We start from the raw sequence: 72,089 nt of genomic DNA on the forward strand, positions 1-72,089 counted from the left end.
GCCTCCCAGAAAAATAATGCTTTAAAAGCAAAATCCAAATTCTGTTTAAAAAAAGAAACTCTTGGGATGCCTGGGTGGCTCAGTGGTTGAGCATCTGCCTTTGGCTCGGGTCATGATCCCAGGGTCCCAGGATCGTGTCCTGCATTGGGCTCCCTGCAGGAGGCCTTCTTCTCCCTCTGCCTGTGTCTCTGCCTCTGTTTGTATCTCTCATGAGTAAATAAAAAAAAATCTAAAAAAAAAAAAACTTAATAAATAAGATTTATTAAGATCTTTATCTTAATAAATCTAAGTTCCTCAGCTTTATCTTAAGCTTTTCACTTAGTAGAGCTCATATCAGCATCTATTTCATTCTTTTAACAAAATACTATTGTTTTGAAGAAGTTCTAGTGCCTCAATCGTCCGTGTTTTGCCAGCAGTTTGTAGGTGGGTATTCAAAGCAATTATGACTGTGATTACTATCCTGAGCAGTCTGCTAAGTCTCCAATGCTGAAACATCTCTCAGGGAGATTTCTGTAGCTTTTGGGAGCTACAGAACTCTTCATGTAACTTGATATTCAAAAGACTTTTTTCTAAAACAGTGGAACCCTATTTTGAAGGTAAACCTCAGAGCTGGGTCATAGTTTGGGTGGAGGAGCCCAAGAAGTTGACAATAAGCAAGTCGGACAACTAGTCTCCAACTCCTTTTCAATCATGTTGGCTCCCCTGGTGATTTAGCCTCTCCTGTCCTGAGCTCTGTCATCTGGTAATCAGCAAATCAAATGTTTTTTGGAACTCTTGAATCTCTTCCTTGCAAGCCAAGCAGTCACAGTTTGAAAGCCACTACAGCAAAATTCTAGCCAGAACTTTGCAATTAGAAGACTGAGCAGAATTTCCAAACTGTTTACTTTCCTTCTAAAAGGTACAAATTACTTTTAATCTAAAGGAATAATTGAACCCATGAAGCTTGGAAGATTATCTTAGAGTTAGTTAGTTCAGGGTTGTAATATCCATGACCGTTTCTGAGACAGAAAACTTGTAACTGGATTGCCATTCTGCCCTAGTCTTTAGGTAAACTTAATTTGACCTATAGGGGTCAATCCTTAACCTTTTGAGTTGCCAAATTAGTTGCAAAGTGGAGGTAGGGGAGTAGATGGGGTTAATTTTTTTCAAGCATCGTGACCTGTAAGATCCAAATGAAAGTCTAACAAACTTGTCTCTTTCATGCCCTGGTCCCCCGCCCCCCGCCCATCTTCCTTCCCCCATATCTATAATTCCAGTCCTGATATAAATAGAGCAGTTACCTAACCTCTTAGGGTTCAATTTTCTATTCTGTAAAATAAGCAGATGTTGCCTAAAATGATGTTACCTTTAGTTCCTAGCAGTTGATAATTACATGGGGTCTGGTCCCCCACGGCCATGCCAGCAGTGCCCTAGGCAACTCCAAAAGCCTCTATCCTCTTAGATGCCCATGCACCTGACTCTGGAGTTGTGCAACACAGTGGCCCCATGTGGGGTGGTTTGAAAGGTGCGACCAAGTTTCACCTCAGCCTTAAAAAATCCGTTCTTTCCAGATACTTTGAAATGTTGCCACTGGAGACCCAAGTTTAAATATTATTCTCTCCAGTATGATTCTTGGACAGATAACACATTAAATCATTAACAAGTTATGTGAATTGTTTTTGTTTCCTCCATGACAGGAAGACCCTGAAGAAGTATGAGAACTCTGGGTAGATGGTGTAGGGGAGGAAAAACTTCCTTTTACCTTTTATGTTCTGTGGTCTGAGAATTAACCTGACATAAAACAGATTAACGGGATAAACATACACTTTTTAATTAGTATTTTGTGTACACATAAGAGTCTTTAAAAGGAAAATGAAGACCCAAAGGAGCCATTAGGCCTTGAAGCTTAATACCTTTTTTTTTTTTTAATTTTATTTATTTATTTGAGAGAGAGAGAGTGTGTGAGCTGGAGGGAGAGGGAGAGAGACTCTGAAGCAGACTCCACATGGGGCTCAATCTCATGACCTTGAGATCATGACCTGAGCCAAAACCAACAGCCATGTAACTGACTGAGCCACCTAGGTGCCCCTTACATTTGTTTTTAAACCAAGAATGATACACTGTGTGGGTGTGACAAGACAAAGGGGCTTGCACTCAGGGCAGTAGATTATGGGACAGAGACTAAGAAATACATGAGGGAAGTAAATGGAAGATGGGGCTTGTTTCAGTAGGTCTGTTTGGACAGGGCTGTGTTGGCATTGACTCCCAGTCTTCAGTGATAATAATGTTCTTTTCCTGGCACAGGAAGGGCACCTTTCTCATGGGCAGTATCCTTACCTGCTTTTAGGTAGAAAGGGAGAGGCCAGAAAGTGCTTCCCATATCTGCTATTTCTCAAGTGCCTTCAGCTCATAAGATCAAGACATCAAAGTGGCATATTTTCCAGAGGCAGGTTCTGGACCCCTTCACCGAGAGATGGTGATGACAAGGAAGGGGTGCTTAGATGAAGGTAAAGGAGCTGGCAATAACTAAATTCAAATCTTGGCTCCATTGAGAAGTTGAGAAGTTGTGTGACCATGAGCAATTAATTAATTAATCAAAATATTGTGAGCCTCAGTTTCCAAATATGCAAGATTGTAGTATCTCTCCTTAGAGAACCACTGTGAAGATTCAACAGTGTCTCATGTAAAGTCCCTGGTGTACAGTAGGTGCTCACTAAATATGACTATTACCTATTACTTCATAATTTTACCCAAAGCTAGATCTGGTATTAGACATTTCAATCATCCAGTGGAAAACAAATAGAAGTCTTGGTATTCAAGGGAAAAACAGACACACCTTCCCACTTGAGGAATGATTTTTTGTTTCATAATCTTCTGTGCCTGTGGCACAGCTGGAGAGGGATGCCAAGAAGTACTTGTACTCTGACTTTCCTCACACATCCTCCAATACCTCTGAGTTGTTTGGCACATGTGAAAATGGGATGGTGTTCTCTAAACAGTAAAATCATTATGTTAAAAGCTCATCTTATTTTCTTCCATTTAAATATCAATGATAATGCTGGAGATATTCTTTGTTTTTGTTAGGCAGCAGGTTTTCTCTCGTTTTTAGCTGTCTTCCGTTAAAGAAGTATTTTTTGATTGCTTACCCCATTTATTTTGTGGAAATAAGAATCTATTGTTCTATCAGGAAAAAGAAAAAACCCACCTCACTGCAATAACCATTTAGAATGAGAAGAAGGGAAAGTATTTTGGAAAAAAATAATTCCTTTCCCATATTTCTCTTAAGTTGTATATCTTGGAACTAGTTTTCCATTATAAGGACCTTCTCTTTTGTTTATGAAAAAAAATTAAAAACTCTAATAAGACAAAACCCATAGGATTTATCCATTTTCCTAACTAATTTTCAGGCACAATGCAAAGCTGCCGTTAAGAATCTCTGTTCTTTGTCCAGTCCGATTTAAAAATATTTCTTTAGAGATTACAAAAGATTTCAAAAACATGTTAAAGGACTCTTCTTAAAAAGTTGACTCCCCTTGGGAACTTGGAAATCAGATTTTCAAACCGTTCTTCTTAGCTGCCTCTGAAATTTAATCTTGAATAGCATTATATTGTCTTCCTAGCAATGGTTCGCTCGATCTAGCTTTCAGGCAGCGTGAGCATGGAGATGGGAGCTGGCCACACAACGTACCCCTTTGGAGGATTTATTCCCATTTTTAAGAATCTCAGTTTACCATGTAGATTGTAGAGGTGGATTCTTTTTTATGGAGACTAGTTCCTTTTCTCTATCTAGAAATATTTGTACTGAGGCATATTTGTTCACAATTTTTCTTAGTCTGTCTTAGGGGTGTTAGTGTTTTCCCTTAGCAAATAGATGATAAATTCTGTGAAGCTGGGGGACCCTGTATAATACTGGAGTTCTCTACAGTGCTTAGCCTAGTTCTTTGCAGCTGCACCCATAAATACTGTTCTTATCCATTTATTGGTTGATTATCTGTTTGTCAATCTCTAATCCAGTAGAAAATTAGAAAGAGGCTCGAAGTTCTCTCCTCGTGTGCAATTCAGCTAACAGGAAAGAATTTCCAAAGCAAAATACCCAATTATTTCTCTGCCCTCATGGTGCACCCCTTCCCTCCTGATTAGGTATGAGCTATAAAAGGCAAACCAAGGCGGTAGAGCTCACTTCATCTTTATGCTCTGAATGCTGGAAAGATGGAGCAAGTTCTCAGAACCTTTGGTATTAGATCTGCCGATTGTAGGCAGACAAACACAGCTGTTGGATGATTTGGAGAGACGCTTTCTTCTCTTAGAAGGGATAATCAAGAATTGGCTGCATTTCTATTTCACTGTTTTGTTGAACTCCTTCTTTAAGGAGCGATGCGGATCACACAGATTTATCAATGTATTAGTTTGGGAGAGGGCATTATTGTTCATCTGATCCAAGTCTGCCATTTGATTCAAGAGAGGCCCAGAGAGTGCAAGTGGTTAATAAGGCCAAACAGCAGTCAGGGGCATGATCAGTATGAGATTCATTTTTTTTTAAAGATTTTATTTATTCATGAGAGGTACAGAGAGAGAGGCAGAGACATAGGCAGAGGGAGAAGGAGGCTCCCTGCGGGGAGCTGAATGCGGGACTCAATCCCAAGGACTCCAGAATCACGCTCTGAGCTGAAGGCAGATGCTCAACCAGTAAAGCCACCCAGGCATCCCAGGATGAGATTCTTCATCTAGTTCCCCTTCCACTTTGTTTCACTGCTTCTCTTTGATAAATAAAGGGATTGACCCAGATTCAGAGACGAACTTAATCTTTTCCTTTTCTGATTTACCTTGCATTTACTAATGAAACGCAGATATCACGATAATGAAAATGTTTGCAATTTCCACCTGTAACTCTTAGGGAATTTACTGTTGAAAATTAGATCAGAATGCGAGGCACTGTAAGCCACCTGGCAGAAACTTGACACAAAAGGTCTATAGGAGTATTTTTGAGGTTTAAATTTCTTAAAAAAGGACAGTCATGGAAAAAGGCCAAAGAGTAAATATCTACCATTGTTTTTCCAGTCACATCATGCTGATAAATTTAAATTGGTATGACAATGAATACATGATTTTTAGAAGATATATAAAAAGTAGCTTGGATGGAACCAAATAACACAGACTTGTTATTGTTCCCATCACCACAGTTTGAAAGGTGTGGCAGGAGAAAGTGAACAGAGAATCTTAGATGAAACACAATATTGATATTTGGCAGGCTCAGATGAATTTCCACCCAAAGATATGAAATCCCTTTACCCACACTAATTATGCCTCCTTGCCAGGACCAACCTGTGGTACAGCCAGGAAGTCGACAGAGGTGGACTTTGGCTTCTTCTCTTGCAGTACCCCCTTTTCTTTTTGGTGTTGCTCCCACAGTTCCTGAAAGGTGGCTCCTCAAAGGTTTAATGACCACCTGCAATAGTGCACTTGTCCTTGATCGTTAAGAAAACAGATATCTGGCTTCAGCTGATCTACTGAATCAGAATGCCTGTAAGTGGAGTCCAGGAATCTGCATTTTTACCACAGGCCTCCAGTACCAGCCCCATGATCTTCTGCACACTGGGCTTTGAAACCTACTGAGCTAATAACCTCTCCCGACTGCCAGAGGTTTATGTTCTTTTATTGACAAACCTGCTCTTCTGAACTGTAAGTGACAGATATGATTTAATGTGAGTGTTCACCAATGATCTTGGAAATGCGTTTCTTTGTTTTAGGACAGAGAAAGAACAACCTCTTTGTGGAATACTGGGCATTTGGAGTTGAGCAAGGCAAGTGATTTTTAAAGTCTTTAAAATCTTAATTTATTTTTAATATTTGATTTTATCTTGCACAGAGATTTTTTATTTTTAAGGAGGCTAGGGCAGTTGAACAGGCTTGGTGTTAGAAATCAGAGGATGTTGGGTTTGAATCCTGACTCCATTCCTTATTAACTAGGTGATCTAACCAATTTCCTTAATTGTTCTTAGCTTCACTTTTCTCATTTATAGAATGGAGACAATTATAACAATTATATATATATATATATATACATATACATATATATACTATTCTAATCAGATGGCTGTGTTTAGAAGCTTGCCTATGATACATTAGCTGCCCCAAACATATTCAATGCATACAAACCATTGAGGGCCTTATATTAATTGGTCATGGTGGGAGGTAAAGTGATGAATAAAGACATAGCTTCCATCTAGCAAAGACCCTAAGTGAAATCAATGAGAAAGTCCTAGAAATTGTTTCCATAGGATGTAAGTGTTAAAAAAACATTCATGCATCTGACAAGTTTTAATTGAATGTTTACTACATGTAGATACTCGTCCAAGTTAGGCATAGGTAACATAGGTAGGCATAGATATGACAAATAAACTTCCTCGTGGAGCCTACATGTGTGGGGTGGAGGACAGAATAAAAATGAGTGCACAAATAATTAAATGGATGACATCCAAGTGTTATGAAAGGAGAAAAGCAGGGTTATGCTGGAGAGGTAGTTTAGTTTTGTAGGGCTGCTGTGACAAATTACCATGGACTAGAAGGCTTAAAAACAACACAGATTTATTCCTTCACAGTTCTATAGGCCAGAAATCTCAATCAGGGTGTTGGCAGGGTTGATTCATTCTGGAGGTGCTAAGGGAAATTTGGTTCATGCTTCTTTTCTAGCTTCTGATGGTCGCTGGCAATCCTTAGTATTCCATGGCTTGTAGGAACATTGCTACCACTCTGCCTCTGTTTCTCAAAACCTTTTCTCTTTGCGTTTTCTCTTCTATAAGTACACCTGCCATTGAATTTCAGGACCATCCTAAATCTAGGGTGATCTCATCTCAGGATCCTTAACTTAATTACATTTGCAAGGCACTTTTTTTTTTCTCCTAAATAAGGTCAACTTCATAGACTTGAACATAATTTTGAGGATGTCATGACTCAACCCACCACAAGAAGGATTGTCGCTGAATGAGAGGTAGGCAGGCTACTTTAGAATGATTGGAGAAGGCCTTTTAAGGAGGAGACACTGAGCCCAGATTTGGATCATGAGAAAGAACAAGCCATTTGAAGAGTTCATGTGTGAAGGTCCTGTGCTAGAAATGAACATGGTAGGCTCAAGTAAAGGAAGGAAGGCCAGTATGGATGGAGCAGTCAGGGTAAAGAGAACACAGGTAAATATATGGGATGAGATCATATAGGGTCTTATTGTCAATAATTTTGTGCTTGTTTTTATTATTATTGCACTAGAAAGGCTTTATTAGAGAGGTACAGTAGGCAGATATGCAATTCTGGTGCTCAGGGGAAAGATCTAGATCAGATACACGTTTGCTAGCCATCCAGATATAGATGGTATTTTATGCAATGGGACAGGATGTGGTCACCTAAGGAAAGAATAGCAAAAAAAAAAAAAAAAAAAGGACAGAGTTTTGGGTCATCTCAGTATTTAGAGTCCAGGAAGAAGATTGAGCAAAAGAGAATAGGAAAGAGTGGGTTGTAGATGAGAGGTAAACCAGAGTCATGTTGTATTGTGGAAGCTAACAGAAGACAAGGTTTGAGGGAGGATTTGGTCAACTATGTTGAATACTGGAGAAAGGTTAAATAAAATGACTACACCACCAACTTGGCAAAATACACATCAGTAACGTCTTGAAAAAAGTGACTATAGTGGAGTGATGGAGTTGAAAGTCCAATTGAAGTGAATTAAAGAGAAAATGGGACATGGGGAAATGAAGGCAGTAAGTTTAGGCAAAATCTCTGTTAAAATTTTTGTTTTGAATATGTAGACAAATAATTTACTATTCAAACCAGGACAATTTTGAGGGTTAAGCATGAGGAGGGACACATGTTAAGAATAAATAAAACTACATAATTAAAAAAATCAGGTTTTCAGAACATAATTTATATTCTACATAATTTATCCTTTCAGGTATACAGTTTGATGAATAAATGTCGTTACTTTTAAAAAGAATATTTGTTAGCAAATTGGTTTTAATAAACCTAGTGGATTTGTAACAGTTTCTTCAAAAGCCATTTTCAAAAAGAAAATTCTCTCTAAAAATAAATGTATTCACTATGTGTAATAAGGAAAAAATGTATCCTCACTATATTGATTTTCTGAACAATAAAAACAACATAAGCACAATAATTATTCTTGTCATATTGTTCACAAATTTGTAGTCCTTCATTATAGTTTTCTCCATTTTTTTTCTAAAGAATGTACTTTTTCCAATGTGGTCTTATTATCAGGAATTTTTTCATAAAACTGTCTGCAATCTTTTAGTGTTGATTTTATGATTTAAAATCTGAAATTGTGACACCTTATTTATTCTTTGTAAAACACAATATTTAAAATGAAGAATATCTTAACTAGCGCTGGGATATGTGGTAAGCACAGAGCAAATCCTGTTAATTGAGGACATCCTCAATTTTCATTTTTTCTTTTTGGCAAGAGATAATAGACTGTTTAAATATTTGAGCTCATTTTTTGGTACACTTACTGTTTTTTTTCCTTCATTCAAATTATCTTCTCAAATATTTTTGTAAGACAAAGCTCTCTAATACACTCATCTCCATTTATAATTCTTTTGATTATTATACAAATTTTGATGCTATAAAATAATACTCTTTCTCAACTTCCTTTTTATTTCTGTATAAAATATGATTTTTTTCACTAACAAAAGCTCTATCAAAATATGTTCCCCATGAGTGAAGAAGAGATTCTAAAATATGGTTTTGGAGACACCTGGATAGTTCAGTTGGTTAAGTGTCTGATTCTTGATCTCAGCTCAGGTCATGTCATGAGTTCAAGCCCTATGTTGGAGCTATTCTCCAGCATGGAGCATACTTAAAAAAAATTAATAAAATACCATACATGCATGCATACGATTATGGAATCTCACAATCAAATCTTGGATAAAGAGTGAGCTCTTATCACTTAATATATTTAGTTCCTTTTTGCTTTTGTAAGGATCAATTCAATGCCTTCATATCTGTAAGCTTTATGTCCAATCATTGCAATTTGTGAGAGTTCAAAATTAGAAAATTTTTTTTAATTTATTTATTTATGATAGTCACACACACAGAGAGAGAGAGAGAGAGAGAGAGAGGCAGAGACACAGGCAGAGGGAGAAGCAGGCTCCATGCACCGGGAGCCGATGTGGGATTCGATCCCGGGTCTCCAGGATCGCGCCCTGAGCCAAAGGCAGGCGCCAAACCGCTGCGCCACCCAGGGATCCCTGAAAAATTTTTTAATGCTCCATCTATCAGTTGCTTTGATTACAGACTTAGAGCTGATTCTAAACAAAATGCAACCAAAATTTAGAGAACTTGTTTACAGAAAGCACATTACCATTGCAGGATTCTTTGGTTGATTTACAAAGTAATAGTTCAAAAAGAGACTTTTTTTTTTAAAGATTCACTTATTTATTTTGGAGAGAGAGAGAGAACATGCACACATGGCAGAAGGGACTGAGGGATAGGGAGAGAGAATCTCAATCAGACTACCTGTTGAGCACCCGATGCTGAGCTCCATATCATCACCTTGAGATAATGACCTGAGTCGAAACCAAGAGTTGGGTGCTCAACTGACTGAGCCCCTGAGATGTCCCTCAAAAAGACACTTCTAAACTCTGATGTCAGGCATTAATGTAAGAAAGAATTCACTGTTACACTGAAATAATTTTTATATTCAATATTTAATAGTCCAGTTGCTTTGTGTAAAAATAAAAAGATATTTCTATTATGGTCAGTATGGTATCACAAGCTTTTGCATGCAGTTGTGAACTATGGGCACACCAGAATTAATCCCTAGAACCTATCTGCTCCAAAGTTCCTTTGTTTAGTAGCAACACTATGTTGAATCATGACACTGTGTTCTACCACAATTGTTTTCATATTAGTACCACATACACAAAAATTTTACCTTCTGTGTTGAACTTTGGTGGATTCGTAATAGTGTGCACTATGAAGTGACATATTTCAGTATTTCCAGAATGAACCACTAAAAACTTTATTATATTCCATGAAATAAATTAAATAACCAATTATTGGAATTAACTTAATTGCTTTTTATTTGGAATATTGAATACTACTGACAAAAAACAGGCATTAATGTTTGCAAAAATCTTTTGTTAATGAAATCAGCACATTATCAGTCATCACTTCACTTTTTGTACATGTAAAAGAAAATCTAGAATAAAAATGGAGAAAATTAATTTACAAGAACGGTCATTTGATCTAAATGAAAAGTCATGCCTCATAGAATGAAATGTACATATGTTTGTAGCTGCACATGTGAAATGACCATCTTTGGGTGTGGTCCTTTTAAATTCACTATTAAATTTTCAATAGATGTTGATGTGCTTTCAACATACAGGAGTCTTCTGGTTTTGGCCCTTATGGTGGATACTAATGTCAACAAACATTTTGTGCAATTAAAATTCTGTGTTAATGTCAACAAACACATGTCACCAACTGTTTTCTGAGAAATTTTGAACTTAATTTTGAATGTGCATTTTTATTTTTGAGTTCACTGCTACCAGGTTATTGAAAAATAAAAGTGCTTTATCAAACAAACAATAAATAATTTAAAAATGATTTATATGCTTTAAGGTAGGACAATTCAGGGTACATTCTTTTATATATTTCTTGTTATCTAACTCAGGATTTTTCACCGACACCATTTGGGGACCTGGCAACCTTGTGCTACTTGTAGTCCATGGCATGGGGAATAGATCCACTGGCTGGTGCATCAGACCTGGCAAGGCTGGTCTCCTGGGCCCAGAAGGAATTAATTATCCCCATCTGCTCCTGTCAGCCAGTAAATGCCATGTTACCCCTGCAGCAAAGTGGTAGTTAGACTGTATCACAAAAAGGTCAGGCCAAAAGGGAAGGGTTACCACTGCTGCCTTTCAGACTTAACCAAGTGTTAAAGTACAATTGTTGTCTGTGCCTGTGGCTTAAATACAGGAGCTGCAACAGAGGCAGATACTTGAAGTACAAAGCAAGAACTCTATCACACCCCTTCCAACTTATTTTGAAGCAAAGATCAGTAATATTGCCTCGTTTTAAAAAATGAAAAAAATCTGGAACAAATGGTAACCAGACGATACACCAGGACAGCAGGTGTAAAAACGGTATGTCCTGGCGAAACAGGTACTAATGGTCACCTTAGTTATAAGGAGCAGAGAAATGGGGCTATAGACAGAGGGATATATAAGGTCAAAGGGATGTGTTTGTCACTTGTTTTTAAGATAGAAGAAACTAAGAAATGCCCTGAATGTTATAGGGTATGGGTTAAAAGGCTTATAATGTAAACTGGAACCTTCAAAAAGAACTTTTCTGGAAGAGACCATCCTTGAGCTAGTTTTGACTAGATTAGTGTTGAGGAGAAGGTTTGGGGATGGCTCATCACGATGGAGGGACCAGCATAATAAAGACAGGTTAAATAAAGTGAAACTCTAAGAATAGAAGCAAATTTCTTAGGAGAATATATATAAAGGAGTAGAGAAATGAATCAAAGAAAGAATCCTAAGAAATGAAGAGATAGGATGAGAAAAAATCAGCTAGACAGAGAAAGGTCAAAGTCAGAAGAGCACAAGGTCATTAAAGCCAAAGGCAGAATTTTGAATGTGAGTGAATGTCCCACAGAATCAAGTACAAAAGAAGACCAGTTAGATTTGATCATTGAGAGGTCACCTGGCAACTTTCAGAGAGGCAGGGTGGAGGCGGCAGCAGCAGTGATGGGGTCATTGCCGCCTGGCGATGTCGTTACCTGCAGTGGACAGAACACTGAGACAGAAGAGCAAAACACAAGGAGAAAAGGAGGCTTCCATCAGAAAGGGGCACGTGATCCCAGATGGTGTCATTGGTGTGTGTTTATGTTTCGGGAAGGGATTAAGTAGAATTGGTCGGGTTCGAGGAAAAGGAAAGATGTTAATAGAGGAAGGCCCCATAGGAACCCCGTCTGGTTCTTATCAACCAGAAAGGATGACAGGAGCAGATGAAGAGGGGCTGTTTTTGAACTGATGACCAAAAAATTACAATGTGTACTTAGAAGTTTATTTCACTAAGACCATGGGAGCTGCTGAATGCCCCTGATCACTAGACCTTTTGGTAGAAAAACAGTTTTCCCTCCCAACATTAGCATATTATTGCCTAGCAATTCACAGTTTATTTTATTTATTTATTTTTTAAAGATATTATTTATTTATTCAAGAAAGACACACAGAGAGAGACAGAGACATAGGCAGAGGGAGAAGTAGACTACCTGCGGGGAGCCGGACGCAGAACTCATCCCAGGACCCCGGGATTAGGACCTGAGCCAAAGGCAGACCCTCAACCACTGAGCCACCCAGGTGTCCTGCAATTCACAGTCTAGCCGTGGGTTTTTAACAATGCAGTATAGTAAATTCAAGTTATGCTTAACATTTATAACTTTCACCAGTACTTGTAGACAAAAGCACATCTGGGGACATAGTGTTTAATGCTATCTATAATTGAATACTGACTGGTCCACTGCTAGTTGTGTGACCTTGAGGAAACAAATTAATTTCTCTGTGCCTCAGTTTTCTTACATACAAAATGGGAATAAAAATAATGCCTCATGAGGTGGCTTTGAGAATAAAATGAGTTAACAGATGGCAGCTCTTAGACTAGGGAGGGTGTAGAGTTAGTTAGGACTCAATTAGATAGTATTACTCCAAGGTCTCCACAGCAATGGTGGTGGTGGTGGTGGGGGGGTCTTGGCCACATCCCTCACAGATACTCTTTTTTTTTTTTTTAAAGATTTTATTTATTTATTCATGAGAGACACAGAGAGGCAGAGACAGGCAGAGGGAGAAGCAGACTCCCTGTGGGGAGCCTGATTGGGGACTTGATCCCCAGACCTCAGGATCACTAGCTGACCCAAGGGCAGATGCTCAACCACTGAGCCACCCAGGTGCCCTCCTCGCAGATACTCTTTATGCTTTATAGTTTCTGAATATCTTGGGCTCATTATAGAAACTTGCAAGGCTTTAAGCATTCAAAACCAATCCAAATGTCACTATACTTTGAAAGCTCTATTAGCCATGCAAATGTGAAGCTGCCAGTACTGTAAATAATTACAATAAAGAAAGTAATTACACCCACTAACTGGTACTTTGCAGGCCATTCAGGTTTCCAGAAGTTGACTTTGATGAGTTAGTAAAGCAAAAGGAAAGAAAGACAGAATAATCTGTTTCTGAGTATATAGAATTTTGCTAATCTTGTTTATCTGAAGTCCAAGTCAATACTCCTACAGTTTAAATAGCAGTAAGAATGACTACCATTTATTGATACTTCCCAAGTGTCGGGATCCCTGCTAATCTTTTCATAAACATTATCTCATCTGACCTTTAATGAAACCCAAAATGATAGATATTATTATTTCTGATAGACAAATGAGGAAATTGAAAATTGTAAGCTTTAAATAACATGTCTAAATTCACATGTCTAGGAAGTAGGTAGAGGTTCTATCTGAAGCCACTTAGGAGTCCTAATTTTTACGCCAGGCTTCTAAACCACCGCATTGAGCAGCTCCCATGGTCTTGGTATTCATTCTGCATTTGGACAGCTTCTGTAGTTGGTTTGCAGACGGGCCACACTTGGAGTCCTATTTTATCCAATACAAATCTTAAAAATGGGCGTAAGTGTGTATCTATATATGGAATATAAACATACGGTACCCAAAAATCCTTTACTTTTGTGAATGCAAAGGACATTAATTTCTCTTCCTCGTTCTCATTTCCCTCCTCCTCTTTATGCCTCCTCTTCCAATTCCTCCTCCTCCTTCTCCACAAAAGACTAGAGAAGCATGAAGACTGACTATCACCCTGGTTGCAGAGATTGACCTGACCACATGGAAAGGAATAACTTCTGAACCCAGAGATGCTCTCAGTTCCCCTGTTGTCCTCCTGCTTTGCTTAGCATTCGTATTTACAATGCATCTTTCTTCTGAAGATCTAAAGGCTCTGAAACTCATGTTATTGTCATAGGGCTGTGACTCAAATATATACAAATTTAAATTTAAAAAGAGAATGATTAATTTAGAGGAAGCCTTGCTTACTTGGTGCTGACTTGCTTCTTTTTCCTGTGTTGAGCATGAATTTTCTGAATCAGCAAGTGTATCCCTCTGCAGTGGAATGGTGACCTAGCATCTCTCTTTGTTGAATCAGAGGGTGCTGTATATTCGCATTTCCTTTGGGTTGACTGTCTACATGAAGCTCTGTCATACGTACTTTTAATTCATGCAACGCATCAGGTAACCAGCAGCAGCAAAGGTTAACTCCTAGGGATGCCAGCAGGACTTCTTATTCAGAGGAAATGGTTTGTGATAAAGAATCATCTGCAGCTAAAGGCTTTTATTCCCCTTCCAAGCTTGTTTTCACGTTTAAATATTGCTTATATGGAAAAAAGCCAGTGATATTTTGAGTGTGTGTGCATTATTTTTTAAGTCGAGGTGATTCTAATATGATCAGCAGAAATCATGAATGACTAATTTGGGCTCTGCTTGTTACAAAAACATCTGTGTGATTTCTTTTTCTGATAAGTACATTTGATTGAGGGTATTCCAGAAAATTCTGCTTTTCACATTTTAATACTCTTGGGAAATATTTATTTATGCTTATTGTGTGCACAGCTCTGTACTAGACACTGGGGAGGGAGGTTATTGGAAGGAGAGAGGAATGAGACATCCAGATAACCGCAACAGACTCAGCCCTCAGAAGGGCTTATTATCTGGAGGAGGAGGCATCGCATATACACACCGGACAGCCGGGAAAATGATTGGCCTCTTTTGTTGACTCTATGTGATGTGAGATCTCCAGTTTCCAAACCGGGACCTTGGAAATTGGAGTTACTGCTGGAATTACTGCTGCTAATACATCTGGTTCTAGCAATGGCCTTTCAGATCTTTGGATTTCAAATATTCATGCAAACATCACACTTCATTAATCAGCCCATGCTGGATTAATAATATCCAAGTTAACTGGAAGTAGTAGAAAATATGAAGAAGAGGGGGAAACATTCTCCAAACAATTTAAATCTCTTTTATTTTCTAGCTTTAGTGCTAACTTAATGTGCTTTCTCTTCTGAGCAACACTTTCCTAACTTTTGTCTTTCCTGTTTGTCCCTACCCCAATCATAAAACTACTGAGTAGCTCTTTAAAAATAACCATTACCCAGGGGAAGAAAAAAAAAATGAAAGGATGGTGTTAAAGTCTTTTCACTGTGAAGGAGAAGGGAAGAACTTTCTAGGGGAATGCTAAATACATTTTCATAGAATCTTAGGCTCAGGAAGCCTCTCAGAGATTGAGTTGAATATTCCTCCAGCAGAAAGTTCCGGTTTTCCGGAACTTTTCTCTGACTTGCTCAAATAGTTCCAAAGGCTTCACGTGCTTCAGATGACTTCGAGATGACTCCTTTGTGTGTCCCACTCACAAGGATTAGTCAGAGTTTTCTCCGTTGCAGGTGACAGAAAGCTGATTCAGTGTAGCTGATGCAAAAATAGGAATCTTTTGCTCTAGGTAAGTGGGTAGACATAGCTGAACCCAGGAATTTGTGGGCTGTCATTAATGATCTTGTCTCCTTTCTCTGTGTGGGTTCAATATCAGGCATCCTCTTCTCATGTTGTGGCAATGATAGCTACTAGCAGCGATCAACTTATATTATCCTTTTACCTAGGGATTATAGTGAAAAGCCCAAGCCTCTTTCTTTCTTTCCTTTTCTTTTTTTTTTTAAGATGTTTTATTTATTTATTTGTGACACACACACACACACACACACAGAGAGAGAGAGAGAGAGAGAGAGAGAGTGAGAGAGAGGCAGAGACATAGGGCAGAGGGAGAAGAAGCAGGCTCCCTGGAGGAAGCCTGATGCGGGACTTAATCCCAGGACCCTGGGATCATGACCTGAGCCAAAGGCAGATGATCAACCACTGAGCCACCCAGGTGCTCCTGAAGCCTCTTTCCTCAAAGAATTTGGGGTAAAAAAAAAAAAAAATCTCAACAAGAGCGCTGATTGGGCCAGCTTGGATCACATGTCTACTCCTGAAACTGAGGGGTATATCCTCTCCCACTCAAACTGTGTGGATTTAAGATGGGGCAGGGTGACTTCCCAAGAATTCTTAGGTATCTAAACATGTATCTGTGTACTATAAACCTATAATTCAGCCTGTTCCAAACATAATTCTTTACCTCTTTTTCCTAAATCAGCTCCTCCATCTTTAGTCTAGTCTCAGAAAATGATGGCACTGCGTTTTACCAAGTTGGCTACACCAGAAAACTCAGAAACATCCTAGACTTTCCCTTTCTTTGAAGCCTTGTAACCAATCACTGCATCTCTTCATTTTGAAGGTAATATTTCTCAAACCTGTCAACTTCTATCCAATCTGATTCTATAATCCATTATCTCTGGATTTCTTCTGTAAGCTCCCTGACTGGTCTCTGTGCCTTCACTCTAAAGGAATACTCTACAGTCTAAACACATTCCTCAGTGGCAACACAGAGTGACCTTATAATGTCGAATTCTGATCATTTTAGAGCCCAGTTTAAATTACTTCAATAGCTTTCATTGCCCTCAGGATAAACACAAAACTCTTGCCAGGATTGAAAAGGTCTGTCATGATTGGATCATTGTGAATACCAGTGCCATAGAATAAAAATGTATTTTGGGGGTCAATTTTGCTTGCTGGTCATTAAAGAGTTTCTTTTTATAATAATGGATTTAGCATGAAGCAGAATGCAAAATTCAAATACTTTGAAGATAAAATACTTAGGGTAGATGTGCAGCACTGGTGAAATCTGGCTCTCCTCTCCAGTATGCAATAGGATTACCCTTCTTGGCCCTTCAAGGTTGGATGTCTAATTCTAGGTAAGAATTTGTGAGTAGATTATTTAATTGCTGATGGGAGGCCTTCTAGACCTCTCTTTCCTTTTGACAAAATGATTTGTAATATTTCAGATAATAGCTTCTTCATCCACTTATATCTTGATGTCAGAATGAGGTTAAGAAGATTCTTCAGTCAGCTTGTGATATAGGTGAAGTGGGAGCAAGAAGCAAACCTTCCTGTTTGTTTGTTTGTTTTATTATTTATTATTTATTTATTTATTTATTATTTATTATTTTGGTGTTCAATTTGCCAACATATAGAATAACACCCAGTGCTCATCCCAACCTTCCTGTTTTAAACGAATGTTAGGGATATTTGTTACTACCGCACAACATAGCCTGCTTGTCCTGCCTGAGAAAGTAAGTCCTGTCTGCTCCAACTCCACAGGGTAATTGTTCTTACTTTTCTGCTGTTAGAAATTCAGGTGCAGTTTGAAATGTACTGCTTTATGGCATCTAGCCTAATGCCTCATGTATACTAGATGCTCAGCAGGGAGTCTGCTTCTCCCTCTGCCCTTACCCCTGCTTGTGCTTGCTCTCTCTCTCTCTGTCTCCAAAAGATAAATAAAATCTTAAAAAAAAAATCTTGAAGGTTTAACTTGTGATCTTTTTTGAAGTTAAGAGAATATATTTTTTGGCTTTTCTATATAATGATCATAGAGAAGTAATTATTGAATTGATCTGTGACACATTTTATTTCTATTTTTTCCTTCACAAATGGTGAACGCTATTTTTGGAAAACATATAATCATAATTCTAACACATGGTCTATTTATTTATTTATTTTATTTATTTTTTTTTTAAAGAGGGAGAGAGATAGAGAAGTGGGTGAGGGGCAGACATAGAGGGGAGAAAGAATCTTAAGCAGGCTCTGTGCTGGTCTAACACATGGTACTATTTATTTATTTATTTATTTTATTTTTTTTTTAAAGAGGGAGAGAGATAGAGAAGTGGGTGAGGGGCAGACATAGAGGGGAGAAAGAATCTTAAGCAGGCTCTGTGCTGGTCTAACACATGGTACTATTTATTTATTTATTTTATTTATTTTTTTTTTAAAGAGGGAGAGAGATAGAGAAGTGGGTGAGGGGCAGACATAGAGGGGAGAAAGAATCTTAAGCAGGCTCTGTACTGGGTGTGGAGGCTGATCCAGTGCTTGAACTCATGACCATGAGATCATGAGCTGAGCCAAAAATCAAGAGTTGGACACTTAACAGACTAAGTCACCCAGGTGCCCCATCCTGTACTATTTAGAAGTCATATACTAGAGCCTTCTTCTGAGTTTATTTGATAAATACCTGAGGACTTTTTAGGACAATTAAATGTATTTTCTTCATCATGATAAAAATGTGATGCTCTTAACTCTGTAAGAAACACACAAAAGTAACTCTCTGTGGATGTGTGTGTTACACATATATTACAATGTCTGTTTTTGAAGTTAATCTTTTCTTGAACAGGCTTAAGAGAGGTCTCAGTGAATGCTTGTAAAGTTGAGTCAGTGTTGGAGAGCAGTAAAAAACAAGGAATGAGCAGATTTCAACAAGATAGTCCTTTATTGCTATAAAAGTACACTATGCCCACCCCACCCTAGAAGTCATTGCAATAGGCAGCTATGGGTCTCATAAAGAACTAAAAACATTTACATTGAACTGCAGCAAACCCTGCGATTAGCAATGCTGAGAAAGGTCCTAAGATTTCCTAGGGTTGACCAAATTCTCTTTTGATCTAGGTAAAGATTGTTTTTCTGTTTAGGTATATGTATTTATCTCCAAATGTTGCATATCCTCTACTGATTTTGCGTGATGGTCATTGTTTCATTCATTCATGGAGCACAAATTCAAGTTTTTAAAGCTAGGTATTTCCACAACTCTAAGTATGACAAGAATTTCTAACCTGGGGTAAAGTGTAAACTCTGTTAAGGTATTCATGTATGTATTTCCCATACTGTTTAAATAGTCACATTTTTATAAATGCTTTTGGAAAGAATTTGCAGTTACAAAGGTAAGTTTTTATAGAAACATATCTTGCTTTACCTTCAAATTCAACTTTTATGTACAGTTTTGATTACAGGTATGTCTGTGATGAGGAATTTGATTCAGGAGAAAATGTCCATTTTTTATATATTTGCAGTGTTATTCAATAGATTCAACTACTACTTTCTTCAAGAAGCCTTTTCTGCTTCATCATATCCAAATTCTAATTAATCAGAGAAATTTTATATAGACACTGCCTTTTTACCTCTTTTTATTTTCTTCCACATATATACATACGTAGTCCACATTACAGAGTGGAAATGATTTAAACCTAACTGTGTAAGTGGTAAATTATATGTGTATTAAGAGATTTTCATACTGGTATCTTTTCAGAAAACTTTCAGATTTTCTCAAATGTTTAAATCATCTATCCTTTGTGGTATAGTAAGCCTATATATAATAAGTATCTCTTTCATCAGAAAGGTATTATAAAGCCCTCTAAAGACAAGGACTGCATGTTTTTCAACTTATCTGTTTCATAGACTCTAATATAGAAATTTCAATAATATAGTTTTCATTAAATTATTTCACTTTTTTTTTCTCATGAAGCTCATATAGGTGACATGGAATTTACTAATTTTGAAATTAAACTGTTGTGCATTCTATCTCACAAAGCTGGGATAAAAAATTGAACTTTTATTATCTTAAATCTCATAACACTTCTATTTTCTTTTATTTTTATATTTTTTATTTTTATAAATTTATTTTTTATTGGTGTTCAATTTGCCGACATATAGAATAACACCCAGTGCTCATCCCGTCAAGTGCCTCCCTCAGTGCCCGTCACCCAGTCACCCCATCCCCCCACCCACCTCCCCTTCCACCACCCCTAGTTCATTTCCCAGAGTTAGGAGTCTTTCATGTTCTGTCTCCCTTTCTGATATTTCCCACTCATTTTTTCTCCTTTCCCCTTTATTCTCTTTCACTATTTTTTATATTCCCGAAATGAATGAGACCATATAATGTTTGTTCTTCTCCAACTGACTTATTTCACTCAACATAATACCCTCCAGTTCCATCCACGTCGAAGCAAATGATGGGTATTTGTTGTTTCTAATGGCTGAGTAATATTCCATTGTATACATAGACCACATCTTTTTTATCCATTCATCTTTCGATGGGCACCGAGGCTCCTTCTGCAGTTTGGCTATTGTGAACATTGCTGCTATAAACATCGGGGTGCAGGTGTCCTAGCGTTTCATTGCATCTGTATCTTTGGGGTAAATCCCCAGCAGTGCAATTGCTGGGTCGTAGGGCAGATCTATTTTTAACTCTTTGAGGAACCTCCACACAGTTTTCCAGAGTGGCTGCACCAGTTCACATTCCCACCAACAGTGCAGGAGGGTTCCCCTTTCTCTACATCCTCTCCAACATTTGATAAAACTTCTATTTTCATTGATAGTGTCATCATTATTATAGAGAACCTGAGGTGCTGCTGCTCATAGAGTGTAGAATTTAATCAGTGGTGTGCATGGGAGTGGGTAGGTGCAGGTGGCTCACCTTGGATGCAGGCAATAGGCAGTTGCAATGTTTGTGGAGAGCTGAAAAATAACTTCAAGCCAACTAAATGTCAGTGTGCTCTTATTAGGACCACGCATTGCGTTACTAAACAATGCCAGTGATCACGATTCCTCTCCATCAGGTTGCACGGTTTCAAAGCCTTTCTCTCTTGTCCTCTCAGTATGCCAATGGTTTGGACCGCAATTTTTTCAAGTTAAGTTGCTCATTATTTCATAAAGTTTAGTTATTTCAAAACTCTAATATTTTATAAAAAGATTTTTTCAGACCCTTGAATAATATATATTTTCAAAGAATTCAGTCATCTCCAGGCAAGGAGCAATTTTGTTTTCATTTGGTCATGATAAAGCAGTCATTGACTAGGACTCTGGGCTCAAAAAATTGAGTTTTTCTTTGGCTAGAGGCAGGGTGGGAGGTGGGGGGAGTAGACAAGTGGGCGACCTCTCAAAACCTCATCTAGCCCTACGTATTCTAAAAGAACTTTTTTGGTGTCTTTCTCATTCCCTGCCATGATCTTCTCTTCTATCTGCCTTACTGTAAATGTGGGCAACTGTACCTGGTAATTAAAGATAAGCAAAGGGAGCTGGCTAGAATTGAGAAACTGTCCACAAAGAATACATGCTTGAGTAATTAAGATATCAATACATCATTTTTATAGTTCTCGTAATGTGTTTACCTAGGACATCACCACAAATTATTCACAGCATGTGATTTCACTTCATCAAAAACATTAAGGGAACAATCATAATAATACTCTTTTGCTTTCACAATTCCTCGATTATCTATTATTATAACTTTTAATATTCTAACAAGTATGTATGAAAACTTAAAGCAACAAGGTGATTGGAATTCATTTACACTGCATCTGTTTAGAAAGGTAGTATTTTGCGATAAAAAAAAAGAATTGACTCTGGATCCACCTTTTTTTTTTTTTAAGATCCACCATTTATTAATTGCAAGGTAACTTTCAGCATGCCAGTTAACCCCTTACAGCCCACATTTTCTGTTCTAAAAAACAGAGAACATAGTAACTAACATATCCCTCCTTGGGGTTGTTATGAAAACAAGGGACACAATGTATGTGAAATGACGTTGAAAACTTGAAAGCAAACTCAAGAGTCTACAGGAGCCAGCAGACAACACAAATGTGTGAATCAGACTCCGTGTAATAATAAGGGCTCTGTGGTGTATGGTTGGGCTGGAGACTATGACCCATGGCTAAAGCCATTCAAATGTAATTATTTATTTTGTAAAATGTATAAATCAAACAAAGCAGTTTGAGTATCACTGTTTGTAATCTAACTCAAAAAGTGAATACAAATGTAAGGGGCATATTTATAGGGAGGTGTAGCATAACCTAACTCCTATAATAAAAGAAAAATATGTTTATTTTTATAAACAAGATATAAATATCTTGAATATGTTTATCTATCAGCAGAAAGAATTTAGATGAAATGAGAGGGAAAATTTCCCAAATACTTCCAAAGTATATTATCTATGTATCAGCTTGGAAGACAAATATGGCGAACAGTCCCCACCTGTCTGTGTGGCAGAAAGCCCTATGTTTTCCTTTCCTCTTGAGTCCTCTCCTGTCCCTCCTTAGCTGTCAAAGATCCCCAAGAGGTACCCTAGGTGGGTCAAGGAATAGGAGACGGAGTGAACAGGAGCCACTGTTTTGGCTCTTTGCTATGTTTTGGCTGCTGTCTCATTTTACTGTTGAACCCAAGTCCTGACAGTCACATCAACATGTATGCCTTGGCTGTCCTGCCCTGTGCTGGCTCCAGACTGTCCAAAGTTCAGAGTGATGTCCCATTCTTGGTGGACAAGTTAGAGCTGCCTTGACTCTTGCTGATAAGCTCAGCTATCAGTTGAGCTTCTGTGTTGGGTGTAAAGATTCAAAGAATTGACTGAAACAAACAAACAAACAAACAAAAAACTGTGGGTGAAAATGAAAACATCATGTGTAAAGATAAGGGAGAATAAACTTGGAGAGGAAGAGGACAGATGAAGTGATGGCAGAAAATATGATTAATACTTAAGTTACATCCTAGTTACTTTGGGGGGGGGTTGGAATAATATGAGCAAAAACCAGTAACTAAAGATACAATAAAGAAAAGTTTTTCAGCTAAAAATAAATATGAGTATAGAAATTAAAATCTTTTACAGCATTCTATACACATGATGCAAAAGAAGTGATAACCTAAAAACTCTTGTAACATTTAAAATAATCATTTTTAAACTAAGTAAAATCATTATGTAATCAAAATGCAAACTATACAGAATTGTTTATGGAGGAAAGTCTGTATCCCATCTCTGTCTCTTGTCTTTTTTATATAAATGGTGGCATTCTATACATAATTTTTTCTGTGCCTTTATGTTTTTCTTTTATTTAATGGTATATACAAAAGACTGTTCCATATCTTCTAATTAATGAACTTTTCCTTTCTTTTTCTTCTTCTTTTTTCCAATTACTATAAAATGGGCTTTTATCTTTCCTGAAAAATAGTACTGCCAGCTCAAAGTCAATAAACCTAATTCATGTGCTCAGAACTTTTAGTCCCTCTTAATCGTAAGCAGACAATCAAGGATTACTACATATTTTTAAAAAAGATTTATTTATTTATCTATTTTAGAGAGAGGGGGTGGAGCGACAGAGGGATAGAATCTTTAAGTAGACTCCCTAATGAATGCGGAGCCTGATGCAAAGCTTGAGCCCATGACCCATGAGATCATGACCTGCCTGAACTCAAACCAACAGTGGGTAGCTCCGACTGAGTCACCTGGGTGCCCCTGGCATGAGAGAAAGAGATCAGACAAATAGAGCAATAGAAAAAAGCAACTTTGAGAAAATGAGATTATTCATCAAGAAGAAAACTTTCAAAAATATATAACATTTATAACCTTAGGAAGATAAAGGAAGTGTGCATCCATGAAACAATAACTGTGTGACATAGAAATGGGACATTCAGAGAACAAAGGGGGTTATTAGATATTATAAATATGTTAGTAGAAATGAAAATCTCTCTATTGGAAAATAAACTTGAGTTTATAGTCTAGAACAAAAGACAAAGATTTGGAAAACAGAGAAACAAAAATAAAAAAAATGATATAGCACCATCTCAGAAGAACCAATATCTGAATAGTAAAAGTTACAGAAACCCAGAAAAGATGAGATCATTAATGATATGATTCAAGAAAATTTCCTACAATTCTGTTTCCCCAATCAAGAGTTTCTATCAATGGGTGAAAATAGGTCCATAACAAGATTTTTAGGGGCATTGCCTGAATTATGAAACAACTGAGAAATAAGGCAACAGAGGGCAGGGGGAATAGCAAAATTATCTTCATTACTGAAAAAAAGTCTAACTGAAGAACATAACTGTATTGATTTCCCTAGGCTGATGTAACATAGTATCACAAATTGAGTGACCTAAAATAACAGAAATTTATGATCTCACAGTTCTAGAGGCTGGAAGTCTGAAATCAAGTTGTTAAGCAAGGCCACGATAAGAATCCTTCCTCACCTCTTCTAGTTTCTGGTGTTTGTTGATAGTCTTTGGCATTCCTAGGCTTATAGATGCATTACTCCACTCTGCCTCCATTGTCACAAGGCCATCTCTCCCTGTGTGTCTTTCTTCGACTCTTATAAGGTCATCAGTTATCCTGGGTTCAGTACCATGCAAATGACTCTTATAAGGTCATATAAATGGAACCTGAGGGTTAGGACTTCAAAATATCTTTTGGGGATACAAAATTCAACCCATAATAATGTTAGGATGAGAGCCAAATGGACCAGCTACTGAAACTTAAAATATAACAGACTCACTTTTGTAGTCATGGTGCTCTATTTTAGGATGGGACTTTCCACTCAAGTAAAACTTATGGCATGGAGAGCAGAGAGGAGCTCTCACTCCCTGCAGTAAGTTAACTCTCAAGAAGAAAAAGCAGAGCTAAGCATGCCCAGTTTTTTCCATAATAGATTAGCTTAAGCCACTCTTCCTTTCCAGGGAGATGTTAGTAAAGAGAGAAGAGTGACAAGGGTGTCTGGGTGATTCAGTTGGCTAAGCACCCAACTCTTGATTTTGGCTCAGGTCATGATGTCAGAGTTGTGGAGTCTGCTTAAAATTCTCTCTCCTTCTACCCCATCCCCAACCCTCTCCCTGTCTAAAAAAAAAAAAAAAAAAAAAAAAAAAAAAAAAAAAAAAAAGGGTGGTGAGTGACAGGAGAGTTTCCTGTAAGGAAACATTAGGAGTGGAGTGGGGGAAAGCCTTTCCTCAACACAAACATAAAGAAATAAATTTGAGGGATCCCTGGGTGGCGCAGCGGTTTGGCGCCTGCCTTTGGCCCGGGGCGCGATCCTGGAGACCCGGGATCGAATCCAACGTCGGACTCCCGGTGCATGGAGCCTGCTTCTCCCTCTGCCTGTGTCTCTGCCTCTCTCTCTCTCTCTCTGTGACTATCATAAAAAAAAAAAAGATTAAAAAAAAGAAATAAATTTGAAAAGAAAATCCATAAAATGTAAAAAAATATATAATAATTTCATAATAATAATGTAACTCTGAAACTCCAAATTATATTAACAAGATTAGAAATTCAGGGATAAATTTCTCATCTTGTATGGGTACACTCAAAGTTAACATCATTCTTGACTTTGAAAACCAGGGAAATATTATATGTTATATATTACATATTATATATTATAAAATATATGTATTTCTTAAAACCAAAATGTAATCATTATAAGCATTAGAACATTGGACATATAGCTTCTAAAAAGACTCTAGAGAAGATAAAAGTAACACAGTTCATATATTGTAGAATAAAAACAAAACATCCAAGATGAAACATGGAAGCATAAAAAGTTTTTACAAATAAGATTTTAAAAGATTAAACATACTTGTTTTAATATAAATAAAAACAATACAAAGACTCCATTAGGTGTCCAAGATATTCAGTTAATTAAATCATAGAATAATAACGGTCAAAAGCTGATCAACAAGCATAACAAAAAAGGAAGCAAGGATAACAATATTTTACATAACAAATACATTCCTAAGATTAAATTTATATTGCTGAATAACAACAGAGAAAGTTATATGAAAAAAAACTTTACAAATAAGAGGAAAAATTGACAGAAACAATAACAATCTCTCAATCTCTCCAGAACCTTCTCCCTGCCCCTAGTCTCAGGTAAGGCATACAGGATATGAATAATGAATTAATGAGGATGAATTGATAATTAAATAGTAACTAAACTAAACTATAAATCTTTTCAAGTGTTGATGGGATATTTCCAGAATTTGATCAGATATGCATACAGAAAATGCCCTAAGAAATGAACCACATTCTCTGACTGCAAGATAAAGCACCAGAAATAAATAAAACAGTTTAAAACAAAATCAAATCTGTTCCAAATATTGAAAAATGTCTCTCAAATCACCACTCGTTCAAATTATTGAGCTAAAAATAATCCATATGAACCGTTTGGGGAAAATTGGATGGTGCCAAATTCCTACTCTGGCACAAATCCATAGTCCTACGTTACATGACAAGAATAAAGGGACTATATTAAGCATTCAACTCAAGGCAGGAGAAAAAGAACTATGAACTAAAACTAAAGAAACAAAGTCAAAATACTCTAGAGAAGATTATAATTTTGACACTGAACATATCTAGTTACTAAAAATAATTACGTCTACAATTCAGTGGGATCGACAAGCAATTTTATTTACTATTCCTCTTAATTCTACTCCTATTTTATAAGATGCTGTTGTGTGCACTCTAGGAGTGTTTACTTATAAGATGGGTTCCAGAGCAATTGGAGAAAGGGCAAATGAGAAAACATGCAAAGTAGTAAATGTGGGCAGGCCAATTCCAATTCTGGATAAGAGAGTTGTTTAGGTTTTATTGATGTCTTAAAAAAAAGTATTTGTGGACAGCCCGGGTGGCTCAGCGGTTTAGTGCTGCCTTCGGCCCAGGGCCTGATCCTGGAGACCTGGGGTCGAGTCCCACGTCGGGTTCCCTGCATGGAGCCTGCTTCTCCCTCTGCCTGTGTCTCTGCCTCTCTCTCTCTCTCTCTGTGTCTCTCATGAATAAATAAAACCTTTAAAAAAAAGTATTTGCAAATGACAAACCCTGCACACTTAAAAAAAAAAAGAGGCAATTTCCTTTCAGGGGTAGATGGAGCCATTTCTGGGGTAGATAATATCATTTCTGGTGGCTAGTAGAATACCTGATACAGGAAATCTGTTCATTGCTGAAAGGTGTGCTTCCCCCTGCCCCCAGCTTTATTGAGATATAATTGACAAAATTGTATACATTTAGTGTGTACACCAAGATGATTTGGTATGTATACATTGAAAAATATACATCATTATCAAGTTAATACATCCATCACCACACATTGTTACTTATCTTTCTCTCTTTTATTTATTTATTTTTTTGTAGTAAGAATGCTTAGGATTTACTCTCTTAGCTAATTTCAAGTATACAATATGGTATTGTTCACCAAGTCACCATGCTGTACATTCAGTCCTTAGAATTTTCTCATCTTATAATTAAAAGTTGGTATCTTGGGACGTCTGGGTGGCTCAGCAGTTGAGCATCGGCCTTTGGCTCAGATCGTCATCCCGGGGTCCTGAGATCCAGTCCTGCTTGGTCTCCCTGCAGAGAGCCTGCTTCTCCCTCTGCCTGTGTCTCTGTCTCTCTCTCTGTGTATCTCATGAATAAATAAATAAAATCTTTAAAAAAATAAATATTGAAATTCTAAAATCAAGAAAACTGAGAAGACTTGTAGACAAGAGTTTTTACGTTTATATTCCTGGTGATTAGCACTCTGAATCTGTGCTATAATTAATTGTTGAATGAAGCGTCTTTAGTGTATCCACATTTATTATTCCTTAAATGAAGGAATAAATGAAAAGTATGGAGAATAGTGTAGTTACATAAAGAACTAGGAAAAAGTTCCTTGGGAAGGAGTGATCTTTCTGAGATGATAACAATTTTCCATATTTTGATCTGGCTGGTGGTTATAGACTATATACATAAGTAAAAATTTCTTGATCTGCCCACTAAATGTTTTTACCTTTTACTGTATATAAATTATACCTCAAAAGCCAAAACTAAAACCAAACAGATTAAAAGAGCTTATTCTTTGGAACGTTTGACCAACTCTTGCTGCTTGTTTCTTTTCTCCTGTTAAGCAAACCACTTAAATTTGATTCAATTTTGGTGTGGAATACAGAGTACCTTTGTGAAATTTGTTAATATAGTTGTCTATTTCCAAATAGTACATAACTGTTACTGCTGGCAGTTCTGACAGTAAGTGCAGGGTAAATATTTAAGACCATGCTCACTTTTTCAACTTTACAAATTATTTTCTATACAACACATACTGTCAAGATATGTGTTGAAAATGGAAGACTTATCTAATCAATTTTCTAGACACTTTGTTTTATTTAAACTTTTATAATTCGCTTAATGCTAGCTAGCTATCTTCTTGAGTCACAGCTGTGAGTAAAGTATAATGAGCACAAATGAAGGCTGTTCAAGTGATTTGAACAGGGTGATAAGTTTTTCTCTAGAGATGGCCACTTTAGTCCCTTTCTCAAATGAGTGTACACCTAAACGTAAGTTCATTTTCTCTGGGGCCCCTGGCTGGCTCAGTCGGTGGAGCATGTCTCTCGATTGAGGGGTGGTGCGTGCGAGCCCCATGTCAGGCATGGAGCTTACTTAAAAAAAAAGAGAAAGAAAGAAATCCATATTCTGAAAATGATGTAACAAATTCACAATTTCAGATGGCTCAGATTTTTCACCTATTTCTAGCAAGTGAGGTCTAGTTACCATTTGTTGACATTCGTGTAATCTCAGAAGGATTTTTCCCATAGTCAAGTTGGGTTTCAAAGGTCACGTTTATCAAGTCTTAGAAATTGACAAGCATTTTGGGTGGGAGATGTGTGTAACTGTCTGTGGCCTTGACTCAGCCTTTTGGTATGGTGTTTTCATTTGAATACAAGGGCCTGATTGAGTTGTACCAGCACAGAACGTCTACTGAGATTGTTTTTTAACTATGGATGTGATCCTACTGAAAGGTAAATTTTCTAACTTTTGAATGGTATGTTGGGTAGAGCAGGAGGACAGGAATAGCACGAAATAATTTCTTTTTTAAGATTTTATTTATTTATTCGAGAGAGAGAGAGAGAGAGCCAGAGATACAGGCAGGGGGAGAAGCAGGCTCCATGCAGGGAGCCCGACGTGGGACTCGATCCCAGGATCTCCAGGATCAGGCCCTGGGCTGAAGGCGGCACTAAACTGCTGAGCCACCCAGGCTGCCCCTAATTTCTTAAAAATTAAGTAACAAAAGCAATCTTTAAATATTTATCCATTTCCCCCCATATTTAGGACTCATTTATCCAGTAAGTATAAAAAGAAAACCTATAGGTTTATCACCTCAAATTGTGAACAAAATATTTGCAGGACAGCTAAACCCATGTGAATTGAATTGTGGTATTAATGTACAACTTTATGAGTGGAAAAGGATTTCTCTTTCAAGAAATTTAATGCACTTCAGGCCCAAAGTGGTCACCCTTAACCCTTTACTAACTCATTTGTTCTACCTTGCTCAAAACTCAGCTGTACTACTGAGTTTTCTAGTATTTCTTGCCATACTAATCTATTTGAATAACCTCAGTTGATAGTTTTTTTTAATTCTCCAAATAGATAAATTTTAATTAATTCATTATTTTTTCTTTATAGACCCATTACTGGGCCCAGATTCCCTCTCAAAGAAGAAAGTAGTCAAACTGATTCTATCAAGTATGTTAAGATATTTCTACATGGGGAAAGCTGTTGCAATAGACTTCCAAGAACCTTCAGATTCTAAGATTTTAGTCCTGGGTACTGTTTAGGGCTAAAATAACCAACCAAGACTTTTGCCTGAGTATCTTCCAGGTATTTCACTTCTTTTATCTCTAATCCTCTAAACAATGTGGTAAGGTTGGTGTTATTATCCCTGTGTTACAAATGAGGTCATGGACACTCAGAGAGGTTCATTTAACTGGTGAGTTGTTTATCTGAAATGCAGAACTAGGTCAGTCTCATTCCAGCATTTATACTCTTTTCATTGAACTTGCCCTGGGTGCTGGAAAGATTCTGGGAAAGCTCAGTGGTGTGGAGGGATATATCTTTCCATTACTGTGTTATCCTCTTTGATGACATAGCTTATCACACGGTTAAAACAAAAAGCAAGACCAGCCTGTGTCTAAGGACTTCCTCTCTCCTCACCTGGAAGCTGGTCCCATGTGTCCTCTCGTGGCCTATGATCTAATGAGGCTCCCATATGTTCCGACGGTGATATCTCAGTTTTTAGTGTCACTGGCTTTCTGAGCAGCGACCAGAGTCAGGAAATAGTCAAAGCGCATTGAAATGTCTGTGGGTAAGTGGGATTCTGTGGAGTATGAAGGGACCATATACCTTCAGACATTAATCCAGGCAGCACCATCCTGTACTTCTCTAATGAGCTTGACCCATGCCTTCTTTGTCTATATACGTCCAAATGCCTCATCAATCCTGCATGTGTGTTAGTTGGGATTGCTCTGTTTTCTGCCTCATGAATGGGAGTGATTGGCCTCAGTAGATGACTGATTATCATAACCCAACTTTTAGCTGGCAAGAATACTGGACTTGAGGGTGCCACAGTTCCACGGTTCTAATTCTCTCCTTTGTGTTGGCAAACAGATAATGCAGGATGCAAACAAATAAACCCAGTCAACAAATGCACAAACAAAAGAACCCATTGACCATGGAAACAACCCATGATATTGCAAAAAAAAAAAAGTATTTATTTTTGAACAGTACAGAGAGAACACATGGCCAGCCTATGTTTGAATCTATATTTTCCCTTTATTGTTTTATAACCTTGGGTAAGTGACTTAACCTCTTTGAGTCTTTGTTCTTTATTTGTTAAGAGGGGATAATAATTTTGACCTTATAAGGTTGTTATGAGGAAAAAGGAAATCTGTGCAGAAATGCACCTAACTCAAGGTATGGCAGTGAACCCTTGGTAGACATCCCTGGCTTCTCTTTCTCCCCCTCCCTCCTGGGTCTACTGGCTTCTCTAGGCAAAGGTTGTTTTAGAAGGTGAAAGGACCCTTTCTTCCCATTCATTTAGAGGCATCAAATAGCCTTTGTCTTTCAAGAATCTTGAATTGTTTATTTTGTATGAGCTTTTAAAAATAGCTTAGTTAGCAATTCAGGAAACACAATTACAAAAGGATAATCTAGACTCAACAATGATTGTAGTGGAAAAAAGAATAAAATGAAAAACAAAAGAGAAAGAAACAAGGAGAGTGCCATATACATTATTTACAAACAGGAACACTTTCTACGCACAAATTCCAGGCACCTCATTATTTTGTAAACTATATATTCTTCTCAAGTATGGGGCAGTTTAAGTTAATGATGTGATCCATTCATCCTGCCATGTTTTATTTATGTTTTCTTCAACAGTGAAATGAATAGTCAGAAACAATGCCCTGCTTATTCTGTGAACAAGAAGAGGAAAGGGAAGTGTGTGTGTGTGTGTGTGTGTATGCATGTATGTGTGTGTGTGTGTCTGTGTTTCTCCCCGTTATTTAGGACTCAGGATGATTTAAACCAATGCTACCGCAGGTTTATTTTTTAAAACCTCTTAATAATGTTTAGAAATGGAGCCTAATACTAAGGACAGCAAAAGGCAAAAACTCTGCAGACCTCTCTGTTTCCTCTTCCTCTCTGAAGACCAACCCTGTTTCTCTCCTGCTTCAGTCTGATTACCTCTGGGGAATGTGCTGTTCCTTGGAACGAGTCAGCCCTGCACAAAATAAGAGAGGTTGAAAAGTTTAGGACGTGGAAAATATGTGGAATTTGCTCTTGAATAGTGATTTGTATTTTTCTTTTGCAATAAATATGACCAATGACCCAGATAGGAGGATGGTAATTACTTAATGAATCAAGCTTCAGCAATGTAAAAATGCTTCGTAATAAAAATGAAAGCAGTAATAGTAGGAAACCAAGTGAAGTAAACAAGTACAACGCTCCTTGTATTTGTAGATGTACATTTACAAATTCCAAAGTGATGACTGTGGAAAGGATTAATCTCATGACACTGGCATTGTCTACTTCCATTGTTGAATTGGTTCTTTTGAATTTGTGAACAGATAATGTTCTGTGCTGAATTTCTTCACCTACCTGGGAATCAGTTAGCTGGGACGGTGTGTCACTCATTTAGGACTGTGATGTAGCAGCCCACGGCACTGACAATCATTTACCTGTACATGAGTCCCCAAACCCTAACAGGCTCAGGTTTTTCAAAGTAAATAATTTCCAAGTCTGTTACAGCCTGTGTAGAAATTGCTTTTTGCTCAGTTATATACTTAAAATCTGCTGTCCATGTGAAGCTGTCCTTGACTACCTACCATTCCCTTAATTTGTGAAGTAGGATATGCTTCCAAACCTTAAAGAGGAAAAGAAACTGTTTTTTATAAAGGGGTGGATGAAGGGGAGGAGGCCAAGCTGTGAATGCACAAATTCTGGCCAGTGCAGAGCCAGATATTCACGGAGCCATTTTTGCCTTTTGAAAGGAAAGTTGGCAGCTCTTTACCTTAAGTACATGGTACCACTAGGTTAGCGGGTTTGGGAAAGTCCCAGTCTTTCTTGTAAGACAAAGGATTGAATTAGATGATATTTAAGAGCATTTCGAGCCCTAAGACGCAGTGGGAGCAAAATAACATTTTCGAGGTCAAGAAAATCTTTTAGAGAAAAGTAGAAAGCTCCTTAGATGTTAAAAAAACAACAATACGCTTGAGCAGCTTTACTTTCCTCCCTGTTCTACGTCTGAGTGGATTGTAGTAGGTAAATTAATCTGAGTTACTTGATGCCCTATCTATGGTTGTTGCTTTCTCTAGACCAATGTTTCTCAAGTATTAGCATAGGCATCACCTGAGATGGGGCCCCTGGGTGGCTCAGTGGACTAAGCCTAAGCATCTGCCTTCTGTTCTGGTCATGATCTCAGGGTCCTGAGAGCTCCCTGTTTGGTGGAGACTCTGCTTCTCGCTCTCCCTCTGCCTCTACCCACACCTTGTGCGCTCTCTCTCTCATGAGAGACACACAGAGAGAGGCAGACATAGGCAGAGAGAGAAGCAGGGTCCCCATGGGGAGCCTGATGTGGGACTCAATCCCAAGACCTCAGATCACGACCTTAGCCAAAGGCAGATGCTCAACCATTGAGCTTCCCAGGTACCTCAAATAAATAAAATATTTATAAAAAAAATCACCAGAGAAGCTGTTAAAAACATAGTTGTATCTAGAGAAATTGGTTCAGTAGATTGAGGGAAAAGCCCATGAATCTGCATTTTAAAGACATTCCAGGACATTCTAATCCAGTAATCACTAAAAGTTACAGTATCCTCAAGAGAGTGGGGATGTTTCCCTGGGAGATGTTGGGAGTTATCCAGCTAGTAGGAGCAAGGGGTATGTTGTAGTAGTCTATCTCTGCTTAGGAAAACTTGGGTACTAGTGTTGGAGCTAGGGAAATGTATAGTATTCCTCATGTGGGTTGAGGTTGAATCATTTCCAGAAGCTACTGGTTCCATTCAACTAAAAGCAACAAATAAGAAACCTACTGAAAAAAACACTATTTGAGAAGAAAACAGTTCTAGCATCCAAGCAATTAGTAGTAAGTAAGGGAATTAAAGAAGTATAATGATAAGAAAGAATTCTTATCAAATTTCTAAAATGTGCCAGGTACTTTATAAACATTTTCTCTTTTAATCCTTACAACAATTTATAGCAAAGAATTAGTCCTATTTCACAAATAAAGAACCCTAGACTGATAGACCCAGTAATTCTCAACCTGACAGCATATTAGAATCACCTGGGGGGAGAGGGGGGAACTTTGAAAAATTATCTGTGCCTGACCCACACCCCCAAAATTTCCAGTGTCATTGGCCAGGCACTGATACCTTTATAAATGCCATGGAAATGTTGATATGCAACTAGGGGTCAGCATCACTGATATTAGCCCAGGTTAATAGTATTAAAATGATTCCTAAAGGAGCACTCACAATGGACCTCCTTCGACCTATTCCGAGCCTCCTTTGACCAATTCATCACTCCAGCCCAAACCTCCAAGGTAGGATTGTTGAATGAAAATCTGACATCATTAAAAATGTCCTCAGGTCATAGAAACAAAATTTAAGAGGGAATTTTTTAAAAAATATTTTATTTATTTATTTATGAGAGACAGAGAGAGAGAGAGAGGGGCAGAGACACAGGCAGAGGGAGAAGCAGGCTCCATGCAGGGAGCCCAATGTGGGACTTGATCCCTAGGTCTCCAGGATCACGTCCTAGGCCGAAGGTGGCGCTAAACCACTGAGCCACCCGGCTGCCCTAAGAGGAAAATTTTGGATAACGTGATTTACGTTATTTGGTTACTACTATGATCTTGAAAGGTCAATATTATTGTTATGATCTTTCTTACAGATGAGGAAATTGGGGTCTGGGTTATTTTTAATTTTCTTGCCCATTCAGGATAAAAAATTGTAATCATTAACTGATGAATTCTTCAATATTTAAACTTAGGAATCTGAAATAACATTGGCACTCAGGTGGCACTATGCGCTTTTTTCATAAGTTTCTAGTGTCTTCTTAATTCATGTAATGCTATTGTAATTGAGCCAATTTAAAGAAAGGGTGAATCAAGTGTTGAGGATGGAGACAGATAAGATGAGAACATTCTAATTAGAGAGGACAATATATTCAAGAAACGACACTAGTGTAGTGTGACAAGAGCATCAAGTGTACATAGTTAACAGGTAGGAGGGAAGGTTAGCAGGGGAAGATCATACAGCATATCATATGCTGAAGAAATAATTTTGAACTTTTTCTTCTAGATCTGCACTGTCCTGTACCGTAGTGAGTAGCCATATGTGGCTATTAAGTGTTGGAAATGTGGTTAGTCCCAGTCAAACTATGTTCTAAATGTAAAATACATATTGATTTTCAAAGACTTAGTCTGAAAAAAAGTAAAACACTGAATAAATAATGTTTATATTCATTGCATGTTGAAAAATATAACTTTTGGTATTTTGGATTAAATAAAACACCATTAAAATTAGTTTCACCTGTTCCTTTTTACTTTTCTCACTTTTTCCTTTTTTAAAAAAATGTGGCTACTTGAAAATTTAAAATTATGTAAGTGGCTTGCATCATATTCCTATTGGCCAGGGCTGCTCTAGATCAGCATCAGCAAACTATAACCTGTAGGTCACTATCCAGTTTTGCAGGGCCAATGAGGTAAGAAAGTTTTTTACATTTATTTATTTTTAAAGGATTTTATTTATTTCAGAGAGAGAGAGAGAGAGAACATGCACAAGCGGGGGGGGAGGGGGGCCAGAGAGAGAAGTAGACTCCCCGCTGAGCAGGGAGCCAGGTGTGGGGCTAGATCACAGGGCCCTGGGATCATGACCTAAGCCGAAGGTAGGAAGGCAGTCGCTTAACTGACTGAGCCACCCAGGTGGCCCCAAGGAGCTACATTTAAAAGAAATTACTTTAGAAGAAGGAAGAGGAAAAAGAGGAAGAGAGACAAAAACTGCATGTGTCATAAAGGCCTCAAGTATTTGCAATTTGGCTCTCTACAAAAAGAGTTTACTGGCTTCTGCTCCAGATTCTTGCCACTCGATGTTCTGTGGAACAGAAGCATTGGCATCACCCAGGAGCTTGTCAGAAATGCAGAACCTCAAGCTTTACTGTGGACTTATTGAATCAGAATCTTCATTTCAACAGGATTCCCAGGAGATTCATATGCTTGTTAAAATGTAAGAGGCGCAAGTGTAGAATGATGATCTTTAAAATATATTTTTTAAAAAAGAGAGTGGTAGGTTTATTCTCCCACGTAAAAGTCCTTCCTTTTACATCTAGAATAAGTCAATTTATCTAAGTATTTTGTAATATTTCTGTTGAGAGTATGGATAAATATTTCATTTTCCTGAATTGACACTGTGTCTGAAATGAATTCAACTCGACATGAAAGACATCAAGGTCGTGGACTTCGATCCGGTTCAATGACTTTCAAATTTTTTTTGACTATGAACCACAATAAGAGATACTTTTTTAAAAAAATTTTGACTGAATGTTAAAGTATACCTATATGTTTATAGACATAGATAAAACAAAGTTTCACAAAACAGTATTTGCCTTTACTAGAGACATGCTGCTGTATCATCTTCTATTGTATTGTATTCTCTTAATTTCAGGCCATTCCATTCTTTAATATTCCATTTCCTTTCATTCCATTCCATTAAAATCAGTGCTATTTCTAGTCAAGACAGAGTACCTGGTACTGAACTAGCCTTCCCGCTAGAGACAACTGGAAAATTGGGTGAAACATATGAGATGATTTATTTTAGGCAGTCAACTCTTAGGGAAGAAAACTTAAGAGGTAGACCTCACGGTCACCCATTCTGCTGGGGATAATTTCCTTTCTGTGTTGCAGAGAGTTGGTGTCTGAGCTGAGCATGGTGATTCCATTGAGCTAAAGAGACAGAGATCAGAGTTTAGAAAACCTGAAATGGCTGGAATCCATGTCAGGCTAACAGAGATGAGAGAGCAAGGGGATCCCAGGAGTCCATGGCTGAGGGCTGAGCTATTCATCACGATGAGCTGTTCAGCATGTAGTATCACCTGATGCTTGAGTGCAGCTGCTAAAGGATTAAGAGCAGACTGGACTAGGATGAAGCAGGCTGAGGGAAGGTGTGCAGGGAAGAGCTTGGAGTTCCAGCCCTGTCAGAAAAGGGAGATCACAACACCAACCCTGGAAGCCAGAGAAGGCAGCACCCAGATGAAGACCAACTCTAGATCTGCCCTAACAAAGCCAATATCCCAAAATTTCCAGAGGAGACAAAGTTTGTAGGGTCTAGCCTGGTTAGCATTGGCCACAAATTGCAGCCCAGTCTTATCTGGTCAACGTGACAAGCACAGCCTTGGCAGAAGAGTATAGCTGGAACTGGCTAAATCAGCCACTATACCTGAGGTTGAAAGAGAACATCAGAGTGTATAGTTTATATGCTACTGCAGCATTTTCATAAATGAAGGATATTATTTTAGTTGCCCCCTAAGTCATTTATGCATTTAATACTTCATTATTAAATAATTTCTGAAGAGCTAATATGTGTCTGAGATGAGCTGGCACTAGGGATACAAAGATTTAAAAAGAGAATTCCAACTCTCATGGTGCATACAGCTAGTGGGAAAGATCATGTTTATCTATGAGCTATTCCAGTTGATAAGTACTATAGTCACCCCATACGTATGGGGGATACATTCCAATACCCCCGGGGATACATTGCCTGAAACTGTGAATAGTCCCGAGCCCTATATACCTATTTTTTCCCTGTATGTACACTTCTATGATAAAGTGTAATTTATAAATTAGGCACATGAGAGGTTAACAACAATAACTAGTAATAAACAATGATAATAATACACTGTAGTAAAAGTTATGTGCATGTGGTCTGTCTGTCAAAATATCTTCTACTATATTCATTCTGATGATGATGGTAATGTGAGATGATAAGATGCCTGCGTGATGAGATGAGGTGAGGGGAATCACGTAGGCACTGTGACATAGCGTTAGGCTACTACTGACATTCTGAATATATGTCAGAAGAAAGATCATCTGTTTCCAGGCTGCGGTTTCCCACAGGTAACCGAAACCATGGAGAAGAGGGGACTACTGTACTTTGATACATGGTCATTTTCTTATATTTCTAAAACGTAGTTCAGAATCCTATTCTTGACATTTTAGATAGAATAATGTTAATGTTACCCCCTCCCCCATAATTTTAAGTTTTGCTGAAATAATAATTTGTGAAATATCTATTTTGCTGCTCAAACATTTGTTGCTCTATTATTTTGGTAATATCTGAAATAATTATGCAAGTTCGCTTCCACAAGGTCCTTGTTGAATGTTGAATCTGCATTACTATATATGCATTTAGAGACTGGAGATTCAAATGGAGTGTAATTCTAACATTTCATTAGAACACAAAAGTTGAGACAGCTTATGTTATTGTTTTTTTGATGTTGGAGATTTTTTGGTCAAGGTCGTTTTCATAGTGATTCAGTTAAGCATTCATCTTGTGTTCTATCAAAAGGTGGTCATTTCCTTATGTTTGAAAGTAATTCAAAATAAGAGAGCCTTGGGGATCCCTGGGTGGCTCAGCGGTTTAGTACCTGCCTTTGGCCCAGGGCCTGATCCTGGAGTCCCGGGATCGAGTCCCACATTGGGCTCCTGCATGGAGCCTGCTTCTCTCTCTGCCTGTGTCTCTGCCTCTGTGTCTCTCATGAATAAATAAAAATAAAATATAAAAAAAAAATAAAATCTCCCTTCTAAAAAAGTCCTCCCTCCTGAGCACCTCACATTGTCTGATCCTTGTTAAGTAGTAAGAGGCAGTGCCCTTAAAACAATTAAGCTCTTCAGAATTGGTTGAAGAGTTAAAAAAAAAAAATAAGAGAGCCTTATTGATTGATGTGCTGCTCCTATGACATGTACCTGTAGACTACATGGTAGGAGAATCCAAGTGTATTACTAATTGTTGAAGCTCTGCTGTTGGGAGTTGTGGTCCATCAGAAACAAGCTCTGCTCTCTCTGATCTCTTGTTCAAGGTATATATGAAATAGATACACATTCCAGCCCTGAGAAGTATTGGGAAACAACTCTTTAGCAATAACATTACTTATTCACCGTGTATCTTTCTGACAGACTCAGTTTAATCTTAACAGCCATTTGTCTTCATGTGCTTGAACTGTGTGAATGTCTACGAGTCAGCTCTTGTAAGGAAGCTGAATACAAAACTAAAAAAAAAAAAAAGGTCTGCTGGGAAATAATCTCAGATGAAGGCCTCTTCTGGGGCCTCCTTGAATTCCTTCATGTTATTAATTTTTTCTCTCTCTCCCATGTTCATAATTTTGGTTGGAAGCATAACTTCGAATAAAATGCTAAGAAGGAAGATGATCATAGTTTAAAAAATTCAGTGGGGTTGGTTTTTGCCTACTTCTGCCTCAGTATGCAGCAGTGTTGCTTGCCACAAACAGGCATGGTTATAGAAATAACATGGTGTCCTCAGATCCTACCACTTTTGGGTGAAAAACTCAAAGGGAATATAAATCACCTAAATGAAGAGTCCTAATCCTTTCGACAGCTTTCCTACTTATGAAAAGGCTGTCGATTTGTAGCATGTAAGAGAGAAGATGATTTTACTTTGTTGGAATAATTCAAACATCTGCTCCTTACTTTGAATAGATTCTGATTTATGTGCCTGTACCAACTTGATATCTATAAAACCGACTAGCAATGTAATATTTTGAAATTTTATTCTGTCTTTGCTTTGGGGAGCTCCCGAACCTAGGAAGTGACTAATGATCTTGCATGAGATAGATTAACTTAATTCTTTCATCATCAATTTTTGTTTGTGACTACATGGTAACAACCATAAAAATAGAGACTAAGTGTTCATTGCTTGGAGCAGTTCTACTTTTCTGTTGTGCTGCAGTAAGATGTAGCTCTGTTCCATGATTTAAAGATTGCCTGTATACACCATGAACATCACGATGATTCAGCAATTCGACTTTATGCAACGAAAGCAAAAGCAGAAAAGTAGAATATTCAGATTCTGACTTAATACGGTGTGGTTGGAGGACTCCCCAGCAAAGCAAGCTCAAGCTTTAAACTCAATAGGATACCTCAAGAAAGAACTGCATGATATCGGAAATATGTGTTTCTGCACGATTAGGTACTATATTCTCTCAACAGTGCAAACCTTAAAAGAGAAATTCTTCACTCTTTCTTCTCGCCTGATGCCTGATTTCCCTTAAACTCTTTCCCCTAGGAGAAGGATATTATTTATTTTCCCCTCATGTTGATGACTCCAATAACCTGTGTTGAAAGTTTGTAGAATGGCATTCCCACTTTAGACCTATTTCTCATGTTATTTTCCAAATCTAATGTTCTGTGATATCCAAAAGAAACAGGGTTTGCAAGTCATTGTTTTCTTTTTCTTTTCTTTTTTTTAAATCAGAGTGTTCACTGTTTCTTCCATTCTTTCTCCCATTTATCACTATTTCCTCGTTGTTTTTTTTTTTTTTTTTTTTTTTTGCCTTCTCATCCTGAGGAGCCTTGTATGAACTATCTTTAGTTAGGGTCTAATTTAAGTCTGATTTCATAAGCCAAATACTGTGGAACCAAATGACAGAAGAACCTTCCAAAAGAGCACACTTAATACAGGAAGTGAGGTTAATGATTCAGTGGGTGAAACTCTTATTTCTGACTCATCGTGCCACCTAATAAGATGCTATATTCACAATGGAGATTTAGTAAATGTTTGTTGACTGATTGCTTAACCACTGATAAATCCTGACTCTAAAGGAAATGCCGTGGAGAAGTCATCGATTTCAGTTCAAAAGATCAGGAAATAGGAGCACCAAGAAATCAAATGACATGTCTGACATGATATGTGAAGGAGTTTGTCATAGAAACATTTCTATTATTGGCTGCATTTTATGTCCTGGCATGTTTTCCCTTTGCCCCTATCTTTCTCATCTCTTAAATATTTACATTATGTCACTGTACAAACTTACCTTTGAAAGTCTTCTTAGGCAGTTTTTTGGAACAAGGCAGTAAAAAGAAGTACTAAACAGGTATCAAGACCGTAGATTCAGAAATGTGCCTTTGCCATCTGACCAAATTGAGTGTGACACAAATCAGAGGCCCAGTTTCACATAGTTGATCAGAAACTATGTGGTGATCTGTAGCAACCAGTTCTGTCTGTCAAAGACGCACAACCCATTCTGCTATTGTGCAGTGATTTGCAATTACGCTGGCAGCCTGAGAGAAGTAGTCCATTCTTGAAAACATTCTTTCTGCATTACCTTGCATGATTTAGCTGTGGATCTTAAATTTTCAAAAGGTCTAGGATGTCATGAGAATGCACATATATCCATATTCACAATAATTTACACAGAGTTTCAGCCAACTTAGACCCTGAATCTATTTGAGGAACTTTCCATGGCACCATCCATGACCTACAGAATAAGAATCTCTGATTTAGAGAACCAGTGCACAGATCTACTCTTGTGTGTTCATTTGCCAATTTTAGGGAATGGGGGAAGGGTGGTGGGAGTGGGGCCCAGGTCATCTAATCTTTAAATCTGTTTTATGAAATCAGTGGAAAAGTTATTTTCTTTCAAAGTAGAGAGCCAATTTAAAAAAAAAAAATTGTAACTGCCAGGGTGCAGATTTAATTTTGCTGCTAGAATTAGAGATTTCATCTCATATTGAAAGTGATTCCTAAACTCCTACTATCGAAAACTCATCCTGATGATTGGAATTCTTTCCAATTCCAGAAATAAAAATTAGAGGATTCTATAAGGGAGAAAGGATTTATATCAGGAGTCAGCAAACTAAGATAGGAGGGTAAAATGGATCTATCCTACCACCTTGTTTTTATAAATAAAATTTTATTAGCACCCATTTGTTCTTGCCTGTAGCTGCTTTTGTGCTGTAGGAGCAGTTGGATAGATGTGACAGAGACTATGAAGGCAGCAAAGCCTGAAATCTGTATTATCTGGTCCTTTACAGAAAAGTTCCCTCACTCCTGTCCTATTCCTATAATAGTCTAAGGAAAAGCCTCTCAACCTCAGTGCTTTGATGTTTGAGACTGGATACCCTTTCTTGTGCATCGTAGGGTGTTTAGCAGCATCCCTGTCTTCTCCCCACTAGATAGAGACAAGGAGACCCAGACCACCCTGTCCCTGTGGTGACAGTCACAAAGGCCTCCAGATATTTCCAAATGTCCTGATTGAGAACCAGTATTCTGGCTAGATAGATTCTCTCGTCTTGGCTACAGGAGAGAGTCCATACCGTCTCTGTGACTTAAGGATCGCTTCCATTATGAAGTTTTCCACTAGAGCATCCTTTTCAAGAAGAGATCTATTCTGCTCTTATATCTGTTTGTCTCTCTTTTCATATTTTTTTTAAGATTTAATTAATTAATTTGTTTAAGAGAGTGCACACACGGGTGGGGAGAGGCGCAGAGGGAGAGAGAATCTCAAGCAGAGTCTCTGCTCCCTCCCAACGCAGAGCTCAATCTTAAGACCCTGAGATCATGACCTGAGCTGAAATCAAGAATTGAACACAACTGACTGAGCCACACACCCTTTGAGTGTTTTAAAGAAGTAGAATACTAGTAATCTCTGCCTCTTAACTGAAAATACCTTAAAAAATATTGCACTTGTTAAGAAGTCACCACTTCCCTCATTATTATTATTATTGGTCCTTCCTTCCTTCCTTCCTTCCTTCCTTCCTTCCTTCCTTCCTTCCTTCCTTCCTTCTTCCTTTCTTTGAAGTATTGACATACAATATTATATCAGTGTCAGCTGTTTGACAACTCTATTTACTGTGTCCTCATTAGTATTATTATTAAGTGCTACATTCACATCAAGTCCAAATAAATGAAAGAATTTTTATTTTCTACTATAGGAAAATAGTAGTTATGTAAATGCAAGATATTATCACTATGACTAATTTTATTATTAGTTTCTTCTCTGATATGTAGCTTGAGGTCAGTGTGTAGAACTATCTCCATTAAGAAATTTAGGGAATGAGGGCAGCCTGGGTGGCTCAGCGGTTTAGCACCACCTTCAGCCCAGCGTGTGATCCTGGGGACCAGGAATCGAGATAGGCTCCCAGCATGGAGCCTGCTTCTCCCTCTGCCTGTGTCTCTGTCTCTGTCTCTCTCTCTCTCTCTGTCTATCATGAATAAATAAATAAGATCTTAAAAAAAAAAGAAATGTAGGGAATGAGAAGGATTTATAATGAGTATCCCAATCAGAGCATCACATTCTGAGAGTGTGAATCTGCTTCCCTTTCTAAACGCTTCAGTTAACTGATTCTACTCTTCTTTATGTATTGTCTTAAGAATATAACTATTACAAGTATTTTTCTTTTCACATCTTATCTTCACTTAATAACAAAGTCTACACACATATATAAAATCCTGAATGTTTCTTCCATCTTTTTGTTAAAATACAAGAGTTGTGTAGCAGAGAAACTACTTTTCTTTAAGAATTTTCTTTTAAAAGCTGCCATCTAAAAAACAAGTCTTTGTATTTAGTTTTTGATAGGTAAGCAGGGTTATAATTTTAGCCATTTAAACAATATTGTTGAACCTGATGGTATGTGTACTTTCTGATCAAAGTAGATATTACTTTTTAGTATTTATCTTGAGCAGCTATGGGTGAATTGGTTTTGTGAAAAAATCTTGTAGAAATCAGGCAAGATATATGTATTTCCTCCACAGTCTAATCTAAGGTAGATAACATTTCCACAGAGAAAATGAAGCTATTTCATTACTTCAGAATGAACTGACATGATCTTTCCTGCAAATATATTTGAAAACAAAACAAAACAAAACAAAACACCCACACACAGATTATTGAGAAAATGTAATTTAGTAGTCAGAACTACATGAAATATTTAGAGGAGTGACAAATGAGTTAAAAATAAATTCATTTACTCCCATGCTGTAATGACCTGCACTTATCCTCTCTGACTTTTACCTGATGAGGTAAATATGACCTAATGTTCGAGAGGCTTGTTCCATACTTGTGATGACTGTGACATTGCCATGGATCCTAACAAAATATTGTTTCCTCAGTACTGCTCAGATTGCTGTTACCATTATGCAACCTTCATTTTCATATAGCTTAAGTTATAGAGCCATCAGAGTTCAGTCGAGTCACTGTAAAACAATCCAACGGATTGTTTATCTTTGTATTAATAATTCTTTTCAGGGGAGAATTGCTCTGGTCTTATTTGGATATAAGAACTAACTTTTAAAGTACCAGGAAAACAAAAAAACCATTAACAACGTTTTATCCAACACTAGTGCCAAAGTGATCAAAATTCCTTATGACAATACAAGTTGGAAACATGTAATGTTTTCTTTATTTTGTCTTCAGTGAAACAAGGTGGTCTCTTTTTCTCTTTTGTTTAACAATCAAACTTCCAGAGCCGGAAAACTATTACCCTTTCATACTTGGAGTTGATAGTTACTCTGACCTTTTTACACAAAGAGTGGAAAAAAAAAATCACTGCAAAACCACAGACCAGTGTTTGTATTTTGAAGAAAAACCAACTTTTTTTTTTTTTTTTTTGTCCAGGCAAAGGAAAAAAAAAAAGAAAGAAAGAAAAGAAAAAAGAAAGAAAAAAGAAACCATAGCAAACAAATGTTTTGTGATTCACAATTGCATGCTATTCGCAATTGTGGTGGTGATTATCCAATTATATGTGGTTTCTCCTGTATCATCTTGTCTGTGTATTTTATGGGTGTCATTTTGTTTATTTTTGCTTTGATTATTTTAGAATTAGTACAACATATAGTATGTCTGAGTGCATCAGTTCACTTCAGGCCCAATCTTGTAAATCTCCACACCCATTTTGCATAAAAGCTCCCACAGATCAGATAAATCATGTGTTGATGACTTGCATGGATATGGTTACTTGAAGAAAGTCCTAATGTTCCTCTTTCCCTATTTTTTTTTCCAGTTGCTTCACTTATATTCACTCATTCATGGAATCAAAAGTCATTGAGATCCTTTTAATGTGCCAGAGGTGACGTTTTCACATTTTCTCATTTCATCCTTAGGCTGATTCTGTGGTGTCAATGTACTTATTTCCATCGCACAGATTAGATACCAAGGTTTTAGGGAGGTGGATTTATCCAAGACTACGTAGCTAGTACATATGGCTCTATGATCTGTTAATTTTCTGCAAAATGCATTTGTTTATCAGTGTGGATGGTTGCATGTTTATGGGATGAAAAGAAAAGAGTTTAGTAAATGGATTATAATGTTCCCTAACTGAATCACTGTGAGAGAAAAAGATAAGGTGAAATAATTTATGTCCTAGAGCAACAGCATACGTTTCTTAATTCTTGGGTTGTATATTCAGGATGATGCAACAATTGTCTGGAAAGTGAAATATTGGTTAATCAAAAAATGTTTTTCCTACATGACCTTGCTGTGGTTTTGACTGACCTGAAGTGTATTGGCCTTATGGAGCCCATGGCATAGGCTTGCCTGTCTCAAACGGTGGGATTCTCCAGCCTTCTTTGTGTCCTTTTTCTATGCAACAGAGGAAGAGATTAGCTATGTATGTGGCATTTTACTTAATTTTGAATAAAAGACATTTAATTTTTTTGATTGTGTAAAATATACATGACTTAAAATTTACCACCGGAACCACCTTTAAGTGTGCAATCCGATGGCATTAAATATGTTCTCAATGCTGTGCAACTCTCTTGCCACTATTCAGTTCCAGAACCTTTTCTCATCTCAGAAACTCTGTATTCATTAAAGAGTAACTCCTCATTCCTCCCTAGCCCTAGCTTCTGGTAACCTGCAATCTATTTTCTGACTCTATGAATTTAACTTATGGATATCTCACATAAACAGAATCATTTAATAATTGCCTTTTTGTGGCTGGTTTGTTTCACTTCTCAATGTTTTTAGGATTTATCTCCATGGGAGGCATGTACGAGAATTCTATTACTTTTTCAGGCTGAATAATATTTCACTGTGTATAGATGCCATAATTTGTTTATTCATTCATTTATTGATGAACTTTTGGGTTGTTTCCACCTTCTGATTATGGTTCATGAATAATGCTGCTATGAACAGTAGTGTTCATCTGAGTTCCTGTTTTCAATTCTTTTGAGTATATACCCAGAAGTGGAATTGCTGGATCATATGGTAATTCTATATTTAACTTTCTGAGGAGTCTCCAAACTGTTTTCCATAGCAGCTGCACCATTTTACATTCCTGCCAACAATGGACAAGTGTTCTAATTTCTCCACATCCTCGCCAATACTTCTTTTCTTTCTTTCTTCCTTTAAAAAAATAATAGCCTTGCTAATGAGTGTATCTTTAAATTTTTTAATAAAACATTTTCCATGAATTATAATTGAATATGTCCATAGATTTTCAGACTTATTTATTTTAAATAATGCACTCTCTCTATTTGCATCTTTTATTTCTGAGTATATGGTAAGGGCTTATTGTTGGGAGGATTTTCAGTGGGAAGGGTGTCCATGTTTTGAAGTGCCAAGCCTATCCAATAGGACTCTTAATCAAATACAACCCTGAACCTCCTGAAATGAATATATGCAGTTTATGACAATGTAATCTTTGTCTGGGTATTAGGCATAAACTATGCACGCTATTAGAACACATTCTGGGACTCAAAACAGCAGTAGCTTTTGCAGTGTAAAATTCTGGGGTACATCAAAGACATGTACACTGTTGATTCTTCCAGGTGAACCAAATCTTCCTGTCCTTGTGCTTAAAAAATCAAGTAGATATGTGAGATCATAAGAAAAATTAGCAACAGCCTTTATAATTATGCACAAATGTATTGTGAAGATTGTCATCCATCCTCACCCAGCAGCAGGCATGAAATCAGATAAGTGCTTAAGGAATTGTTACTCTACTCCCCCTCACCCGCTGCCCTGCCTCCCATGTAAACTGTGAATGGGGAAAAGAAAACAAGGCTTTTGGTAAAATGTCCAAAGAAAATCTAATGAATAATATTTCTTTCTCATTATACCTGGGTTTTAGGAAAAGAAAAAAAAAAGTTGCTGAGAAAAATGTTCTGAGGCCTAACTACAATGACATTGTTTTCATCATAGTTATGAGAAAATGGAGTTTTCAGCAAAAGATGTTTCTGGCCTTTTATCTTATTCATCTAAATTGAATTGAAAAACACTTCTTTAAAAGCATCAAAAGTTGGAGTGAAAATAAGTTCTTGTTTGACTTACTTGTAAGAAGATACTAAAGCTAAGACTTGGAGTTTGCTTGGATTCTTAAGTGGATGGCCACATGTTAATAGATGTTGGGCCAAGGTTGTTTTCTTTTAGGAAATTTCTAGTCTTTTATGACTTATGATGATTTTGAATTTTCTGAAGTACTGCTTTTGCCACCTTAGCAAGAAATCTGCAATAGAGACAGAACTTTAAATTGTAAGATATGTATTTGCTTTCTCCAATAATTGAAATTTAAATATTGATTTTTCTGGTCATTATACATCGACATCAGGTAAGTCCTTGCTAGGATTTTATCATAATCCCTGCTAACCCAGAGCCTGGCATGTGATCATCGTGCACTTGGGACAGAGAAACTTCTTAATTCAGGCCTAGAAGTTTAGGAGGGGAAACAATATTTTCCAGGCTGTCATGATAGTTAGAGGGCAGCATCTGGGGGGTTCTGGGAATGGAGAAATCCCCAGAGTCTAGGCAGAAGGGAGGGTATTAAGTGAAGCAATCTGTGGGTCAGGATTAGAGTTGGTAGCTTAGCATGGATTTTTTTTTTCCTCATAAATTTTCTTAGGACCCATCCTACTACCCAAATTTCTTCTAGCCTGATATATGTGCTCCACCCCTTGCTCGTCTGTCATACCTGTATGTTCCCTGTCACAACACTTCAGCCTACTGTCCTCCGGATGAAAGTCCTGCCAGAGCAAAGATAACCTCTTGAAGTCATGATGTCTCTCCTCCAGAGCATTCTAAGACACCCCTTCTCAGTAATCTCTGCTCGGTGGCTAGACTGATTGATTTTGAGGTAGGTGTATATGTTAAAGACATGTAAGGATAGATTGGTCACTAGGGACCCGCCATATTGAAGATTGTGGCTAGCCATAAGCATTTCATCACAGACACTGAACCCATTGCCTTTGGTTGGTGTGGAATATTTTTAAAAAGCACAACACATCTCTCAAGTGATGGGAATGCACAGATAGAAAATCAGGAAGTCATGTGTTAGAACGCATATATTTCAAATTACAGTTTAGTATTTACGTCAGGAAGAGGGTCTATCGATAGGTAAAAGTTTGATTCTTGAAAAATCTTTGAAAACTTCAGACATTTTGGGTGTCTTCTCTCTGTGTATATATATTACATATGTGTGTATATATTCATATATAGATTTATATTTACATTTATATTCATAATCTGTCTCCATTCCTCAACTCTCTTGACTTCTTACTCCCAGTGGGGTCAGGACCAGACTGAATTCATATGCTTATTTATTTTTTTTTTATTTCAAGTTTTTATTTAAACTACAGTTCATGAACATATAGTATATAATATTAGCTTCAGGAGTAGAACCTAGTGATTCATCACTTACATACAACACCCAGTGCTCATCGTAACAAGTGCCCTCCTTAATTCCCATCACCCAATTATCCCATCCCTCCCACTCACTCCTCCTCCAGCAACCCTGTTTGTCTATAGTTAAGAGTCTGTTTTATGGCTTGCCTCTTTCTCTCCCCCACATTCATCTGTTTTTGTTTCTTAAATTCCACATGTGAGTGAAATTATATGGTATTTGTCTTCCTCTGACTGATTTATTTTGCTTAGCATAATACACTCTAGCTCCATCACGTACTTGCAGATCGAAGTCCTGTGTTTAGGAAGAGTTCTCTGCCAGGGTGTTCCAGCCCCCTCCACCCCCTCTGCCCCCTCCGCCTGCAGGGGTTAGCTGTTCTTATGGAGAAGTGTGTATTGTGGTGGTGGGGGTGGGAGGAAGAGGTGCTTTCTCTATTGTAGGGAGGAAGGACTTTTCCATCGTGGATTACTGTTGCCTCTGTAGTTGATTAGCTTTATCATCTGCATTTCCTCATACAGATTTTGCTTTTGCCGAAACTTTATTTTGGAATTCTTTGCAGTTCTGTACTGTATCTAGTCAAGGCTATCAGGCAAGATGCACTTTACTGTTTATACTTGGGTGCCCATGTAAATGTCCCAGCTGACCCTCGCAGTTGTGAACCAGGGGGTGCCCTCAGCAGAAGGATAACTGTTTTGGGCACAGCAGGTGTCAAATAACAGGCTTTCCCTCAGAAAATCATCTTCTAGATCAGCTTATACTAAAAGAAATTATACCTCTTCACAATGAAAAGTTTTTACAGAAAGAATGTCATGAAAAATACACTGTTTGGACACATAGTGCTTAAGGTACATCTATGTGGCCATTTTAATCAAATATAGCCAGTGATACTGGGCATGTGTTGTATAGAATATGAGAGACACAGCTAATCAGATATGACCCATTTCTGTAGTATTCACCATGTGACCATCTGCCAGGTTCAGACTGCTTTACAAGGTGGTTCTGATAAAATTAATAATAATAATGGCAGATATTTATTGTGTTCACCATATTACACATTATGCTAATAGATTTACACGTTCACCTCAGTTGGGTCCTCCAAATTTGTGCAATAGGTACTGTTTTGTCCTCATTTTATAGATGTGGAAACTGAGGCAAAGTAAGGTTAAGGAGTTTGTCCATGGTTAAGCATCTAATAAGAAGCAGAGCTGGTCATTGAACACTGAGTCCAGGACATGTTCTTATAGGACACTGTGTCTCCAGGCACAGCTGTGCTGTGACCCCTTTAACCCCACTTGCCTCCATGCTGTGTTCACCTTAATCTATGAACTGACCCAAATGTGGTCTTGTTTATATCAAACACCCCAGAAACTGCCCACAAAGCCCCCATGGTTACAAGTGGCAGCATTTCATCTGAAAGGAAGATTAAATGTTTGCCAAAATGAATGTGTATAAACTTGTAAAATAAGTTCATTAAGTGAAAGGCTCTGTGTAAACTCACTGTCTTTTTTTTTCTTCTTCTTCAATTTTCAATATTTAAGGCTTATTAGAGTTTTTACAAAAGACTTAATCATGTATTTTTTTTAAATGAATAATGTGTTTTTAACCTAATAAAAAGTTAACCAAGCAGCCTCACAATACTTTGTTTGGAAGGAAGTACAGTTTAAATAGTGACCTATTTTTCCAGCCAAGAGTAGATGTAAACTGAGCTGTAATGTTAACCATTTCCATTAGAAAAGAATCATGTTAATTATAAATTCATTTTGGCTTAAAAGTATAGTTGTCAAATGAGGAAAAAAGAGACATAAAAAATGGACATAGTGAACAAAATAAATCCCACTCATTACCAATCTCCAGCTCCATTTCTATCTTGTATGTCTGTAAGTAGAATAATGGCCATCATATAATGTTGCCACCTCACTCAATCTGCTAACTCTTAAAAGGAGGGCATTTTTTCCCCTTGGTTTTCTTTTTGGCAGTTATGCCATCAATAAGAATAGGAAAAGGTTGAGTTTGCTCTTGAGAAAAAAGTACTAGCAGTCGGAGGGTGCCCACTGACCATTGCTGTGATCTATAGGAATTCTGCTCAAATTTGTTTGCAGAGAAATCTGATGATCTGGCTTTTGGTTCTCTGGTTAAATAAGCTATGAAAATAAGCTATGTCATCTAGTCATGGGCATTTGAACGGAGATGTAGTATCTCAAACTCTTTTGCTTCCCAGTTGCTTTTGGGATCCTTTAAGGTTAAAATGATCATAAAATTGTCTCATATTCTATATTAAAACTTTCTACTTCATCTTTAATAATATTCCTCCTCCATTTCTCATATTGCTTATTTATACTTTCATTTTTCAAGCTCAATCTGAGATTGTTAATTTTGCTTACTTTGTTCGAAGAATTTTGGATTTGTTGATCCTTCCTATTAACTTTTAAATTATTTTAAACCTACTATTTTCTTTATTATCATTAATTTCTTACTTCCTAAATTTTACTTCCTTTAGGTTTATTTTATTGCTATTTTTATCATTTCTTTTGTTGTATACTTAGCCCTTTAATTTTTAACCCATGTTAATTCATATAAACATTTAATATAAGAAAGAAAACATTTAGCTCATGTTTTCTAATATAAGCATTTAAGGTTAGAGTATTATTTTAGCTATATCTAATAAGAATTCATAGAAAGTGTTTTTAGATCATTCAGTTCTAAATATTTTCTAATTCCCATATTGTTTTTAAACCCATGCCATTTTTAAACTTGATCTTAGCCAAAAGGCTGAGAAGCGATCCCATGCCATTTTAAAAAATTGAAGTATAGTTAACATACAGTATTACATTAGTTTCAGGGCTACAATGTACTGACTCAGCAATTCTTTTTTTTTTTTTAAGATTTTATTTATTTATTCATGAGAGACACAGAGTCACAGGCAGAGGGAGAAGCAGGCTCCATGCAGGGAGCCCGACATGGGACTCCATCCCAGGTCCCCAGGATCACACCCTGGGCTGAAGGCAGGCGCTAAATCACTGAGCCACCCAGGCGTCCCTGATTCAACAATTCTATACATTACTCAGTGCTCATCAGGACAAGTGTACTCCTTAATCTCCATCACCTATGTCACCCATCTCTCCACCTACCTCCTCTAGTAGCCATCAATTTGTTCTCTATAGGTAAGAGTCTGGTGTTTTGTTATTTCTTTTTCTTCTTCATGTATTTGTTTCTTAAATTCCACATATGAGTGAAACCATATGGTATTTGTCTTTCTCTGACTGACTTACTGCACTTAGCATTATATTCTCTAGCTTAATCCATGTTGTTACAAGTGGCAAAATTTCATTTTTTATAGTTGAATAATATTCCATTATATATAATATATTGTATATGATAATATTCCACATATATGTAATAATATTTCATATATTATAATATACAGTATGATACATTATATTATTAATATATTGTATATTATATATAATTAACATATTATATAACATATTATTTTATCATTTACTATTATTTTATTTTTCATAAATATATTAATTTTACAATTGTATGATATACAATCTTACACTATATATTAATTATATAATCATACAAAATAAATATACTAATAAAATACATCAATAATTAATATATTATTTTATTATAATATATCATTTATATAACAAATATATTAATTATATAATTATATATTAATAATAGTTTTATAGAATTCCTATATTAATTAATACATTAATAATATATTATTTTATTATTCATTTTATATTATATATTCTATAATAAAAATAATTTTATTATTAATTATTTTATTTATTATTAAATGTTATATATAATTATTATATTATAAATAATGTTCCATCACATATATATATTATATGCATAATATATATTATATACATAATATTCCATCATATATATATACATATAATATATGCTACCTCATATTTATCCATTCATCTATCAGTGAGCACTTGGGAGTTCCATAATTTGGCTGTTGTAAATAATGCTGCAATAAATATGGGGGTGCATATATCTCTTTGAATTAGTGTTTTCATATTCTTTGGGTAAATATGCAGTAGTGGGATTACTGGATCATCTGGTAATTCTATTTTAATTTTTAGTGGGATCTTCATGCTGTTCTCCACAGTGGCAGCACCAGTTTGCATTTTCATGGACAGTGCACGAGGGTTCTTTTTTCTCCACATCCTCGCCAATGCTCGTTGTTTTTTGTTTTTGATTTTAGTCATTCTGACAGGTGTGGGGTGAGATTTCATTGTGTTTTTGACTTGCATTTCCCTGATGGTAAGTGATGTTGAACATCTTTTCATGTGTTTGTTGGCCACCTGTATGACTTCTTTGGAGAAATGTCTATTCATGCCTTCTGCTCATCTTTTTAATTGGATTATTTATGGGGTTTTTTTGGTGTCAATAGTATAAATTCTTTATATATTTTGGATAGTAACCCCTTTGGATATATCATTTGCAAATATCTTTTCCCAGTTAGTAGGCTGGCTTCCTATTTTGTTTATTGTTGCCTACACTATGCAAAAGCTTTTTATTTTGGTATAATCCTAAAAATTTAATTTGGCTTTTGTTTCTCTTATCTAAAGAGATATATCTAGAAAAATGTTTCTATGGCTGATATCAAATAAATTACTGCCTATGTTTTCTTCTAGGAGTTTTATGGTTTCAGGTTTCACATTTAGACCTTTAATCCATGTTGAGTTTGTTTTTATGTAGGCTGTAAGAAAGTGGCCCAGTTTCATTCTTTTGTATATAGTTGTCCAGCTTTCCCAGCACCATTTGTAGAAGAGACTGTCTTTTCCTCTTTTCATATTCTTGCCTCCTTTGTTATAGATTAATTGACGTTACAAGCATGGGTTCATTTCTGGGCTATCTGTTCTATTTTATCTATGTGTCTTATTTTTGTGCCAGCACCATACTCTTGATTACTACAGTTTTGTAGCATATCTTGAAATTTGGAAGTATGATACCTCAAGCTTTGTTTTCTTTTTTCTCAAGATTGTGTTAGTCTTTTGGGGTTCCATACAAATTTTAGTATTATTTGTTCTAGTCCTAAGCAAAATGTTGTTGATATTTCAAAGGAATTGCATGACTTATTTGAAAAATGTTTTAAATTATTAAAATTTTTTTTCTTTTGTTTTACTAGTTCTTTGAAATTCAATGAGATTTACTTTATGGTCAGTTTTTGGAAATATTCCATATGTGTTTGAAGGTAATGTATTATCAACTTAATGGACACAAAAACCTTTATAAGTGCATTAAATCAAACTTAAGAATGCAACTGTGTACTGACCAGGAAATGACTTGAAGCTGGGGAAAGAACCACCTGAAAGGATTAGAGGTGACAGTGTATGGAGCTTCCATGAGACTGAGAATAGAGACTATTCCCACTAGCCAGACTGGAAAAACCTCATGATTCATGCAAGATTAGGTAGAGTACATGGGAATAATATTGAGGAGTAATTAGCCCTAGCCTGAGCATTGCTTCAAGCCTACATAACAAATCTTAAAAGAAAATCTGATAGGAGCAAACTGTCCCAGAAAAAAGATCAGGAATATTTATGGAAAAACGAAAATGTCAAGCCCGGTATAACTAACAAAATCTGCCGACAACAATTAGAAAGCTATCCAGAAAACACTCAAATATTCAGAAACTAAATAACATGCTTGTAAATATGGGTCAAAGAAGAAATCAAAAAGGAAATTACAAAGTGTTTTGAGCTGAGTGAAAATGCAAACCCAGCATATCGAAATTCAGGGGATGACATTAAAACAGAAATTAGAGGGAAATTATAGTGCTACATGCCTATTTGAGATAAAAAGATTGATCTTAAGTCAGTGACCTCAGCTTCCACCTTAAGAGCCTAGACAAACAAAAGCAAATTATACCTAAAATAAGGAGAAGAGAGAACATACTAAAGATCAGAGTGGAAATAAATGATCTAGAAAACAGAAAAACAACAGAGAGAGTCAATTAAACCAAGAGGTTTTTTTGAGATTAAAAAAAAAATTTACCAAAATAAATAAAAAAATAAGAAAAATAAATAAAATAATTTATAAATTTTTAACCATGCTGGTCATAGATGGCATACATCACCAATATCAAGAATGAGAAAGGTAACATCAATACAGACTTCACAGATATTAGTTTTTAGTTTTTTTTTAATATTTTATTTATTTATTCATGAGAGACACAGAGAGAGAGGCAGAGACACAAGCAGAGGAGAAGAAGGCTCCATGCAGGAAGCCTGACGTGGGACTCGATCTTGGGTCTCCAGGATCAGGCCCTGGGCCAAAGGCAGACGCTAAACCTCTGAGCCACCGGGGCTGCCCCTTCACAGATATTAGTAACAATACAATCACTTTATGCCAATAAATTTGACAATTTGATCAAATATACTAATTATTTTAAAGACAGAAACAACAACAAAAAAATAAAGACAGAAACAATACTCAAATAGTTAAACTGAATAACTTAAAAATCAATTTAAACACTGATTTAGTAGTTAAAAACCTCCCTGCAAAGAAAACTACAGATCTGAACAGCTTCATTTAGTGTATCCCACCAAATATTTATGAAAGAATGCCAATTCAACACAAATTTTTCAGAGAATTGCAGAGGAGTGAATATTTTCCAATCCATTTCATAAGGCCAAGCTATTCTGATTCTAAAAACCACACATTTTATAAAAAGAAAACAGACCACAATCTCTCATGAAGATAGATACAAAAATTCTAAATAAAATTTTAGCAAATCAAATCTATTCTTTCCTTTAGGGAAGCCTGGAAGAAAGATTAACAGTATGTGTTTGGATCTGTAAACTGGCTCAATCTGGGAATTGATTGAAAGACCATGACTCTCTTTTTATGATTTAGGTTAGACTTTTTTTTTTTTTTAAGATTTTATTTATTTATGAGAGACACAGAGAGAAGTGCAGAGACACAGGCAGAGGGAGAAGCAGGCTCCATGCAGGGAGCCTGATGTGGGACTCGATCCTGGGTCTCCAGGATCACACCCTGGGCTGCAGGCAGCACTAAACCACTGCACCACCGGGGCTGCCCTAGGTTAGACTTTTGTTCACGTGATCTGGGAACATTTCTGCTTATACAGATCAAGGAAGAATTTGGTAGGTTTCCAATCTATTTCAGTTCCAGAAATGCAATGATCAAATAGTCAATACCATAGTTACGCACAGGTCAGGCTATCCTGATTGCTGCTTTTCTTCTGCTGACCATTATGGTTACCACACTCACCTTGCCTCTAGAGGTTGATTGCTGCCATTTGGCCCTGCCAGCCTGGGATCCAATTACTTCCATTGCATTTAGGTTTCCCAATTCAGTGACTTAGTTCCTACTAAGATTTGGCCTACAAAAGGGTGATCAAGAATGCTGGGTCTCCTCTCACATATTTATTTTTCATAGTTGTGATAAAAAGATATGCTTTCCAGGCTCTCCAGTCTGGGAGAGTAGGCCTTAAATGATCAGTCCACTCTAATGTTCCAACCTCCCCATGTCTTTGAAGCCCTTCCTCTACATTATGCCAGGGGAGATCTGGCATTTCTAAATCATTCACTGTGGGCCACTTCTTGGTCCATGTTTCAGCCAACCAACCAAGTTGTCAGAACCCTTCCTGACTCCCTGAGCTGCAACATTAATTGCAGAATCTAAGCTTAGGGAGTCTGTATCACTAAATTTGGCTCAGTCTCCATGATTATTCCATATCATCAGCATCTATTCCCACGTATGTCCCTCAGCCTTCTATCCTGTATAAATGAGAATACTCAAGTACTTCTTTTGGAGTATAGCATACCTCCTCATGGGTCACACTTTTTATCTAACATCCAGGGGCCTGCTGAGAGTTGAGTCCGGTTATAAGTCTAGAAACAACAAGGAGTGGTAAGGGTGGGTTCTGAGGAGAGACAGGATTGTCTTTTATAGCACCTGCCTCAGGGCAGATTATTACAGTTCTCTCAGGCAATACAGGGTTAATCCCCTCAAAGAAAACTCAACAGAATTTGAGGACTCAATGTCTCCGGCTTCATTAGGGTCTTCTCACACATCCCCAACCCAATTTACAGAATCCCATTCAGTCTCCCTACTTGAATAGTATACACTCTATGAGGCTGGGACTTCAACTTGCATTGTAATTCAGCCAGTCACAGGATAAGATTCTGCATTTGATTTTCAGCAATCTTCACCTCGAGGCTATGGGAGATACAGTTCTCTCTAAGACACACATAGAAGCTCTCAAGCAATTTATACAGCACTTGAGCTGGGAATTCAAATCCCTGAGCTCATCCTTTTATTTTACCACTTTGTCCGGTGACAGTGGGAGCCATCAGGCCATCTCATGAAACTTATTGGTTCTCCACAAAGTTCAAAGGTATCATATACACAGTCACCCAGCTCCTGGCTTCTCATCATCATTGATTAGAAGTATCCAATGGAGATATTTTGTGTATCTCTTTTGCTAAATCAATCCATGGACTATCAGTGCCTTCTTTACTACTAGAAATAGATTAGTTAGCATCATTAAATCTAATCAGATTAGAGAGTCCATTCCAGAAACTTCAGAAACAATTCAGAAAACTCATCCTTAAAATTCTGTTCCTTGAAAACCAGTCATAGTATCAAAGTCTGTGTTAGTCAGGTTCTCCAGAGAAATAGAACCCAAAGGTGTGTGTGTGTGTGTGTGTGTGTGTGTGTGTGTGTGTATGGAGAGAGAGAGAGGGAGAGAGAAAGAGAGAGAGAGAGAGAGAGAGATTTATTATAAGTAATTGGATTGTGGAGACTGAGATGTGTCAGGTTCTGCAGTTGGCAAGCTGCAGACCTGGAGTGCTGCTGGTGAATATCCAGTTTGAGTCTGAAGACCTGAGAACCAGGATTGCCAAGAGTGTGATTTCCAATCTGAGTCTGAGTCAGAAGGCAGGAGCACATTGTTGTCCCAGTCTGAAGACAACCAGGTAGAGAGGAATTTCTTTCTTTCTTTCTTTCTTTCTTTCTTTCTTTCTTTCTTTCTTTCTTTCTTTCTTTCTTTCTTCTTTCTTTCTTTCTTCTTTCTTTCTCTTTCTTTCTTTCTTTCTTTTTAAAGATTTTATTTATTTATTCATGAGAGACACAGAGAGAGAGAGAGAAAGGCAGAGACACAGGCAGAAGGAGAAGCAGGCTCCATGCAGGGAGCCCGACGTGGGACTCGATCCTTGGACTCCAGGATCCTGCCCTGAGCCAAAGACAGATGCTCAACCGCTGAGCCACCCAGGCATCCCAGGAATTCTTTCTTATTTGAGGCAGCCATTTTGTCCTTTTCAAGCCTTCCATGATTGGGCAAGGGCCACTCACATTAGAGGGGGCAGCCTTGCTTTATCAGTGCGCTGATTTAAATGTTAATCTTTTTCAATCCCCCCTCGCAGACATCCTCAGAATAATGTTTGACCAAATATCTGGGTACCCCGTGGCACAGTCAAGTTAATACATAAAAATTAACCATCACAGATGGTAACAGTTAAAGTTGCTGTCGGACCAAGAGAGATAAGTTGTCAGATAAAGTTGGAAGAACCCATAGATGAAAAATCCTGGATTTTCTTTCTTTCTTTCTTTCTTTCTTTCTTTCTTTCTTTCTTTCTTTCTTTCTTTCTTTCTTTCTTTCATTTTTTTTTAATTTATGATAGTCACAGAGAGAGAGAGAGGCAGAGACACAGGCAGAGGGAGAAGCAGGCTCCATGCACCAGGAGCCCGACGTGGGACTCGATCCCGGGTCTCCAGGATCGCTCCCTGGGCCAAAGGCAGGTGCCAAACTGCTGTGCCACCCAGGGATCCCAAAATCCTGGATTTTCAGCACTCTGGAGTACCCATGCATATCTGACCTGGAAGTTTCCATGGGGATTCCTACACAAAGAAAGTCAATAAACTTAGAGCTTGTTTAAGCCATTCTTATTTGAGTTTTTGTTACAGTCTTTTAACCAATGTCACAAATATATTTTGCCTTTTGGGTTCTTGAGTATATTTGGCTTTGTTTGGAGGAATTCAGAGTGAAAGAAAAATGTTAAGTTATTTTGAGGATATTGTAGATATTTTCCTATATGTGTGACAATTTCAGGGTTGACAATGTGGATAAAAAATAAATTTGAGAGAAAAAGGTCCTGTGTTTTCTTTATGGCCTTAAGACAGTCTACAGCAGTATTTTGCCAAATACATAATAGGATGTAATGTAGGGATGAAATTCTTTCTGTAATTCCTAGTTTTTTCTTAATAATTCCTAGTTCTTTCTTAAACTGGTGGAAAGGCAGGTAGGGGGACACCATGTTATGGTCTTTGATCTAGCCCTAGCTCTGTCTTAGAGATGAAATATTTGTCTGGCTAATCTGACCTAACAGTGTTGAGGTTTACATGTGTGCTTGCTTTTTATTAGGCATGTACTGATCTGACTTGTTTGAGTTTTATTGGCACTTATAACCATGAGAGGATTCATAACAGCAGAATTTTAGGTGATTCATTCAATTCATTAATCAAAATGGTTATTTCAGCAATCATGTACATTTGAGAATCAGTAACTATCTTCTCTTGTTTAAAGGGACTTGAATTATTCCATATAAAAACAGGGGGATATTTGTATTTGTTGATGTACAATTTATATAAAATAGAAGGTACACATCTTGGATGTTTTGGTGCCATTATCCTCTGTCTATGTCATGGAGATATTTCATAAGTACTCACATCAGGCTTTTATGAATGAGTATTGGTGGTGATGGAGAAAATAACTCAAAGAGTTCTTCCAGATTTTTCATTTAAGCAACTGGCCATATGGTAACACTACTTCTTGAGATTGTGAGTACTCAAGAAAAGGCCATCTGTGAAGGTGAATGTGAGTGTCAGTGTGCGTAGGTGTGTGTGTTTGGTAGATAAAAGCATAGATGGAAATGTTGATTTCAATTTTTGACATATATTTTACAGTGCTTGTAGGGCATTGAAATAGTGATATCTACAAGACACTTGTCTGAAGCCCAAGAGATAAAAGAACTTGATTAGAGATATAAATTTGCTCATAATCAACAAATAGATGGCTATTAAAGTTGGCAGTGGATGAAATTGCCTACAGAGAGATGTATAGCTCTTGGAAGTAACTAGTGGTTTGTTTCCTAATATGGGTTCCACGGTGGGCTAGTTCTATTGAATACTTTGAAAAAAATTCCTTTGTGGTCAGATAAGTTTAGAAAATGCATCCAAGAGTACCCTTCCCTTGAAAAGGTACAAGGTACACTGGTCGGATTAAAGACTGGGAAATCCACGAGTATCAAAAATATGTTTCATGTTTCATAATGCTGTGTTTCCCAAATACCCCCAATTGAAGAAGGAAACCAAATCCTACCAGTCTTCTGCCTTGTGGTTTTACCTTGTGGATGCCCCACACCCAATCAACTTGGCTCTGGGCAAGTGAAGCTCTGATGCAGTTTCTAATAACAGTAGGATGCGGTAAGTCTTCATGCATAGAGACGCAATACAATTAGTATTTTTTATTTGTTTCTGTTTGCTGAACATTTAAAATAAAAGTTAAAGCAAATTTTAGGTTCCATGACCCACATAGACTCATTTTCTTTTTTTTTAAAGTTTAATATTTGATGTCGATGTTATTGTTTGAATACTAAGATAACTATAATTTTGCTTTATTGTAGCTAATTATAGCAGAAGACATTAAATCACTGAAAGATGTTTTTGAATATAGTTAATATCCTTCTTTCTTATACATTATGGCTTTGAATAGGCTGCACAGCAGGGTGGTTGCTTAATCTTTCCAGTGGGGCAATAATCCCAGGCTGTGAAGATATGCAAAATCTATTCAATTAAACTGGATTATCTTATAGTTTAAGAAGGTAAAAGGCATTTGGGTTATGGATTCTAAAAAGTTAACTGCAATACTCTTATCCACTCCATGGATTCACCCAGTGCCGGTATGCTACTGACCTTCAAAGGTCATCAAGGTCTCTTAGCTATATTCCAAAAGTGCCTTCCTGGACCACACTACCTGGATGTCCACAGGCACCTCAAGCCTGATGTATTCAAAATAGAGCTTGTTATCTTACTCTTACTGAAAGGGGATGTGGGAACGCTCTGATCATTTCTATCAGAGCTACTTTTCCTCTTGGTTTCCTATCTTGCTTCATGTCATTCATTGATTGGTTTTTCTCAGCTCAGAAATTCAGTCGAGTATCATGTCATCTTGACATTTTTCTCTCTTTTTTTCAAATCCAGTTAGTCACCAATTCAGTTGGTCTGAAATGCTTTTGCACCTCTGGACTCCACCCTGCCCTCTCATGATAGACTGTCTCGAGTCAGATCATCATCTCTCACCTGGGTTGTTGCAATACCCCTTATCTGGTTTCTCAGCCTCTACTCTGTCCTTCTTCCAGTCCCTCTTCTGCCTCCACCCTTCTGCTAGAGTCATCTGTCTAAAACACAGATCTGATCAGGTACTTCTGCTTTTACAATCTTTAATGACCATCACAGGAGACACTTCATCTTTGAGTGGATTAGAAATTCTAATCTGATTTCAGGTACTTTCCTAATCTCATCTCTCACTTCTTTCTACACTTCTTACACAACTTCTAGACACAATATGGGTTTGTTCTTCTCTGTCCCTCTGCTATGTTCCCACTCTCCATGTGCTTGCCCTTTTATCACCTTCACTGCCTTCATTATTATTAAATCTACTCATTAAATTCAGACTCCTACAGGTAGAAGGAATTTCCCACTATCTATCACAGCACTAATCGTGTTCTGAAAACTAAGTGTATATGTGGACCTCTGTTCCACTATGGATGGTGGGCTTCTCAAGCAGGGGTTGGCAACCTTTTTCTGTAGAAGATTTTCTTTGCAGGCCACATGGGCTCTGTGTTAAGCACTCAACACAGCCATCTTATTGTGAAAGCATCTGCAGGTAAAATAAAAGCAATGAGTGTGGCTCAATTTCTATACAACTTTATTTACAAATAGAAATTTGAATTGCATGTACTTTTCACATGTCACAAGTGTTTTTCTTCTTTTGATTAAACATTTAAATATCTGACAACTATTCTTAGCTCATGGCCCATGCAAACACAGGCTTGGACTGTGGACTGTAGTTTGCTAAGCCTGTTCTAAACGGTAGGGCTATTTCATATTTATTTCCATACACTGCCGGCAGGTAACAAGATACCTGGCACTGCATGAATGTTTGCTGAAATGAATCATATAGCTACAAATGGTTTTCATTTTATGTTCTATTCCATTACGAACTGCAGTGGTGTGACAAAGTAACATTTTTTTTTTTAATTAACTGAAGATTAACTAGAAAACCATTTCCAAATTTCAGCCTTTGTTTAAAAATCTTTCAGAGGTATGTTTTTCCAATTTTCTGCCCTAGTAAGTACAGTTTAGTGAATACATTTAATGATTATCTTGCAGTGCCCCCAGGTCATGATTGAAGATAAGAATCTCTTTGTGCAGCCAACTAAATGTAGATAGAGAAGGTATAGCTAATTGAACCCCAAATGCATATGGGCTGGGATTTACTCCAGGTATTGCCTTTTTGATGAGGAGTTTAAATTTCTGCTATGCACTTGTTTTCTAGTGATCTCTTTTCTCTAAAAAGTGGGGCATGGGAGCCAAAATCAAACCAAAGGAAACTAATTACTTAAAGGTTCTCATTCATTGGGTTCCAGTTCTAATGCTCCCTGTACAGGGAACTCGGAATGTTGGTGTCATTGATTGCTTCTGTCTCTCTTCTTAACCCCTCACACAAGGGGGTTAAAAGTGCAATGTCGCTTGAAGAGAAAACACTGAAAGCAAGCAAGTTTGTAACACTGACCTAAGGAAAAAAGTCACAAGTATCTATAGCATGAATACCTGGTTTTAATGATCCCGTTGAAGTTTTATTTTAAATTAGAGTGTCAAAATGGAAATTCAGAATAGTATAATACTAGAACAATCTAGGGGTCCCTCCAGGGAGCAACAGCACAGAGGCTTGTAATGTTTTTTTTTCCTCAAAGTTTGAGCATTTTTCTCTCTTCTACTCATGGTAGATTGTCTACTTATTTTTTAGCATGGGGCAGTGGAAAAAGCACTCATTTAGATCACAAGGACTTGAATCCTTATCTTTGTTCCATAAGTTCTTAAGTATGTTCTAATATTGATCCTCACTTATTTGAATAAATATGATGTGGGATCCTGGAATAGATCCTGGAACAGAAAAAAGGCATTGGGAGAGGGATGCCTGGGTGGTTCAGTGGTTGAGCATCTCCCTTTGGCTCAGGGCATGATCCAGGAGTCCCAGGATCAAGTCCCACATCGGGCTTCCTGCAAGGAGCCTGCTTCTCCCTCTGCCTATGTCTCTGCCTCTGTGTCTCTCATGAATAAATAAATAAAATCTAAAAAAAAAAAAAAGACATTGGGAGAGAGTTGGAGAAAGTTGAATAAAGTGCTTTAGTTAATGGTATTGTATTTTTTTTTAATTTTTTTTAATTTTTATTTATTTATGATAGGCACACAGTGAGAGAGAGAGAGGCAGAGACACAGGCAGAGGGAGAAGCAGGCTCCATGCACCGGGAGCCTGACGTGGGATTCGATCCCGGGTCTCCAGGATCGCGCCCTGGGCCAAAGGCAGGCGCTAAACCGCTGCGCCACCCAGGGATCCCGTATTGTATTATTATTATATAGTGTCAATTATACAATATGGTTTATCACATTGCTATTATACAAATTATAAACATTTGGGGAATCTGAGTGAAGGATATTTGCAAGCTCTATATTTTGGGGGTATTTCTGCAAATCTAAAATTATTTTAAAACTAAAAGAAGAATAAGACCAAAAGGAAAAAAAAGCCTAGATGGACCTTCCTTCATGCTTTATGTTGAATCTGTTCACTTATAACCTCCATTTAAACCACTCTGATTCAAGAGATCATTCTTTCTCCCTTGGATTATTGTAATAACCTCCTAATAGGTCTTTTTGCTTCTTTCTTGGTCCTTCAGAGTCAGTTTTCCATGCAGTAGCCAGAATAATTATAAGTAAAAAACAAAACCCTACATTACCCTGCCAGCAGTTTTTTTTTTTTTTTTTTAAGATTTATTTATTCTTGAGAGACACAGAGAGAGAGGCAGAGACCAGGCAGAGGGAGAAGCAAGCTCCTTGCAAGTAGCCCGATGTGGGACTCAATCCCGGGACTCCAGGATCACGCCGTGAGCCGAAGGCAGACGCTCAACCACTGAGCCACCCAGGCATCCCCCCTGCCATCAGTATCAGGGTGAAGCCCCAAGTTCTTACACTGATGAAGACCAGCCACCATCTGGCCCTTGGTTCCCCAAGAGCCCTTCTCTTGCACACTTTCCCAATGCTCACTTGCTTCAGTCATGTGGGCCTCCATGCTATCCCCTGAAAGTGTCAGGAACACTCCCATGGTAGCAACTGTGCACTGGCTAGGAACCTGTGCACCTCTGCTAGGACCACTCTTCCTCCAGATACCATTATGCTTGAATCATTTCAATGAGGCTGACTTGATGTCTTTAAACATTTTACCCCCCACTGCCCACCGCTCATCTGCACAGGCATGTCCCACCCTCTTGACTCTGTTCTATCTAATAGAATTTTTCCATAGCACTGCTGTCTTCTAAGACACTGTTTCAGTTTATGTATTTATCATCATCATCATCATCACCATTATTATTAGTGGCATAGTTTCCCCAGACTCAAATGTAAACTCCAGGAGAGCAGGAATCTTTCCCCATTTTGTTTGCTGATACAGCCCAAGAGCCTAAGAAAATTCCTGGCACCAAGTAGATGCTCCATAAACACTTGTTAATGAATTGACTAAAAGGTAGGATAGACAGAAGTTGAAAATTACTTAGTTGGTAAAGAAAAAAGATAGGATGTAGTACAACATTATGGCTATTGATTTGGGTCTTGGGAAGGAAAAATACTCCCCTAATCAATACAGAAAAATACATTTATAAGGGAAGATATCTGTCGGATGTTCCTGTGAAAATGTCCAATAAACTCTTTAATATGTAGCTCTGCAACTCAGGGTTAAAGGTCTAGGGTGATGAGAGAAATTCAGAAGTTTCCACTTGTAATTGTAGGCATGAGAGGAATGAGAAAAAGAAGGTCTCTTAAAGTTTAGAATTTACTTGTTTATCATACCTGTGTCCTAAGAGGGGAAGCCTGAGTGGCATGGAGCTCTGGAAGCCTGGGGGTGGGTAGGGATGGAGAAGAGCTCACAAGTGACCCTGACAGGGTGACAAAAGCATATTTTCCTAACTTCACGATTTGGCATAAGGCTAAACTGTTTATGGTTGAGGAAGGGGAAGGATTAGAGAGAATGCAGCCAGGCAGCTTCTTGTCATTTGAAGTGAAACAGAACCAAAGGGTGATGGAACAGAGCTCCTATTGCTCTACCCAAAATGAATCAAATCCATCTTAACCTATATGCAGGGTTTGTTTTGTTTTACTGTAACTGGGCTGGAGTTGGGACAGGGTAGGGGACAGAACTGGGGTGTGGAGGGAGGATCATGGCCTAGCTCTTACTTTTCTAAACTCTGACAGCTGAAGGAACACTCAGTGGAATTCCTTTCTGTCTTTTAGACTATCACCTTGTCCTTTCCTTGGAGCATAATTTTGTCATTAAAGCTTTCACTTGGCAAAGAATCGGATTCATCAAGGAAGATAGAACTCTGTGTTTGCCTGCTTGAAGGCAGAGTTAAAGTCTACTTTGGCAAGCCTTACAAGGAAAGAAAGAAAAGAAAATAAGAGCCATAAATCATTGGAGGCCAGAATACAGGATTAAAGATACTCAATCCATTTCAGAAAGGACTTCTGCTAGCTAGCATGTGTTTACCTAATGACCCTTTATTCCTATCAGCTTTTGGATCCTCTCACATTGAGCTGAGGAAGTGACATCTTTGCGAGAGGCAGCCGTGGGGAAGGACAAGACTTTGCAAGACTGGTGTAAAGGCTTACTTCTTCGTCACCCTTCTGAGGGTCATTGTTCTTCGGCAGTGTCCACTTGGAGAATTTCACGTTCATGTTTATGTAACAGTACATCTTCAGAAATAATAAACACTTGTAACTCAACCCCTGTTGGACTGTGGTAAACAGAGGAGAATGGCAGGGTTCCCATCTTGTAACTAATCTGCTCCCCTTCACATAACTAATTTAAGTTGTGCCTTTGCAAAGTCCTGATGAGAATCGGATTTTAAGGGAAACAATGCTTCATGAAATTGGGCAATTTTAGAAAAACCTAGGCTTTCAGTTTTCTGTTCTGTACACCTGAACTTTAATGAACTTTTCTTCCTTTTCAGATAGGCTAAGAAGAGCTCGACACCTCATCATGAGTCACCTAGGTAATTATTACCTGTTGATTTTATAATAAAATGCTACTTATCAAATCCATCATGTCACTCTTTACATTATTAAGAAAAAACAATTTATATGTGCCAAATTACACTTGAGGACTGAGGAGAAAAAAAATTTGTTATGATTTTTTTTTTTAATTTAATGATATTCTGTGTCAAGAAATCCACTAAGGAAACTTCAGATAGTACAAGGAGCTTTACTTCTCACGTACGGAAGGCTGTCCTGCCTTAACTCTGGTTATCAGTATCCACTTGGAAATGAGGTAATTTGAACAAGGAATCAACACTTTGGAGCCTCCCATAACCCTTCATGTTATAGCTTGAATTGAGTTAAAGGCAGTGAGTCCTCAAAGGATCACTTGTCAGTTCCTTGTTTTCAATTAGAACGTATTTACCCTGAGAAAAGAAAGAAGGAAACTGGCATTTATTTCACTAGGGTTTCCTGCTATAGTGTGTTTCCAGTGTAATGATGCATGGACCCCAGAACTCAGTATACTGTGAATAAATATTTGTTGAATGAATAAATAAGTAATTAGCCAATGGCAAAGTGTTCTCTTTGATTCCCAGGACAAGGGGAGCCTTTCAAGAGCAGTCACCTATTGTTTCCTGGAGCTGAGGTAATATTAATAGAGGAAGTACTCATGGACCTTCCACTCGTGGCTTTTCTGCCTCAGAAATAGCAGGAGAAAAGCACCCTGACATTTTCCTGCACGCTGCGGTGGACTCATTGTCCTCTAGCTGGGAAGAGAAGGTCAAGGGTCGTAGGTGTAATCTCTCTGGGACACTCAGCTTCCCCTGCAGGCCCCCAGGCCACACCTGGAGATCCTCACCAACTTCAGAGTGGACCAATCTCTGGTTCCTCCTGTCCCTCCCCCAAACTTTCACTAATCAATTGGCAGTTTGGTTTTTAGGGCTGTACTTTAGAGCATCTGACTTAGTTTTGAAAGATAAATAGAGCAATAACTATTTCGGATCCTTTTTTTTTTTTTTTCACCTTATGTGATCAGAACAGCCTAGGTCAGAAACATAACCATGAAGAAGCCAAATAGTCTTCACGTCACAGGAGCAGAATGCTTAGATTTTAGTCGCCTTCTTTACTTGTATAAGCCACAGAGACAAAAGCAAACCTGTAGCACAGCCATGGCTCATTTCATTCATGATAGGGCCTAAGAAGTTAGCCTTGGTTTGAGAGCTGTGCGAGTAAGCCATGGTGATTTGAAGTTGGGGAGAATGAGATGTGGTTGGTGACATTTGCTGAGGATCTATTGAGTAAGCGGGAGGCTCAATTTTCTAAGGTGCATTCTACTTCAGGTCAAATAGATTTGCATGAGAAATTTGGGCACCTGGAAATACAAATTACCTGCTTAATAATTGCATGTGCGGTACGGAGGTTTTATTAGGGCCTCGAGGAAGAGTGGACTTACGGGCCATAGGTGCTAAGCAGCAGTGTGGGGAAGGCACGGGTCTAGTTGAAAGGGACTAGATCTGGGTTCACAGCAGGTGGGCACCCAGATGCAGAAAAATACTTTGATGATGAGACCAGGACGCAGAGCTGGGAAATGCCTCTGGGCTAAATAAGCAGCAGCAGAAATCTCGTGCTTTTTTTTTTTTTTTTTTTTTTTTATGAAATACTCAAGTTTTGTGGGGGAAGATTAAGCTTGAAAAAAAAATCTCAGAACAGTTTGGTTACATTCTGGAAATCTGGCAAGATGAAAGGTGAGTGATTAAGGCGGTTTCGGTCTAAACCATAGTGAGTGCTCAGCACTCTTTGGCACAGCTCGGTTTGGCAAAATTGCTACACCCTTCGCAGGAGAGAAGCTTGGGGCTGCGAGATGAAGGGCACTACAGGTCAAAGGTTAATTGTGTTAATGTATTTATTTAGGAAAGCGTACAAAAGCCCTTATTAACCTTGGCTTTTGAAGAGCGAGTTGTCAATCCCTCACTTTCATGATCACATTTTCACCTAAAAATGTTCTTAAGCAGCCTAGTATCAAAACAGAATCTATGTACCTCAGGTAGAAACATGTTGAACTGTGTGGTACCTGTAATGCTATGTACACTGGCAGCTTCGTTGGCTAGATACCTATCATGTGAGCTATTCTTTTGTTCCTATAAATTTAGTTACTATTTCAGGAGAGAAGGTAATTTATTTTTAAAAAATAGCGTGGAGGGAATGTTCTCTATTATTTAAAAAAAAAATCCTCTTTCAAAATTAAGCTTTCAGCTCCCTAATCTTTTGGGGGGAACACTTACTACCTGAAAAAAATGTGAGGTGTCTCTTAGTCTTAGGGGGGTTTTAGCAACAAACTATTATTGTTTGCAGACTGATTCTTCTGTGAGAAGGCAAGCTGCCTTAATGACAGCTTATGCAATAACAATCCATGATATAGTACTTACTTGGATGTAGCAACAACAGTGCTCTAAGCCAAGAAGAAGGAGGAAAAAAAGTCAGTATCTTGTGCGTGAGAAGCTTGTAGATACCCTGAGGTGACTTCATATAATTCTAAAATAGCAGGTAGCTTCTTGCATAGCTAATCAAGGCATCAGCGCCCGGAGCAAGTGGAGGTGGCTGACAGTGTACTTTGGTTTCAGATGCATTCAGCTCTTTTTGAGTGATATGAGCTTAATTCATATTCTGGTTTCTATACTAAAAGTTTATGTGCTCTGATTTGGCAAATATCCTCCCCGATGACCTGACAGCTCGTGCTTTGATAAAGCTGCTGATCTTAACATCTTACTTGCATTTGTTCATTTGTTCATTATATGTGCTGAGAAAGTTCCTGAAGCTGAATAAAGGGAAGCGAGGGTTTTTTTTTTTTGGGGGGGGGGGAGCACTGAGTTATACCCCACCCTTCACTTCCATTCATTGCTCAGCAAGGGACAAAGGTCTTCAGGCTCACCTGAAAAACTTGAAATACACACGGTAGGGGAGTGGAAAGAGCTTACAGAGAAAGGAGTCATCCTGGCTTTGTCAAGTAGGTAGGTCACTTTGGGAGAGAAGAGTCCTTTCGTCAGAGTGAAGGTCACAAAGTGACATGCTTGGATAGTTTTAATTGCCACTATTTTGAGGTTTTCCAAAGAGAAGTCTAATGTTAGTGGATGGCTTTGGTCTGTCATTACGTCCATCCAAGATGTGGGCAACATTTTGGTTCTATGGATCCCTCTTCTTGAGGACATCGAGGAGAGTTTCTTGCAGGGGCCATTGGCCACTTGCTAGGCAATCGCTGTCGGGAGGCTGATCTGCCTTACAAAACAGAGGGCTCAGTTTCAGCGCTCAGGAAGCTACAAGTGGAAACTCCACATGCAAAGAGCCCATAATTTTACTCTAATAGATATTTAGCAGCTTAAATGAAATAACAAGGAATACATTCACTCAGGCGCCATCCAGGAGGATTTGGTGGGTATTTTACATTCCACTCTTTGAAAGGAAAAACATAATTTTTTATACTTTCCCAAGATATATGAAGATTTTGGTATGCAAAGAGATAATGCATAGCATACCTTTAAGATTGAATCAAGTTCTGTTTGGCCAAAGGGATTTGCTGCTATCAGTATAATTCAGGCCAGTCAATCAAGTTGAATTTTTCTTCCAAATCAGTGCATTTGAGTTTACCCAGGCAGCCACTTGCTTTTTTTGGGCTGGCTTGCTCACAGGCTGTTCGATTTTCTGGTGCACAGTATCAACAAATATGAATGCCATAACTTGCTACCCTGTGCCTATTTCTCCGTACTCCCCTGGCCCTGGCTCTGCGAGGTTGTTTGTCGTCTCCATAATTTTTCCTTTTGGCCACTCAGAACTCTATGTGTCTAAGCAGAGTTTATTATCCCTCCCCTCTTCCAGTCATACTCCCTCAAACCGCAGTCCTGATTCTTCTTCTGATTCCCCCCTGACATCCATCCAGTGCCTTCCCTTCGTGTCCTGAGGCTAGACTTCTGTCACATTGACGAGACTGAGTGTAGTGATTACCTTGGCTAAGCACTCAGGCTCAGCATTTAGAATAGACTTGGGGCTAACCTGCCTTTGCACTTCATATATGACCTCTGTTATTACCCAGTTGTGGTATGGGGAAAAGAATAGGACTTGCCTCTTCAGTAGGATCAGGCAAGTAAAATGCTTTGCTTAGCACGTTGCTTGTATAGTTAGTGCTCAATAAAATGTTAGTTATTCGGAATGTCGCTGGTCTTCCTCACCTCGCTACCTCATCTTGCCACAAGCAACAGAGTTATCTTCCTTCCGCTTGACCTCAGTTCAAGCTGCTGCACTTCTCAGAAATTCCCAGTCACTGCTAGTCCTACTGGCTCGGGTTTGCACGCATTCAGAGCCATCCCTCCACACCTACTTCATGCTCAAGTTTTCTCTGCTCCCTTCTGGCCCCATGGGGTGAACAGCGCTGCATAGTCCACACTTGCACCCATGTGTCTTTCAGCGTGCTCCATCTGGCATGTCGCCCTCTTTCTCTGCCACTTGTTAACATTCTACTCATCCCTTGAGGCCCTGTTCAAGTGCCACCTCCCCCAGGAAACCTTTTTATGTAAATATATTTTGAAGTCTAGTTTGGCCATCTAGTTAGAATTGATTACTCTTTTGGCCACAGTCTCATAGCACTTTGCTTGTACCTCTAGTTAGACTTGCCCAATTGTGTTTTGTAATACAGTTAGTTGCTCCTATCTGACTCCTTCAGGGGATTCTAAACAACCTCAGGGCAGGAGTTGTGGCTCTAAAACAAAATCTCAGTATCTACATAATGCTTTGTTTATAATACATGATCAATAAATGTTTTAGAATTGATTTAAAATTAGGTATGATGTGGATAGTCTCTAAGTATCTGTAAGTGGGCTGGAGCCTCTGCTCTGGGCACATTTATTAGAAAACTTTGTAGGTACACATGGCTCTGGTGATGAGTGGACCCTCCAATCTCTTTGCAAGTCAGCAGCAGGGGGCGTCCTCACTCATCCAGAGTCTTGAATGAGATGCTAGGTGGAATGTGAGCTACTGGGTGGGAGTCATCTTTCACTTGACTCATAATGAAGAGGTTAAAGGACAGGGTTTCTCTTCTACTAAGAGGGTTGAGAGAGAGTTACTCTTGCTTGGTGCATAGTCCCAAAATGTGTTCATCGTGAGATCTGGCTGGGGAGACTTGAGCTCTATCCCTGAATGACAGGAGGTTGACATTTCATAGAAAGCCCTATTCCAGCATAGAGGACACTCTTTGTCATTGGATAAAGGTTTACTAGCGTGCAGATGGGCAAGGCAGCCAGAAGATCTGTGTCAAGGCTGCTGCTCACCCATGAGGGGAAGCCTCTTCTCTCCTTCCTTTCCGGTGACCGAGCAGCAGCTGGGATGTGGCTGTCCAGCTCAGGACTGCAGTTCCGGCTGAAGTTGGCAGCTAGGTTTTAGGCAAAGAAATGTACTTAAAATTTATGTGTGCAACTTCTCACTCATTTCCTGAGGGAAAGTCTCTGGCACCAGATCTCCACTTTTTCTTCTGCTCCTGCTGGCTGGGATGGGAGCCATTGACCTGACCTTGGAAGCCATTTGTTGAAGATGGCAGAGTCGCATCAGCCTGGCTCAAGGACCACCTGTGTGAAGGGGAGCCTCTGCCCTGCATTCCTTAGGGTGGTTGCCTGTCCCCAACACAGGGTCTTCTCTTTTTCCAAAGCTGTCCCCAAATATTTGTTGAATGCTGACTATGTGTTTGGTCTTCACTGTGTGAGGGAATAAAAGCAGGAATGAAAGCTTCTCAGCCTCTGTCTTTAAGGAGACTCTAGCCAGATCCAACAGATAAGACACATAATGATCCAAGTAACCATACAGGCACACTCTTGCCAGACCACAGACAAGGTACACTAGGCACTCTGGGAGGAAAGAGAGATTCCTATAAGCCATAGTGAGCTGAGAGTTACATGAAAGGAACTGGTTTGGAAAGATGGAGAGATGCAAGGAAGACACATCCTGGATGGGCAAGTGCAATGTGTGTCTTGAGATTAGAGGAGGTGACCGTGAATTCACAGGTTTGGACATACTCAAGAGATTTGTTTTGCGCCAGGGAGTAGCTGTGGTTACCTCTGGAAAAGTTGGAAAAGTTGTTGGGGTGTGACTGGGGAGTCTTCAATACTGGACCACCTTGGGAATTGGTTTCTCCCCGGCAGCCAATGGGAAACTGTCTACGGCAGCATCATTGCACATTGCATGAACCTGCCAGTTTGCATGTAGTAACCCAAGCAACATTTTGTTTGTTCACAGATCTGTTGTCCTGGCACCTTGTAGGAAGCTGTGAGAAATCTGCTTTGGTCTCCAAAGTACAGTTTTCTACAAATAGCTGGTTTGTGTACCAAGAGCCTAAGGCCATTCCACAGAGCAAACTGCAGAGGAACAAATACATGGATGGTTGTGTCAGTGGTTCAAGCCTTTTCTTTTAACTCCACCTTGAAAGCAAACTTCCTCTCATCTTCCTAGGCTCCCATTTTCTACACCAGTGACTTCTCACTGCACCTGTCTTTGTGTAATTACTTCTTTAAAAAAAAATGCGAGTAAACTTTGCATGTTTAATCTCATTCTTCTTACCTCACTAACTGGCATTTTATTGATTTACCTGTTCAAGAAGTCATGTTCAGACTCGGCTCCTCTGCAGTTACTCTTGTTTGTTTTTATTTATTAACTACCTAGCAACACAGTCTTTAAGGGAGCCCTCCTTCACAATTGGTATCCTACATGCGTGTCTATAGGATTGTGTAGATTTTCCCAGCTATACATAAATGTCTTTTCCTTTTGAACCACTGGCAATTATCTCGAAACTTGGGAAAGTCAGGCTTGGCGAAAGTTGACTTCTAGGTGTTTTTCCTTGTCTTATCTCCAAAGAGTTAGACGTCTGTGGTCTTGAAATGGCAAAAGTTGAGATGAAGGAGAGTTTGATTGCAGCTGGCAAAATTTGAGTCATAGCTTTCAACTTGGGCGGGCTAACATTAACTTCAAGGTGTTCCCTAAACATGTGAGGG

This window comes from Nyctereutes procyonoides, unplaced genomic scaffold (genome assembly GCF_905146905.1).
Source record: "Nyctereutes procyonoides isolate TBG_1078 unplaced genomic scaffold, NYPRO_anot_genome, whole genome shotgun sequence".
Taxonomy (NCBI): domain Eukaryota; kingdom Metazoa; phylum Chordata; class Mammalia; order Carnivora; family Canidae; genus Nyctereutes; species Nyctereutes procyonoides.